The sequence below is a fragment of the Helianthus annuus genome, chromosome 3 (genome assembly GCF_002127325.2).
Source record: "Helianthus annuus cultivar XRQ/B chromosome 3, HanXRQr2.0-SUNRISE, whole genome shotgun sequence".
Taxonomy (NCBI): domain Eukaryota; kingdom Viridiplantae; phylum Streptophyta; class Magnoliopsida; order Asterales; family Asteraceae; genus Helianthus; species Helianthus annuus.
The window spans coordinates 1,579,563-1,651,651 of NC_035435.2; the positions used below are offsets into that span (position 1 = coordinate 1,579,563).

The 72,089-nt window shown below is 37.8% G+C and overlaps 3 protein-coding genes, 3 long non-coding RNA genes and 1 other non-coding gene across 10 annotated transcripts; 4 read left to right on the forward strand and 3 right to left on the reverse strand.

Annotated features, from left to right (window-relative positions):
* Nucleotides 1–1,466: 1,466 nt before the first annotated feature.
* LOC110928453 (diacylglycerol O-acyltransferase 1) lies at nt 1,467–7,735 on the forward strand. 2 transcript variants are annotated; one of them, XM_022171478.2, is made up of 16 exons: nt 1,467–1,869; nt 3,150–3,233; nt 3,309–3,382; nt 3,466–3,541; nt 3,630–3,697; nt 3,831–3,954; nt 4,043–4,141; nt 4,228–4,329; nt 5,570–5,706; nt 5,819–5,900; nt 6,017–6,037; nt 6,107–6,169; nt 6,286–6,333; nt 6,453–6,515; nt 7,093–7,146; nt 7,513–7,735. In XM_022171478.2, exons 1-16 carry the CDS (start codon nt 1,627–1,629, stop codon nt 7,615–7,617), a joined length of 1,443 nt encoding a protein of 480 aa, XP_022027170.1. In that variant the 5' UTR covers nt 1,467–1,626; the 3' UTR covers nt 7,618–7,735. The 2 variants fall into 2 exon arrangements, with proteins under 2 accessions (XP_022027170.1, XP_022027171.1); XM_022171479.2 differs by having other exon boundaries at nt 3,153–3,233.
* A 5,550-nt stretch (nt 7,736–13,285) lies between these two features.
* On the reverse strand, nt 13,286–14,147 carry LOC110927465 (EPIDERMAL PATTERNING FACTOR-like protein 6). Its single transcript, XM_022171083.2, has 3 exons — nt 13,977–14,147; nt 13,849–13,892; nt 13,286–13,532 (listed from the first exon to the last, which is right to left on the reverse strand). The coding sequence occupies exons 1-3, from the start codon at nt 14,080–14,082 to the stop codon at nt 13,347–13,349; spliced, it is 336 nt and encodes a 111-aa protein (XP_022026775.1). The 5' UTR covers nt 14,083–14,147; the 3' UTR covers nt 13,286–13,346.
* A 4,786-nt stretch (nt 14,148–18,933) lies between these two features.
* Nucleotides 18,934–22,342, forward strand: LOC110927466. Its single transcript, XR_002585643.2, has 3 exons — nt 18,934–19,191; nt 20,394–20,476; nt 22,186–22,342. It is a non-coding gene; the product is annotated as an uncharacterized LOC110927466 (long non-coding RNA).
* Nucleotides 22,343–24,163: 1,821 nt separating this feature from the next.
* LOC110927467 lies at nt 24,164–27,598 on the forward strand. Its single transcript, XR_002585644.2, has 3 exons — nt 24,164–24,421; nt 25,624–25,706; nt 27,424–27,598. It is a non-coding gene; the product is annotated as an uncharacterized LOC110927467 (long non-coding RNA).
* Nucleotides 27,599–31,014: 3,416 nt separating this feature from the next.
* On the reverse strand, nt 31,015–38,628 carry LOC110928454 (zinc finger CCCH domain-containing protein 65). 2 transcript variants are annotated; one of them, XR_002586348.2, is made up of 10 exons: nt 38,329–38,628; nt 37,700–37,974; nt 35,680–36,287; nt 34,068–34,238; nt 33,898–33,960; nt 33,418–33,546; nt 33,256–33,306; nt 33,029–33,169; nt 31,318–32,145; nt 31,015–31,236 (listed from the first exon to the last, which is right to left on the reverse strand). XR_002586348.2 is itself a non-coding variant. In XM_022171480.2 (9 exons), the coding sequence occupies exons 2-9, from the start codon at nt 37,824–37,826 to the stop codon at nt 31,450–31,452; spliced, it is 1,986 nt and encodes a 661-aa protein (XP_022027172.1). In that variant the 5' UTR covers nt 37,827–37,974; nt 38,329–38,628; the 3' UTR covers nt 31,262–31,449. The 2 variants fall into 2 exon arrangements, 1 of the variants encoding a protein (XP_022027172.1); XM_022171480.2 differs by lacking the exon at nt 31,015–31,236 and having other exon boundaries at nt 31,262–32,145.
* A 21,292-nt stretch (nt 38,629–59,920) lies between these two features.
* LOC110927468 lies at nt 59,921–62,750 on the reverse strand. 2 transcript variants are annotated; one of them, XR_002585646.2, is made up of 3 exons: nt 62,359–62,750; nt 61,403–61,486; nt 59,921–60,187 (listed from the first exon to the last, which is right to left on the reverse strand). It is a non-coding gene; the product is annotated as an uncharacterized LOC110927468 (long non-coding RNA). The 2 variants fall into 2 exon arrangements; XR_002585645.2 differs by having other exon boundaries at nt 61,403–61,491.
* A 6,006-nt stretch (nt 62,751–68,756) lies between these two features.
* Nucleotides 68,757–68,863, forward strand: LOC118490907. The gene has a single exon (XR_004890132.1). It is a non-coding gene; the product is annotated as a small nucleolar RNA R71 (small nucleolar RNA).
* Nucleotides 68,864–72,089: the final 3,226 nt, after the last annotated feature.

Here is a 72,089-nt window from a genome sequence, read left to right on the forward strand (position 1 = left end):
TCCGTTTTATATATGTTTGTTTGTATTGAAAAGAGTAAATTGCTAAAATAGTCCCTAACGTTTGTTCACATTTGCTAGATCCATCCAAAAAAAGATTTTTTCTCATATGAACCACTGAGGTTTCAAAAAAATTGCTAAATCCATCCAAACTTCAAGGACGATTTTAGCAATTTAATAAAACAAACTTTTTTTTGGATGGATTTAGCAAATGTGAACAAACGTGAGGGACGATTTTAGCAATTTACTCTATTTTTTTTATTTTCATCTTTTTATTATATCTCTTAATTAACATAAAATCTATTTATTTTCATCTTTTTATTAAATTTCTTATTTAACATAAAATCTACTAGTTTTTTTTTTTTTTTTGAACGGTGAATTTCTACAACAGGCGATAGATTCGCATCTGCTTTTGCAGGCCCTCCACCCCACTCTGGCCAAGACTATGTTGTCTTAACCTGGCTCACGCTTGGCATCAGAGTTTGGTTTGACGCTCCCCGACAAAATTTCCAGCCTACTGCCATATGCGAGTAGTTGCACCCTCCACAAGAGCCGAAAACTCTCTGGAGTAAATGCACTGTAATAGAAAACTCGGGTGTACTCCGCGGGTTTCGAACCTGTGACCAGGCCTTCACCCAGTATTTTTTTGTTCATTTATAAAATAAAATACACGTTCTTGCTAAACAGGTAACAAATTAAACCGTTGAAAAGATTTTGTCGTATAATTAACTTTATTAAAGGATTAGTAATGAGTAAAATGTTTACATTTTAAAAGACTTGGTTAGATGGTTAGTTGATTATAAATATAAAACCGTATTCATAATTGTAAAATATAAATGATTAATCTTTATTATGAAGTGGGTGAAGGCCTGGTCACAGGTTCGAAACTCGCAGAGCACACCCGAGTTTTCTATTACAGTGCATTTACTCCAGATATTTTTCGGCTCTTGTGGAGGGTGCAACTACTCGCATATGGCAGTAGGCTGGAAATTTTGTCGGGGAGCGCCAAGCCAAACTTTGATGCCAAGTGTGAGCCCGGTTAAGACAACATAGTCTTGGCCAGAGTGGGGTGGAGGGCCTGCAAAAGCAGGTGCGAATCAATTGCCTGTTGTAGAAATTCGCCGTTCAAAAAAAAAAAAAAACTAGTAGATTTTATGTTAAATAAGAAATATAATAAAAAGATGAAAATAAATAGATTTTATGTTAATTAAGAGATATAATAAAAAGATGAAAATAAAAAAAAAAGAGTAAATTGCTAAAATCGTCCCTGACGTTTGTTCACATTTGCTAAATCCATCCAAAAAAAGTTTGTTTTATTAAATTGCTAAAATCGTCCCTGAAGTTTGGATGGATTTAGCAACTTTTTTGAAACCTCAGTGGTTCATATGAGAAAAAATCTTTTTTTGGATGGATCTAGCAAATGTGAACAAACGTTAGGGACTATTTTAGCAATTTACTCTATTGAAAAATTCGAAGAAATGGGACTTGAATCCACCGTTATAGTTTTGTCAGCTTGAGTAACCGTTTCTGATACGTACCCGATTTCACTTTCCATCCACTTGATTAGCATATCAAACCTTGATTCAGAATCAGTGTTTACAGTAGACGTCAGGATCATAGAAAGAAAGGATGTCATCCGACGTACGTAGGCGTCCGATCACAAACGCCGCTGACGGAACATCGGATTCCTCTTCTTCACCATCACCGGATGTCGATTTCAATAGTAATGACCAGATCGCTGTTGCTCACCGGAAGCCAAACGGTGAAAACGATCGGAGAAGAAGCGTCATGCATTACGCCTATCGCCCCTGCACTCCTGCTCATAACCGAATCAAAGAGTCTCCTCTCAGCTCTGACGCCATTTTTAAACAGGTTTTCTTATAATCTATTTCTTTACCTTCGAAATCCGGTAATACATTAGGCTTATTTGCTGTCATTACAACCTATTTGTTCTTTCGGACTTCTAAGATAGTGAAATGCAATTTATAGTCTGCTTCTTCAATTGCTTGTTTAGCCTCCGGTTTTGTGCATTATGCGTATCGTCTCTGAGGATACGGTCTAAGATAGGAGTTCGTGAAGGCATAGAATTAAGGTTAAGGACTTTTAGAAGGATGATACGGTTTTGTATTAGATCCTTGTTTTACGAGCTTAGGTTTTTAGTGTTTTTCGTGGCTTATGCGTGGTGTTATTAATGCTTGCATGTGTGTCTATATGCGTGTTAGCCTTAGGTTTTGTGCTTGATTCAGATTAAATGAGTTGATTGTAAGGGTGCACGGGCGTAAGCGGGGAGGGGCTTCGGTGACCGTTGTCCCCGATCGGGAACACCGCCGCCATCAACGCGGGGACCCGAATCGGGGAGTGATATCGGTGTGGAGTCACCGCTGTGTTTGCACGAAGATTGAGGAACGGCTAGTTTGAAACGGTCGGATTTAAAAAAAAAAAAAAATCACTTTTTTAAAACATATATAAATAACCATCCCATTCACTCAATTTTTTTATACTCAAACCATATCAACCTCACACATTTTTTATACTCTCCAACCACACCCACTTCACTTTATTTTTTATACTCTCAAACCACACCCACTTCAAACCGAGCAATGGAGAACCAACCCCGCGAGGCCAAGAAAAAAACTAAGGGACGGGGCTCGCAACCGTCTCGTGGTGGTTCGAGCGGTGCAAGTGCTCAACCACAACCCCCTTTCGGATACACTTCACAACCCAATTTCTAGTTTGAATTTAATTTTTTTTTTTATTTTCTACTTTAAAATGTCTTTTGTTAAATTTTATTTAATTTTTATTGATATTTTTTTTATAAACATGTATATTTTCAACAAATAAATAAACAAAAAAAAAAAAAATTAAAAAACCGAGTCACCTATGAGGGGAGTGCCGCCATCAATTTAGGGTGTTAGGGGAGTTTAAGAGGGGAGTTGACGTGGCACAAGACGATTGGTTGGGCGTAAGAGAGGGGACTCACCTCTTAGGTGAGTGCCCCTTACACCCTAAGAATAATAGGAGATAAACTTGTAGATTACATTTATAGCAAAATGTGTTTGGAACTTATGATTCCGCATACTTGCATAATTTTTATTTATTACCGTTATTATGATCTGATCTTATAACTGAATTGTCTGATTAGAAAGTTTTAGCAGAGTCATGCAGGCCTATTTAACCTCTGCATAGTGGTGCTTGTTGCTGTAAACAGCAGGCTCATCATTGAGAATCTTATGAAGGTGCCTGTGTTGATCTTAACTTTATATTTTACGTTTTCCACTTTGCTGTTCGATTAATCTATATTACTTTTACAGTATGGTTTATTGATCAATGCAAATTTTTGGTTTAGTTCAAGATCATTGAGAGACTGGCCACTTCTTATGTGCTGGTAATGGTGTTTGAAAAGTTTACTATCCACTTCTCTTATGTGGGTTGTAAGCTAAATAAAGCGTTTTGTGTTTTTTCTTGTAGTCTGTCACTTCCAGTCTTCCCACTTGCTGCATACATCGTTGAGAAATTTGCATGGACCAAACGTATAGCCGACTCTGTAAGTACATGGTTTTAATTTCCAAGCGATGTTCATTCGTAAAAGAATCACCAGTTCATGATATTCTGTACTTGATGTACACTTGTAGGCTGCTATCACTCTTCATATTATAATAACTACAATAGCCATTCTGTATCCAGTTTTTATGATCATGAGGTTAGTGTACTAGTTGCTTATAATTGCGTATACAAGGTTTTTTATTTATTTGTAGTTACAGTATGGTAAATTATATAGTTAGATATTAGTAAATGCATGAATCATTCTTAAGTATGTGTTTAAAGTTTTGCAGGTTTGATTCAGCCGTTCTATCAGGCGTGACACTGATGTTGTTTGCTTGTGTAAATTGGTTGAAGTTGGTATCTTTTGTGCATGCAAATTATGATATGCGCATGCTAGTGAACTCAGCTGATAAGGTAACTAAATTTGTAACAATTATACGACATGATCACCTTTAATGATAATTCGTGGAATTTTTTTCCGCAAATCACTCTACCGTCTCAGGAGAAAGAGAAATCTGCATCTTCAAATATCGAGTACTTTTATGATGTCAACTTTAATAGTTTGGCGTACTTCATGGTTGCTCCCACATTATGTTACCAGGTACATAACACCTTTCATTAACTATAATTATTAATCATCACCCTAACAATATTGTAAAAAAATCAACTAGTATTTTTTACTTGCAGATAACCTATCCTCGCACCACATGTATCCGAAAGGGTTGGGTGTTAAGGCAGACGATCAAATTCATAATATTTACAGGGGTGATGGGATTTATAATTGAACAAGTAAGTTTTCTAATAAAATGTTAAATATTTCGGGATCTCATCCCCTTTGCTTTTGTATTTATGCATTGCAATTATAGGGGGCAAGATGAGCGCCCCGCTTGCGGTGTGCACATATAATGTATATATGTGTGGGCCCTCAGGGGAGAAAAGTGAAATTGCACTAATTTAACGTTATTTTATTAATTTCGTGAAAATAACGTTAAAAGCGGGGGACGGTTAATCATGCATCATGTAGTGGCGTTGATAGCCGAAAGACAAGGGGGGGGGGGGGGGTACATGCACTAATCGGCCTTTTTGCCGAGAGTTACCTTATGTTCAAGGCTTGATGCAAAACTACTATGGAGCTGGGGGGTCTCATTGGAAGCAGCCTGCAGCCTCTCTATTCCTATAGGGTAGAGGTAAGGCTGTCTACATCTTAGCCTCCTCAGACCCTCCCTTAGCTTTGCTATTGGTGGGATTTACTGAGTATGATGGGCCTGTTGAGTAACGGGTCATAATTTGGGTTTGGGTGGAGACGAACCATTTTTAGTTTTGTTCAAAATGGGCCTGACAATGTTAGGTTGACTCGCTAACAATTTTTGTTCATTTTAAAGCGAGTAAAATGTCATTTTCGTCCCTGAGGTTTGGCCAGTTTTGCGACTTTTGTCCAAAGGTTTTTTTTTTTTTTGCATTTGGATCCAAAAGGTTTGAAATCTTGCCATTTTCATCCAAATCGTTAATTGTATCCATTTTTCTCCGTTAAGTCAGGGGTATTACCGTCTTTTTTGTTAACTTACAGGGTAATTCGGTCTTTTTCACTTTATGTACAACCTTGTACTGACTTAACTGAGAAAAATGGATGGAGTTAACGAGCCGGATGAAAATGGCAAGATTTCAAACCTTTTAGATCAAGATGCAAAAAGAAAAAAACCTTTGGACAAAAGTCGCAAAACTGGCTAAATGTTAGGGACAAAAATGACATTTTACTCTTTTATAGCTTTTTATTATACATACTAATTAGTAAGGGTTACAAGAATAATATCAATACAATAATAGTTTGAACTTCGAATCTTTAGGTAAAACGATTTTGGACGACTTCAGCCCGTTGACTTTTTCACCTTTTAGCTACATTATTTTTATATAAACCATTTCACCGATTTGAGGCAAAACTGAGCCCGTATCGGTCTGTCCATAAGTAAACAAGTCGAAATCACCACCTGTAATTTCAACCTTATTGTAACATTATCAAGTTTGTATGCAGTATATTAACCCCATTGTTAGAAACTCGCGGCATCCACTAAAAGGGGACTTTTTATACGCTATAGAACGTGTGTTGAAGCTTTCAGTTCCAAATTTATACGTTTGGCTGTGTATGTTTTATTGCTTTTTTCACCTTTGGTAAGCCTTCTTTTATTTACTATTTTTTTTCTTCTGTTTTGCATACTATTTCTACTTATTGTTCTTGTTCAGCATTGTGCTAGTTATATTACAAACAATGCTGCTAATATAGGTTAAATATACTTGCTGAAGTTCTTCGTTTTGGTGACCGTGAGTTCTATAAAGATTGGTGGAATGCACAAACAGTAGACGAGGTACACGTTTTTCAGAATTCTTTTTTACAAAAAAAAAAACTATTTTGAGATTCCATTTGCTACAAACTAGTTGCTGACTTGCTTTTGTGCATCTATTGTGTTGGTGCTGCTTTTAGTACTGGAGACTTTGGAATATGGTAAGCTTAATGCTAAACATTTATTTTTATAAAAATACGATCGCGCCCTATATATTTCATTTTTTGCAGCCTGTTCATAAATGGATGGTGCGTCATATATATTTTCCATGCTTACGGATTGGAATACCCAAGGTAACAAAGTTGTTTTATATCATTTGACATATCAAGTTCATGATATAAAGTATAAACTACCATGAACATGATATTTCGTATTATAAAGTTTTGAAATACGAGACACTTGGATTCAGGGAGGTGCCCATTTGATTGCATTCTTTATGTCTGCAGTGTTCCATGAGGTATATATCACTTAATATTATTTATTTTCCTTATTTAAAAAGATTTTCACATTATTACTTCAAACTGATTCTTTAAATCAGTTAATATTAACATTTGATTATGTTTTTATATTCACCAGCTTTGTATTGCGGTTCCCTGCCATATTTTTAAGTTTTGGGCCTTTCTTGGGATCATGCTTCAGGTCACATTCTTTTTTTTTTATTCACTTTGCTCTATATAATATGAATAAGAAACTAACGATAATGACACACAGTGTTGAAAGTTGCTCAAAAGCTATCTTCATACAGCTTGTTAACTCCATCCATTTCTCTCCGTTAAGTCAGGGGCATTTCCGTCTCTTTTGCTAACTTACGCAATTCAGTCTTTTTCACTTTATGTAAAAAAAACTGAATACTCCTGAAAAAAAGACCGAATTGCTCTTAAAGTTAACGAAAAAGACGGAAATGCCCCTGGCTTAGCAAACAAAAATGGATGGAGTTAACGAGCCGGATGAAAATGGCAAGATTTCAAACCTTTTTAGATTCAGATGCGGAAAAACAAAACTTTGGACGAAAGTCGCAAAACTGGCCAAACCTCAGGGACGAAAATGGCATCTTACTCTATAAAAAAAGTTTGAAAATTGGATGAAAAAAAAGTGTTTGTGGGTCAACATAAGTACATAACCTTGCTAGTAATAAAACTGACCCGTATCAAACCAAACTTTTTATTGACTCGTTACCCAACCAGTTTGACCTTCCCATCTGTTCTTATTGCATCAGGTGCCATTGGCGTTGGTCACAGATTTCTTGCAACGCAAGTTCCAGAATTCGATGGTACGTAATTGATTTCTAGTATCTGTTAACAATATTCAGTCTAGAGCTGCTAATTATAACCCATTCCTATATATGGAAGCAAGTAATTTTTGGGTTGCACTTAATTGATTACGGGTCAATTGGTTGACCACGTTAATTGGTTCAGTCTAGATTGTATTTTGTATTCATATTTAATTTAATACATTAATTATTTAACAAATAATAGAAAATGTTGGCCGAACCCGCCTGTTTTAACTAGTACATAAAAACTATTTCTTCTGGTTTTAACCCACCTTGACCCGTTAACCAATCAGGACCACCCATTTTCGTACCTTTATATATAAAGGGGCATTTTTTATTTTTTATTTTTTTATTTTTTGTTTTCAGGTGGGAAACATGATGTTTTGGTGCTTTTTTTGCATTCTTGGTCAACCCATGTCTGTGTTACTCTACTACCATGACTTGATGAATAGAAAAGTCAACACCAAATAAATATCCCTCAAAACTAGAATATGATTTATTGCAGTTACTTTTGCAGGTAAGATTGGTGTATTCTTAATGATATTTTACTATTCCTTTTGTTTAAGAATATATTTTGGGTATTTTATTATGAGTCCAACGTAAGCCAACTTTTCTTGCATACTTATAGTTGTAAGCCCTTAATACCCCTTTGGCGGCTTGGCGCCCCTTCTGCACGGTGTTTAGCGCTCCTATCGGCTGATGTGTCCATGTGCGTCACACCACTAAAGCCAGCTTGATGTTAAAGTTCAAGTTTGGTTCTCCCACATTAATACTAGGGGTGTTCAAGATCGGATTATCCGATTTTCGGATATCCGAAAACCGGATATCCGAAAATTTCGGATAGTGAATTTTAATATCCGAACCCGTATCCGAAATTTCGGATATCCGATTTTCGGATATCCGAAATTTCGGATACGGGTTCGGATATTTAAACGGATATCCGAACTAAAACACAAAAAAAAAAAAAAAAACATTTCAGTACATTCAAAAGCAAGCTTTATGCTTATAGATCCTTTCTTTAATCTATTAATATTCTAATTTTCAAATTGAAAACGAAATCAAATTATTTGAAATAAAATAATCTTGAAGACAAAATGAGTAGTATTTGTGATAATCTGGATCCAATAATTTCAAATTTGGAATAATATACAAAATATTTCAGACCTGAATCTATGAAATTCAAACCCATTAGTGACTTGAAGTCGAACTGTGGTAACTGGTAAGGAACATAATCAAATTTATTTTAGATTCAAATGTATTTGTAATAAAACTTCAGATTTGGTTCGATTATGATGACGACGGAAACCCTGCGACCGGATGAGGAGCGGCGACGCCGTGACAGGAAGGGGAGCAAAACCGTGTGAGGTGATTCTGTGGACGTCTTCGGTGGTGCGTGCAACTGTACGAGGGTGTTCCGACTTCCGCATCTAGAAGATGATGGTTGATAAAGGCTTGTAGAGTTTAGATGATAGTGATTATGGTTGCAACAATTTTAAGAATGAAGTTGCAGAAGATGAAAGTTTAGGAGATGAAGTGGGGGCGTGGCTGGAAAAAGTAAAGGAACGGATAATAACTAGGGTTTTCTAGCTTATAACATTATATATATTTAATATTTTAAAAATAACATAATTTAATATTTCGGATATCGGATAATCCGATTATCCGAAATTTTCAAAAACTAACATCCGAATCCGAATCCGAAACTTCGGATTATCCGAATTTCGGATATCCGAAATTTCGGATATCCGAAATTTCGGATATTTCGGATACGGATTTTCGGATATTTCGGATTCGGTTTCGGATTCGGATTTTTTTGAACACCCCTAATTAATACAATAAATTCTCTGGTTGCTAACATAATACAATTTTTTTTAGAAAAAATTAAAAGAGTGACTGAATATTTAATGAAACACAGAAAAGGTGAGCCTCAATCGACTGAAATTAAAATATTATATAAATAATCTCAAGAAAAAAATTCCCGAATCTCCACACAGACCATAAACAAAAACAGTGGCGTCAAATCCACACAAAATCTCATCAAACTGGATTCAACCCATGAACCCAATCTCCACTACAAACCATATTCTGTATATAGGCATGCATGCTTATTTCTAGAGAGAGAAAAACAAGTTTTTAGAGAGAGAAAGAGGAAATAAGTCAAATGGGAGATTTGAGATCTAAATCCTACAATGCAAATGGGAGACAAATACAGCCTTACAACACAAATGTTCAAGATATCAGATGTTCTCAAGCCCAAATGGATCACAACATTCCAAAATACAAGAGCAAGTCAACAAACGGGTCAACGTCAAAAAGTTGGAGCTTTAGTGACCCTGAATTGCAGAGGAAGAAAAGGGTCGCTAGCTACAAGGCTTATACAATGGAAGGAAAAGTCAAAGGGTCAATTAAAAAGAGCTTAAGATGGGTTACAGATAAGTATTTAAAGATCATGACCTAAGAGCATTCACATCCTAACCATCAAATTATGTGAGGAGGGGTTTTTATATTATAAAGGGTATAAAAAGTGGTTGTGAGTAGAGGAGAGAGAAAATGTTACTGTTCATCTGTATATTTGGGGGGACACTGTTCACCCGTTATAATTTTTTAATATATTTTGAAAGTGGTTGTGAGTGGAAGTGAGAGAAAAAGGTAATGATAATATTATTTAATTGAAATGAGAGAGAAAAAGTATTTGTTTTTAGTGGAAATATATTGATATAGGAGTTGTTTTTTAGTGAAATGTATGTATAATTTGATGGATTGGATGTGAATGCTCTAATGAGTAATGATTAGAGTTCTTTGATAAATAAAAAAAAGCTCATGATGGATCTTGGTTTTTGATTGTTTTTATGTATGGTTTTATTTTATGTTGTTGTTGAGGTTGGTTTTAAGGTTGGAATTGTGAAACAATGAGAAAGTTTGATGTTTATATTTGGTTCTTGTTTGTTGATGATCATGTTCATCCTAGTGTCAATTTTAAGGTTGTGTAATGTTTAAATGGTGTAGCGTAAACAAGGGGATAATAAGAAATGTGAGAGAATAAACATAGTTTATATTAAGGAAATAATATGAAATATTTTTATTTTGAGAAACTAAACATCAAAAACTACGTCCGTGATCCCAACTCAGCTGGTGGGTTGGCTGGTTGTCTTCATTGGAGGCGCCGGTTCGATCCCCGGATGCTGCAGGGTGAGACACTCGTGCACTATGATGGTAAAAACCTATTAAGGAGGATTTGATCCTGAGCGTCACCTCGGTTTTCACCCGGCTGTTACTCCAGCAAGGCAACTCGTGTGGAGGCAGTACAGTTTCCGTGGGAGCGCCAACTCACGCCCGGACAACACTAGCGTGAACCCGGTTCAGACAACATAGTCTGGTGCGGGCCTTATGAGTTGGGACCATCACCATAGCGCATAGGCTCACACACAAATACATACAATGGGATCAAATCCAAAGTGTTTTTAACCTTAAAAATCTACAAACTGCAATGTGATTTGAACTTTTGACATGGTAAAACATTGGTTGAGATGATTGGGGTTAAAAAAAGTAGGTGTACGGTACCCCTGACCGTGAAGGGGATCCCCCTTCCCAGTTCACCACCCGACAAGGATCGCTGGCGACAAATACCCTCCCAATACTTGGGCTTCGAGAGAGGTGGGGTTGCCACGTCTCAAACTCGAGACCCTAACGATCCAAGTGTTGGAATATGGGTGTAGATGGGCCAACTGAGCTACCCCATAATTGGGACTATTTAAATTTTTATATGGCAAATCATTTTTATGTATTTTGTTATTTAAAATAATATCAAACATTTTATTCTTAGGCTTTAGGATGTGGTATAAAGCCTTTATCACGCCACATCAACGTCATGTAGACGCCACCTCATACGGGGGGCTTTAAAGTCTCTTCCTTTAACATTCTTGTAATGGTTTAAAGCCTCTTTTAAACAATATAAAAAAAAGAAATAAAAGAAATAAAAAAGAATGAAATTTGGTGGAAAAGGAATGAGTCTCACATGCATACTTAGACCATGCGTAGTGGGCAACTTGATACCCTTGGGCGTTTTGCGCCATGTGGCAGCTCAGTCAGCAATAGGGCATTATTGGGCGTTTTCTAAAATGGGTGTAGTGAGGATGTGGCATTATTGGGCAATATGTTTTGTAGTAAAATAAAATTAAAAAAAAAACACCTAAAAATCTTATTGGCCAAGCAAATGGAATCTCTAATGTGATTGGCCAACCTTTTCCCCATTCGGCGTTTTTCAAACCACGCCAACAAGCATTTTTTGCAAGATAACGCCCAGGCGTAGTGGGGAAGGGGCGTTATTGGGCGTGATTGGGCAATTTAAAAAAAACGTCACACTACACATGGTCTTAATAACACGCGTTAATGTGTTGGCGGAGACTTAATGACCCCCTCCCCCCTGGCGCACAGGGGGTGGCTAACGGGCGCTATAGGGAGCTAATTTTAATGATTTAGCTAGGGATGGTATACCACACTCTCTGACTTATTGATTTGAGTCTAATAGTATTTTAATGCTTTATACAAATTAATGTTCAAAAAGATCGCCAATGTGTAGTGTGTAATCATATTTATGCGTGATTATAAACATAAATAGAATAATTTTTATATATGTTGCATTATATTCTATGTAATCAAGTATAAATGATTGAGTAATTATTTAACATCGTGTGTAATTGTGGCGTGAACGCCTTTTAAATCACGTGTTGCATCTTGATGAGTTTGTAGTTAAATCTAATTCGCACAAAACTGACCTTTATATAATGTAAATATCTATACTTGAGATGTTTTTTACACTTTAATAGTAAGAAAATGTATATAACTTTATGATTTTAAAAATTCCCTTTTATTTACGTTCATTTCAATTATATATAATATATCTTTTTAGCTTATTAAACAAATTATTGCTTCATCTAGTAAAGTGGTCTTCGATTGTTTTAATGCCAAAAACTAAAGTTGAATGTCAAATGGTAGAACGTTCTTGTTTTACCTATTTGTGTGCAAGAAATGATGTTTCAACTTTAACATCAGTTTTGCTTGTAACCCTTTCTTAATTAAATGACGGACGCTCAATTAGTTATTTCAAAGGTCTCACGACCACAGTCACATCCTCAGTCCACAGGTTTTTTTTTACACACAAATAACTGGTTAAATGGATGACCCGCTATCATAAAAATTACCAAGAGGAAATTTATAATCCTATGATATATATAGTTTAAAGCAAAAAAAAAATGAAAATACTATCTAAAAAACACCTCAAATATATAGTTTTAGAACCGGATTAGTCATAGATATTATAAAAAAAATAATCAATATATATATAGTTTAAAGCAAAAAAATGAAAATACTACTGTATAAGTTTTGGTATGAATTTGCAATTTTAAAGACTTAAAATAAATCACTAAATGAGATATAGAACGCAAAAAGAATATATATAAAAAAAATAAACTCGCAGTAACCCTGAAATTAGTTCAAAGAGGCATAACAGGACCGGCCAGTCGGGCAGACACCCCGTTCCTAGTCTGATTAAATGTTACATATAAATAAAACTTGCTCATTGTAAATCATAAAAATGTGCACAACTTTTTTGGTTTACAAATACGCCCTTTAGTGACAAGAAAAGAACAAGTATAGAATGTTAAAATTACAAGTATTTAAGGTTTTGATGATGTTCAAACCATCTTTATAATGTGAAATTAACTTCATTTGTTATATCGTATCCTTAGGGGGTAGGGTGGTCACTCACAACATCCAATCAAGTTTCGCCATGTCATCAACCATTATCCTATCACTTACAACTTTTTTAATCGAATTGGTCATCACTCACCACCACACCCAACAATCTCCCCCCCCCCCCCCCTACACAACCAACAATTTCCCTCACAACAATCAAAACATCACGCGTTAAAAATATAACGCGTTTTATGTTTGACACGTGATCCACTGAAGTGGCGTTGGTGTTTTGTACAAGAGCACGCATGATATATATTTATCATGGAGCCACCCCGGGTGTGCTTATGTTTTCTGTTTTTCTTTCATATGATGATATGGATATTTTTTAAGAGTGGAACCAATAAACCTTTTAGATCTTTCACCAATTAAGATTCCCACTAAACAATCATCATCGAATAATATAATAATAATAATAATAAAAAGAAAGTTGTGCATGTTACAAAGGGTTAAGGATTATAAAAAACAGAACCACACTTGCATTTCCAGCCTTCAGGTTCATAGTTAGCATATTGTAGACCAAAATGGACAGTTGGGACTTGAGTTGGGCTACATGGTGCGCACCCTCTACACTTGTGCTCACATCTTGGTGGTCTTGACCCAACTCTATTTACCACCTCCTCTTCTTTTGCTCCCTGATAAATATTTCACACAAAAAAATATAAAGTAAAAAAAATGTCACATTTTGTTAAAAGACATTAAGTGTCATGATAGTTAAAGAATGAAAATTCTTATAACTATTATAGGAAGATTACATAACAATCGCAGTTAACGGACAACAAAATCGCAGTTAACAGAGAACAAATTGCGTCGCAGCCCCTTTTGAATAACAAATTCAATTCTAATGAATCAAAACAAGAAACAAAATGTGTTAAATCTTAATTTTTCTTGCACATACCCAACTCATCATTTTTCTTCTAATTATAATTATAATTTTAGTTCACAATATACCTTTTGCATGTCAATAGGAGTCCGAGGAGGATGCAAAATCTGGGCTGTGAATATGTCACAAATTAGTTAGAATAATTATAGTGTTACAAAAAGTTTAGTATAAAAATTAAAAAATGAGACTAACTAACCTTGGTGTTGGAGATCATGTGATGGTGCAAAATGCATGTTTCTTGCACATACCCAACTCATCATTATTTGCCAAACGATGATCAACAACCAAATTCTTCTATCCATTTAGGAATGTGGATGGTGTGGTACCATGTGTATGCATGTATATATACACACACACATTAAACATATGTTTGTGAGTGTTTTTGGTAGAGATGATAGGAAGACAGAGACAAATGGGGTTGTCAAACTGCAAATTTTGCTTTATTTTTCTATTTGACATGACAACTCACATATGATGGATGGTGTACATAATTAAGTACATTTATTTATTTATTTAGAGTTAAGTCTCATTTTAGTCCCGGTGATTTGAACCATTTTATCAGTTTAGTGCAAAGGTTTTATTTTTTGTCTGTGGGTCCAAAAAGGTTTTACCGTTGCCATTTTAGTCCACTGGGTTAACTTTATCCATTTCCTGTTAACGAGAAGGGTTGTTCGGTCATTTTATATGTAATTCTGTTAACTAGAAGGACAATTCGGCGAAATAAAATGACCGAATTGCCCTTCTCGTTAACAGATAAAATGAATGAAGTTAACCCAGTGGACTAAAACAGCAACCGTGAAACCTTTTTGGGCCCATAGGCGAAAAATGAAACATTTGGACTAAACTGTTAAAATGGCTCAAACCACAGGGACTAAAATGAAATTTAACTCATTTATTCATATTTAAATTAAAATCTGGAAAAATGAAGGTTGTACAGTGTGCATGAAAAGTAGTACATATATATATAGGCATAGGTAGACAAGGCATTCTATTTGCATGAAACAGTGCAGCAAAATCCCAGTTTGAAAAAAAGAGATATTCTGGAAGCTGAATTGATGTTTGTACGGTAACTGAAGGCCTACAAAACCATAGATCATGATCCATCTACAGTTTGCAAAGCTCCACATATAAACCAAAAAAACAAAATTTTATACTATATAGTTACTTTACTATACGCCAGTTATGTAATTCACAAATTTTACCTTTATATATACGCCAATTACAACATACATAATATTTTCCTCACACACATTAGAGTTAATTACATAGTTAGTCCCTGTGATTTGCACAAAATAACATACTTAGGTACTAATAGTTTGAAATCACCTTCTAGGGTATTAACTTTTCATTTTGTAACGTTTGGAGGTATTAACTTGTAGGATATTAACATAGTTAGTCCCTGTGGTTTGTACAAAATAACATACTTAGTTACTAATAGAATGTGATTTTAAACCTACAAATAACGTTAATACCTTCAAACATTATAAAATGAAAAGTTAATACATTAGAATGTGATTTTAAACTATTAATACCTAAGTATGTTACTTTGTGCAAACCACAGGGACTAACTATGTAATTAACTCCACACATTATATCTTTTTTTAAGTTCTAGAATCTTACAACTAAATTATATACTTCATTCGAATCATCAGGACAAATTACATGAGCAAGTAGAGTTAAAACCCTTATTGTTCATCATAAACAATCACTCTGTGTTGAGGGTGGGGGTTGGGCAAGTTTGTGTTTGATGTGTCTCACAAAATTTGTGCTAAAATATATATACATTTTTGTATTTTTTTATCGTATATAATCTGGATTCCGAAAGTTTTTTTATTTTTAACATTTTGAGTACTTTAGTCGTTTTTAACACTTGACATAATACCTGACGCACATCTGTAAATGTAATGTTCGTGCATAGTTTTGGTCCAACCGTATACTTTTTCAAACATGAGGACCAAAACCGAAATTTAGACATACCATACAGACTATCTGTGTAATTCATTCAAATACAAATATAATAAAGTAAATATTAATGCCAAATGTTATAAATAAAAAAAAACATGAACGAAAATAACAATAATAGATTTGTCGTTTTTTTTTTCCTTAACATATTCCTAAGGGACATGCTAATTACACACACCAAAAATAATTTTCACACCCCTAAGCGCCGTGCTATGGCCAAAGCGGGGCGCTTAGGTCGACAAAAGGTGATACGAGGTTTGAATGACTGACTGACATGCAGAGACATAAAGGTGTACGAGGTTTCAGTTGCCCCGTGAACCCTAAGCGCCGCGCTATGGCCAAAGCGCGACGCTTCGACCCCAAATGCTGCCTTTAAATCCCTGCACAGACTCGACATTCATCATTCGATTTGTTTTTTGTCGATCTTCTTTGCTCTATTAGTTACATGTTTTGAAAAAACGATGTCGTGGTTAAGCAACTATCTTTTCGGTCAATATTCTGACGAGTCAGTTGTTCCTGATTCTTACGAGGGGACCGCTATTTCTGACTCGTTTGAGAAACCGGTGTCGTCCAACTTGAGGGAGACAGAGGTTGTATCTGGTATTCGTTATCGTGATAACACGGTGAAGCTGGATTTGAATACCCCTGTGGAGGACCCTTACGCACAACAAGGTTATTCGAATTCGGTTACGGTAGCGACTATAGCTTTGTACAGCAGGAGTGTTATCCAAACGACAGTTACCGTTGTCAACAGAGCTTACAAGGTTGTTCGAATTTCGGTTACGGTGGCGAGCAAAGCTTTGTACAGCAGGAGTGTTATCCAGACCAGAGTTACGGTTGTGAACAGAGCTTTGAACATCAAGTCTATTCGAACCTCGGTGACGATGGTGAGCCGGAGGATGTGTCTGTTGACGAGGAAGGTTGTTACCCGGTTACATTTTCGTTTGATACAACGCAGACCTTTTCGTCACGTAAAGAGTTGGTGCGTTGGGTACAAGACACGGCAAAAGACAATGGTTACCTCATTGTGACTAATAGGTCGAATAAAAGAGGAGAGAATTACAAGATTTGGTTTCAATGTACTTTTGGTGGGGAGCACAAGAGTATAGCTACACAGAGGAAAACGGGTAGCAAGAAAACAGGCTGCCCGTTCGAGATGATCGGGTTTTCGGAATCATCCGGAAGTGTTTGGAGGATCGAGGTGACGAAGGCGAAGCATAACCACACTCCTATTGAAAACTTCGAGGGTCACGCGTATGCGAGAAGGCTTTCTTCGGAGGACAAAAAACTGGTTAAGGAGTTTGCAGAGCAAGATAATCCCAACCAAAGTATCTGGCGAACGCTGACAAAAAACAATCCGGCTAGAAAGCTTATTCCGAAAGATATACACAACGTTGTTCAGAAGATCAACGCCGAAAAAAATGTCGGTAAGTCTCCGATGGAAAAACTTGAAAACATTCTTATCGAAAAAAATTACACTTATTACATGCGCACGAATGAGATATCGAACGAAGTTGAAGACGTCTTCTTTGTTCACGAAAAATCATTCACTATGTGGTGTGCCTTCCCGCATGTGCTAATGATTGACGCCACCTACAAAACGAACATGTACAACCTGCCATTTGTTCAGGTCGTAGGCATGACGTCGACAAACAAATCGTTTACGGCTACTTGTGCGGTAATTTCCGCTGAGAAGTCAGAGAACTACCTATGGGTGTTGCAGAGGATCAAGTCTATGCTGGTAGGATGTATGGAACCGCGCGTGATTTTAACAGACAGGGATTTTGCGCTAATGAACGCGTGTGAACAAGTTTTTCCAAAAGCGCATAAGTATCTTTGTCGGTTCCATATTCAACAAAATATTAATAAGAACAGCAAGAAAAAATTCTCTGACAAGGAGTGGAAAGAATTCGTACGTACATTTTGGACATTGTGCGAGTCTACGGCCGAGGAAATATACAGGTATAACTTGGAAAACCTTGAAGCACAGCTGAAAGAAGCTGACCGTGAACGTGAGTGTTTCTTACATAATTATGTTCAAATTTTATATAATAACAAAAACTGACTATTTACGTTTTTTAATTTTAGAGGTTTTTGATTATTTGAAGAAATCCTGGTTGGATCCGTACCGTGAAAAGTTTGTATCTTGCTGGATTAACCAAACTATCAACTTTCACCAAACTACGACCAACAGGGTTGAGGGCATGCATGCAACATTAAAAAATCACTTTCCAAGTCATCGTAACACACTGGATAAACTTGTACTGTATGTTGATCATGTTGTTGATAGACAATACGCCGAGATTAGAAGTAGCTTTGAAACAAGCCTCCGAAAAGTGATGACGCGCCACAAGAATCAGCCCATGCTTGCATATATTCTCAGAAAGGTTTCAATATATGCGATTGAGCTTTTGAGTATTGAACTAAAACGTAAGGAAGACGGGTTGAGAGCCTACGGTGCAAGCTGTGGTTGCCAACTTTTTACCAGCTGTGGTTTGCCATGTGCCTGTCGTTTGGAAAAGTTGGAAAATAAAGGTAATTAATATTTTTGACCTTTCTCGTTATGATTTTGCCACCTAATTTGTTTTCATCCACAGGTCAGCAAATCCGGATCACACACATAGACGTGTTTTGGAAGAAGCTTGACTTCAAGCCTGCAAGGAATAACATAGAGGATATCGATGTAGACGCGGAATTTGAAAAATTGAAAAAACAGATCGATCCAACACCCCCTCAAGTGAAAAGGAGCTTCTTTGAAAAGTTTCAGCAAATCCTCAATCCAGGGAACAATAACAAAAAACCTCCTGCTGTTCTGAAGAAAACTCATGGTCGCCCAACATTGAAAACGCAGGAAGAAAGAAAGGTTGAAAGCGCTAGAAAAAGCTCTTACATTCCGTCAGAAGAAACTTGGGTCGAGGCCTCAGACGATCTTCCCCGTCACAGCTCGTACATATCAGCCGAAGATTCTAGAAGAGAAAAGAATACCAAACCGCTCAACCTACACCCTGATTTCCCGAATATCAAGCTCGGTCCTAAGACAGATATAGCGATCCGCAACTACGCATCTCAGATTCCCAAAGTGATCCTGTAACGCCGAATCCGAATGTTTATAATTGACATACATTTTTATATAACGTACCCCGAAATAAGTAATTTAGACCATTTTACCTAGTTAAAGTTTATGGCCAAAACTATTAAATGAAGAAAATTGTGCCAAATATGTTAAGTGGTAAACATGAGGGGCTAGATGGATTAGAATGAAAGTGAGGGATTAAAAAGGGGTTAAACCAAAAACACACACCCTGGTGCGTGTTTTGGATCGATCAGAGCAGGGGAAAAACAAGGGTTAACCCTTGTTCTTGCAAGTTCATCAAATCATCAAGGAAATGTGATGTTAAATGATTGCATGTCTTCAAATTTTCAAGTAGCTCAACATACCCAGTAGAGTGGTAAGTTCAATTTTGTGTTTTTATGAATAGTAGGAGTTGGGTTTCACCCGAATCATGAGTTTATGAAACACTTTGTGTAATTGGAGGTTAAGAATATGGATTGGAGCAGAATTTATGTTTGGCCTTGGTGATTTGGTAAGATTATGGCAAAAACCCAAATTTTTAAGAAGTTAGTATAAGTATGATAATCAAGTGAAATCATACATATGAATTTTAGGGTGAATAATCTGGTTTGTGATACATGAATGGTGAATAGGTTGATGTAGGATGAAATAATCATGTATAATAAAATGATTGTAAATGTTATGTGAAGATGAACTAGTAGAGATATGCTTTATATACTTGTACATTATGCTTAGATGATAGTACGCACACCAAGTGTTTGATGAAATGTCTATGTGACAATAATATAGGAAATTGTATGCAAGTTGTGGGTCAATATGTATAAAGAGTGATAATGATGTGTTTGTTAGTAAACTACTATGAAGAAGACGTGTTAGATTGACTCCATGTGGAGATTTTGTTGATTTCATTCCCGGGTAGAAGTGTGCACTAATGGCTTGCACTATGCGTTTAAATGATGTGATGCACACCATGTGGTGGTTTGATCCGCTAGTTGTGAACTTGAAAGTATATGTGAAGCATATGAGAGTCCTAAAAAGAATCATTGTTGGAATAATATAAGGTTAGCTTAATACGTGTTATAGTGTTAGTTGTGGAGTTATAGAAATACTAGTATGAATGGAATGAATTACGTGTATGTGTGTGTACATAGACAAGTAATTATATGGTTGTATGTGATCAAGAATATGATTACAAAATGCATAGGATGTCGTTAGCATGGTCCACTAACATCAATATGGACATATGTTCTTGAGTTGGAAATTAGTATGCTTGATGGTTGACTTTCTGAAAAGTCAACGAATATGCGAATGGTATGGTTCGACTTATGAATGCTACTGTAAGGTTTAGGAATAAATATGTGTCATGAGTTAGGCTAATGACGTGTTAGACGTGCGTGTGTTTAATACGATGACACGACAGATTACATGAGTTTGAAATGACATGAACTTGGTTACATGTATTATGCTTGTTAGAAGTGACTATAGACTTCAAGTATGAATTATGTGATCGATACGATCGTTATCATGTACGATTGTGTATGCTAATAAGAATGTGATTTCGATGACATGGAAGTATAGGAATCATGTCGAGACGGAATCAAGCACGGAAGACTACGGGTCAAGAAGTGGCGAGGAAGCAAATATGAACACGGATGCATGAGGTAAGTGATTCCGTAATCACTTCTTAGTTGTTATGTAATGTTATATGCAATCTAATTATATGCGTTAATTGAGGTCAAATAGGAATGAGTTGTATGATGTCAATAAAGTATTAAACGGATCTTGGTTTGATCCAAGCTAGGCAGGTGTGATTAAGAAATTGTAGCTAAGTAGTGAGATTGGTTACTCATGCAAGAAATTCCTTTGTTATTAAGGATATAGCATAATTGACTAAAATGCCCTTGATAGGTATATCGGGCAAACGACCTTAGAAGTCGTTTGGAATCAAGATATTCGATTAGTATAATATTTTGGTCAAGCATGAAAATGTGGAGTATGTTTTTGTATGTCATAAACTACTTAATGCATAAATACCCATAACGGGTCAAGGTAAGCTTCTGACCAAAAATATGTTAAAAATAGGTAAGACATCCAAGAATTTAATCCTCTATGATAAATGACGTTGATATTAAAAGGTTCATGAGGAGTCGAGGTTAAGTAATCAGATTATGTTGATAAATGCACGAACGGGTCAAATAGTTAAAAAGGGTAATATGTCGAATGCACGTAAGTTAAGAATTTCCTTAACCCGGAGGTAGGATTTTAAGTTGATATGATAGAATGTGAATTTACAAGCATGTAGGAAGAAACGGGAGGTTAATCGGGTAAACGGTTCAAAAGTTATGCGCGTTTTAGTGCGTACGGACGACGAAACGGAACTGCAGAAAACTGCAGTTTCTAGAGGGCGTCGCCGACGGGTATGGGGGCGTCGCCGACGGGCTCCAGAAAGTGAATTTTTGTGCTAACGGGTTAATTTCCTGTCTACGGGTTTTTGGGCTACGGGTAAATGCAAGGCCCGTCGCCGACGGCCCTAGGGGCGTCGGCGACGGCCTCCCCAAGTTCCAAAAGCTGAAATCTTGTTATTTAAGTTAATTTATGTATCGTAGGCTTCGGTTTGTCATCCGTGGTCTACGGCGGACCTTCCAAATATGATTTTGATGGTTCCTTAGATGTTTATGAGCTATAAAGCTAAGTATAAGACCCATGTAAATAATGTATGATTATGTAAGAGGTACGCGTGATCTAGCACGTGTACATAAAGGTATGCATGTATGTAATGACATAGGAAAGGTATGAACAAATGTAGATGTGTATGTATGTATGTATAAAGATACATACGAGTGTATGCATGTATGTAATGATGTAGGGAAGGTTGTACGTATATAGATGTGCATGTATGTAAGTATAAAGATATGTACGAGCGTATGCATGTATGTAATGATGTAGGAAAGGTTTGTACGTATATAGATGTGCATGTATTTATGTATAAAGACATGTATGAGTGTATGCACGTATGTAAAGTTGTAGGAAAGATATGTACGTATGTAGATGTGTATGTATGTATGTATAAAGACATGTATGAATGTATGCACGTATGTAAAGTTGTAGGAAAGATATGTACGTATGTAGATGTGTATGTATGTATGTAAGTACCTATGTATGCATGATTTAGACACGTTGGGGGTTAACGTTATTAATGGTGTACCTTGAGAATGAAAAGTAATGCAGGTACATTATTGAAGCCTCACCAGGAAATGGATACGCAGATGAAAAACTTAAAGTTTGAAAGAAGACGAAATGTGAAGTGTACGTGAATGAATCTTGTTATTATAATGTGTGCTAATGTTATGAATGTATGTGGTGAGTGCAGGTTGTACGGATAACGGGCGATTATCACAAGGATTAGAGATCGAAGACCGAGTCACAAGATAGATTGTACGGGAATAATTGAGTATGTACTATTAGTAAACAGGACTTATGCTTTATCTTTGTAAAAGATACATAATAAAACGAACTTTCAAGTATGTCAAGACGTTTGTAATGAAAGAAATTTTATGGCACGAATTTCCGCTGCGACTTTTTGTCAAATACGAATTAGGGTCTAACAAGTTGGTATCAGAGCCCTGGTTTGAGAGAATCAAGTAAAAGGAGGCAAATGCTTGAACTCAAACCGGTGTGCTCTCGTGACCAAGAACCCGTACAATCCAAGACTCGATCGAGGCCTAAAGGCAAAAGCAAATGTAAGTATGTGTTAGGTTATGTATTTGAAGGGAACTAATAGTATGTTATGTGCAAGGTAAGCTTACGAATTGGGAGAGGATGATCCGTGAATGCAGAATAGGATGAACGCTAAGGCGGGCAAAGGTGCAAATAGGCAAATGAACCCCAGGTACACACTACTAATATGTATGAGTACCGATGTCAAAAGAAAGGGAAAGGGTCTCCTTGGGAGAGTAATTATTAAACGAAAGACAATGATGTGGTCTTGGGGGAGTTTTAGAATCATGCACGAAACTGAAACCCATTTCTCGGGCATAAGGCGATGATTACACGAAGGCACGAAACTAGTGTGTGAATTGCGCACCTGGCCAGTACGCAAGAAGCATATGACGTTCGTGAGACCGTGGCAATTATTGCAGGTATGTCCGGTAGAACTGGGTAGCAGGTGGGCGCTATGTTGTAGCGAATGCGAAATAGCAAACCATTGCGGATTTGGTTATGCTAACGAAGGTTATGAAAAGTTATGCGAGTCGACCGGTTCTAGCGAACAAGTTAAATAAGAATAAGCTACCATCTGTTTTGAACGAGTGATTTTGAATGCTCTAATGAATGCTAGAAGCTTAATCCGTTATACGGATTGAAAGAAGAAGTTATGTTAAAAGCGACAAACCCAATTATTTGGGTAGTGGAATGTGTATGCTTAACTCTCGTTGAGAGTGTTTATGCCAAACCCAATTATTTGGGTAATGGAATGTGTATGCTTAACTCTCGTTGAGAGTGTTTATGCCAAACCCAATTATTTGGGTAATGGAATGTGTATGCTTAACTCTCGTTGAGAGTGTTTATGCCAAACCCAATTATTTGGGTAATGGAATGTGTATGCTTAACTCTCGTTGAGAGTGTTTATGCCAAACCCAATTATTTGGGTAATGGAATGTGTATGCTTAACTCTCATTGAGAGTGTTTATGCCAAACCCAATTATTTGGGTAGTGGAATGTGTATGCTTAACTCTCGTTGAGAGTGTTTATGCCGAACCCAATTACCTGGGTAGTCGAGTGTGCAAGAAAGAAGAAAGCTCATATATGGATGGAACTAAAATGAAGTAATTATGATTCGACAACTGAGATGACTAACTTTAAAACCTTGTTGCTGAAGGTAGGTAAAGCTTTAAGTTTTTGTTAAACACATGTAAGAAAGAAAAGGTACGGATGATATGATTGAAACCGCTAGATAGATTCAAACATAGAAGGAATGAAGGGTATGGATGTTACGTTTAAATCCGTGGGACGGATTTAAAACATAAAAGGATGTAATGAACGCCTTATTAGTAAGCATTAATATAGGTTTGAATATATAGGAACGATGAACTATTACTAACCGGTCAAGGAAATGAAAAGGTTACGTGGAAGCATGGCATGGAAAGTATAGATTGGTTAAGAAGAAGTCAAACATAGATATGTGTATGTGTAAATGGAAGTGAGAAAGGTTTCGGGGACGAAACCTTATTTAAGGGGGGTAGACTTGTAACGCCGAATCCGAATGTTTATAATTGACATACATTTTTATATAACGTACCCCGAAATAAGTAATTTAGACCATTTTACCTAGTTAAAGTTTATGGCCAAAACTATTAAATGAAGAAAATTGTGCCAAATATGTTAAGTGGTAAACATGAGGGGCTAGATGGATTAGAATGAAAGTGAGGGATTAAAAAGGGGTTAAACCAAAAACACACACCCTGGTGCGTGTTTTGGATCGATCAGAGCAGGGGAAAAACAAGGGTTAACCCTTGTTCTTGCAAGTTCATCAAATCATCAAGGAAATGCGATGTTAAATGATTGCATGTCTTCAAATTTTCAAGTAGCTCAACATACCCAGTAGAGTGGTAAGTTCAATTTTGTGTTTTTATGAATAGTAGGAGTTGGGTTTCACCCGAATCATGAGTTTATGAAACACTTTGTGTAATTGGAGGTTAAGAATATGGATTGGAGCAGAATTTATGTTTGGCCTTGGTGATTTGGTAAGATTATGGCAAAAACCCAAATTTTTAAGAAGTTAGTATAAGTATGATAATCAAGTGAAATCATACATATGAATTTTAGGGTGAATAATCTGGTTTGTGATACATGAATGGTGAATAGGTTGATGTAGGATGAAATAATCATGTATAATAAAATGATTGTAAATGTTATGTGAAGATGAACTAGTAGAGATATGCTTTATATACTTGTACATTATGCTTAGATGATAGTACGCACACCAAGTGTTTGATGAAATGTCTATGTGACAATAATATAGGAAATTGTATGCAAGTTGTGGGTCAATATGTATAAAGAGTGATAATGATGTGTTTGTTAGTAAACTACTATGAAGAAGACGTGTTAGATTGACTCCATGTGGAGATTTTGTTGATTTCATTCCCGGGTAGAAGTGTGCACTAATGGCTTGCACTATGCGTTTAAATGATGTGATGCACACCATGTGGTGGTTTGATCCGCTAGTTGTGAACTTGAAAGTATATGTGAAGCATATGAGAGTCCTAAAAAGAATCATTGTTGGAATAATATAAGGTTAGCTTAATACGTGTTATAGTGTTAGTTGTGGAGTTATAGAAATACTAGTATGAATGGAATGAATTACGTGTATGTGTGTGTACATAGACAAGTAATTATATGGTTGTATGTGATCAAGAATATGATTACAAAATGCATAGGATGTCGTTAGCATGGTCCACTAACATCAATATGGACATATGTTCTTGAGTTGGAAATTAGTATGCTTGATGGTTGACTTTCTGAAAAGTCAACGAATATGCGAATGGTATGGTTCGACTTATGAATGCTACTGTAAGGTTTAGGAATAAATATGTGTCATGAGTTAGGCTAATGACGTGTTAGACGTGCGTGTGTTTAATACGATGACACGACAGATTACATGAGTTTGAAATGACATGAACTTGGTTACATGTATTATGCTTGTTAGAAGTGACTATAGACTTCAAGTATGAATTATGTGATCGATACGATCGTTATCATGTACGATTGTGTATGCTAATAAGAATGTGATTTCGATGACATGGAAGTATAGGAATCATGTCGAGACGGAATCAAGCACGGAAGACTACGGGTCAAGAAGTGGCGAGGAAGCAAATATGAACACGGATGCATGAGGTAAGTGATTCCGTAATCACTTCTTAGTTGTTATGTAATGTTATATGCAATCTAATTATATGCGTTAATTGAGGTCAAATAGGAATGAGTTGTATGATGTCAATAAAGTATTAAACGGATCTTGGTTTGATCCAAGCTAGGCAGGTGTGATTAAGAAATTGTAGCTAAGTAGTGAGATTGGTTACTCATGCAAGAAATTCCTTTGTTATTAAGGATATAGCATAATTGACTAAAATGCCCTTGATAGGTATATCGGGCAAACGACCTTAGAAGTCGTTCGGAATCAAGATATTCGATTAGTATAATATTTTGGTCAAGCATGAAAATGTGGAGTATGTTTTTGTATGTCATAAACTACTTAATGCATAAATACCCATAACGGGTCAAGGTAAGCTTCTGACCAAAAATATGTTAAAAATAGGTAAGACATCCAAGAATTTAATCCTCTATGATAAATGACGTTGATATTAAAAGGTTCATGAGGAGTCGAGGTTAAGTAATCAGATTATGTTGATAAATGCACGAACGGGTCAAATAGTTAAAAAGGGTAATATGTCGAATGCATGTAAGTTAAGAATTTCCTTAACCCGGAGGTAGGATTTTAAGTTGATATGATAGAATGTGAATTTACAAGCATGTAGGAAGAAACGGGAGGTTAATCGGGTAAACGGTTCAAAAGTTATGCGCGTTTTAGTGCGTACGGACGACGAAACGGAACTGCAGAAAACTGCAGTTTCTAGAGGGCGTCGCCGACGGGTATGGGGGCGTCGCCGACGGGCTCCAGAAAGTGAATTTTTGTGCTGACGGGTTAATTTCCTGTCTACGGGTTTTTGGGCTACGGGTAAATGCAAGGCCCGTCGCCGACGGCCCTAGGGGCGTCGGCGACGGCCTCCCCAAGTTCCAAAAGCTGAAATCTTGTTATTTAAGTTAATTTATGTATCGTAGGCTTCGGTTTGTCATCCGTGGTCTACGGCGGACCTTCCAAATATGATTTTGATGGTTCCTTAGATGTTTATGAGCTATAAAGCTAAGTATAAGACCCATGTAAATAATGTATGATTATGTAAGAGGTACGCGTGATCTAGCACGTGTACATAAAGGTATGCATGTATGTAATGACATAGGAAAGGTATGAACAAATGTAGATGTGTATGTATGTATGTATGTATAAAGATACATACGAGTGTATGCATGTATGTAATGATGTAGGGAAGGTTGTACGTATATAGATGTGCATGTATGTAAGTATAAAGATATGTACGAGCGTATGCATGTATGTAATGATGTAGGAAAGGTTTGTACGTATATAGATGTGCATGTATTTATGTATAAAGACATGTATGAGTGTATGCACGTATGTAAAGTTGTAGGAAAGATATGTACGTATGTAGATGTGTATGTATGTATGTATGTATAAAGACATGTATGAATGTATGCACGTATGTAAAGTTGTAGGAAAGATATGTACGTATGTAGATGTGTATGTATGTATGTAAGTACCTATGTATGCATGATTTAGACACGTTGGGGGTTAACGTTATTAATGGTGTACCTTGAGAATGAAAAGTAATGCAGGTACATTATTGAAGCCTCACCAGGAAATGGATACGCAGATGAAAAACTTAAAGTTTGAAAGAAGACGAAATGTGAAGTGTACGTGAATGAATCTTGTTATTATAATGTGTGCTAATGTTATGAATGTATGTGGTGAGTGCAGGTTGTACGGATAACGGGCGATTATCACAAGGATTAGAGATCGAAGACCGAGTCACAAGATAGATTGTACGGGAATAATTGAGTATGTACTATTAGTAAACAGGACTTATGCTTTATCTTTGTAAAAGATACATAATAAAACGAACTTTCAAGTATGTCAAGACGTTTGTAATGAAAGAAATTTTATGGCACGAATTTCCGCTGCGACTTTTTGTCAAATACGAATTAGGGTCTAACAGATCCATCCATACATCGTTAGAATAAAGGACGTGAAACCAGATGGTCATTTTTGGTTTCGATCGGTGGCTGTTGGGTTAGGAGTGAAACAAAATTCATATTTGATGATCCGGGAACAACTTCTAAAGGAGTTACGTATGAACGAATCGCTTTGGAGGCAGGTTTTCGTTCCGGAAAACATAGGACATTATGATGCGCTGGTTACACGGATCGATTTCAAGGGGGTGGGACGAGCAGGTATCGAAAATTACATGCCGATGCCTGAGACGGGGTTTCTTATTGCCCAACGATACGGTGTGATTGTTCACACCTTCGACATTCGTGGGAGCGATACAATTTTCCCTCTGCTGGGCGGGCCAAACGAAGCTGAGGAACCTCACCTGGTGGTTGCGGTTGTGTTCGTCGACGATGGGCATTTCATACATGTAGAGCTTAGAGGTTGTTATCCAATGCCTCCCCCAAACCTACTCTGGACAGCGAACAGAACAGAGCGCGCAGCAGCCTGGCATACATTATACAGGGATCAGATCAACGCGTACGAAATGCTTACGTATCGTGCCCCTGACCTTAATGTAACCCCATATGTTCACGATGTATCTTAAATGTGTTTAATAATAATCACGTTTGTGTTTGTTCAATATACGCGTTACATCACGTTAAAAACCGAATGTCACCGACACGACCCAATCAGATTCAATACGCACTTGTACGACCCAAAATGACAATATACATCATAATACTACAATTAATGAAAACATACGTCATGTTCATGTACGGTAGGCGGCTGCTACACATAACACTTCTCACAGGAGTACTTGTGCTTTCAAACCAAAATGATACGAGATAACGGAATAAGACATCACACGTAACCGATTTGATCCGGAACTTGCAGTATAGTCCATATATATTAAAAAATGATGTATAATGGAAAAAACGGAAAATTTAGACTATTTATCGACGCGTTTATTAATTAAAAACAATTTTAAAAAAATTAAAAAAGGCCCAAAACGCCCCGCTATGGTCATAACGCTGCGTTTTGGACACCAAAGCGCCGCGCTATGGCCATAGCGAGGCGCTTCGGTCCCTCGTTATACACTGAAGCGGGGCATCTTCTCCCCCACTTCACCCAAACACAAAAACACACACTAAAGGTGCGATCTCACACACTAGAGCCGGATTTGGAGATTTTCGAGGCTCAACCTCAGCCTCAGGCTCAGCCTATATTCGAGGATCCGGCGCAGGAGGAGCAGGTCGAGGAGATCCCGGTACCACCAGTTCAGCCAGCTCCTGAGCCGCCACAGTACCCGCAGCACGTTTACGCTGACCTGCCTCCGGCAGCGCGTGAGGTGGCTCGGGACTTCGACCGGCGCCTTAGACGTCAGGGCGCACGCATTGACTGGATCGTCGAGACACTCGTTGCTCTACGAGAGGTCGCTGGGTTGCCTCCACTTCCCCTCCCACTGTCCCCACCGCACGAGGATTAGTACCTTAGTTTGTTTGTTTAGTGTTTTGTTATGTATTATATACTCAGTTGTACCTTTTTGTTTTGTATTGTATGTACAAACTGATATACATATATATATTGCAGTTAATCTTGTATTTACATCACGTTGGTTTTGGATTGTTTACGTTTAATTGTTATGGCTTTCTGTACATTTTATTTAACGTGTTCGTTTTAATTTAACAAAATAAACAACGTTAAGAACTTATATTATACACATTCTATAAAAATAATGACGTAATGACGTAATTATAAAACAATTATGAATTATGGCCACCCATAAAAATTAATGTTTTTTTTTCTACCTTTTCTTCTCATAAAAATTAATGTTTTTTATCTCATTGGGAAAGGCAACATTCAATCATTCAAAAACAAATTCCCATTCACAACGGCAACACAAAACAAGTTACACATCCTTCTCCGGCGACCCTAACTTTTCCGATGAACGGTGAACTAGAAGTTCCGCTACCGTTTATGGTGGACCGGATGATCAACAAGTTACACATCCTTCTCCGGCAACTCCAAAAATCTCTATCAAACTAATTCAAACAAAAATCCATACCAAACTAACCCACATCAACCCAAATCTAATCTGCCTAAAAAAAACGTCCAAAGCGCCGCGCTATGGCCAAAGCGGGGCGCTTTGGTCTTGGTCAACAGACAAGGACTGACTGTCAGTCCTTGTCTGTTGACCAAGACCAAAGCGCCCCGCTTTGGCCATAGCGCGGCGCTTTGGATGTGCAAAAAGACAAAAGGCGTGTGCGAATAGACCAGGCCATTCCTAATTCATTTGGAATAGACAACTAATGAAGTATTAGGTGTTCTCACAAGTCACAACTTAATCCTACTGTATGCAAACCTCAGTCCTAAACCGTCAGGATATCCAATCTGAACCAGAATTGTACTGAGACAAGTAAGGTACCGGTTCATAACTGGATACAAAGTCTGGTTCTTGGTTCCAATATTTTCAAATTTTTGGTTCTGGTTCGGTTTTTGGACAACTTTAAACCCCTTAGTGGCCATGCTTGCAATTGACTTTATGGGCTATTTGAATTTTGAGCATATAATGCACACCAAATTCAAAGAACAAAAAAAAAAGTACACAAGGAAAGTACGCCAAGTGCCAACGAGCTGGTGGTGGAGTAGTAAAAGAGAGACCTGGTGTTCCAAGTGATCCAGATTCAATTCCTGTTTTCCCCGTTAGTTTTGGTGGCACTAGGTGGCGAATAGGTGATGATCGCTAGTTCGATCCTTGAACTGAACACGTTTTACCTCACTGCACGGTCGTGCCTTCGGGCGAGTGTTCATGGGCTTTCGGCCTTAGGTGATGGTTTTCCCCGGTTCGACGGCGGATGTATCCCAATGTGGTTATTTTCACCAGTAGCTCATTTGGAGGATTCGTTGACCTTCAAAAAAAAAGTGCGCCAAGTGGCCTTTGACCCAATGGTGTTGGTGTATTACACTCGATAAAGTGGTAAGGGTTCAAACCCCATTACGGGTATTTAGGTGGTGTATAATTAGGGAGTGTCTCGCCAGTAAAAACTTAATCAGCTGTACCCATACAAAAGGTGAAGGCTTAAAAGTTGAAAATTGTAAACTGAAAGGATCTAGCAAAAGTCTGCATTGATTAGCTGTACAAAATGTGGTTCTAAAAGGCTCTGATGTTGTACTTATGATTGTGAGATTGATTAGAACAATGAGAACCAAATCTTGAAATCAAATTAACAAATTTACTGCAACTAACACCATCATGATTGTCCTGAAAAAGCCCATATAGTTACTTTTTTAAAGTAAATTGGTTATTTACTTTAAAAGCCCAATTATAAGTGTTCAGATGAAAGATAAGTGTATGTATAGCTATCAACTTGTTTGATGGTGAAACAAGTTGTTTCCATAAGCAATTTAAAATTGTTTATCTCAAACTGATTATATTTCTTTTTATAACTGTGACAACCCATTACCAGAAAACTCACAAAGCCCGATAATACCGAGCTAACTAATGGGACCAGATAAAACGCAACTTGTTCCAAACCGATCATTCTTGGAGGATTTAACATCAGTTTCTGACTGCATGACCTAAAATTTCAGACATAGGCGGTAGTAAGGTAGACGATAATACTATTGATAATTGGAACTAAAATATGACATGTTACTTACAGTTCAGTTGTAAAAATAACTAAAATCAGTCGCAGTCGGTCTATTTACACAAAATTGTAGCCCAAAAATAAAACTTTTATCAATCTTTGAGCAAGTTGTATTCCATTTCGCAATCTTCATGGCAGATAATGGTCAAACTTTTGACTTTACACCCGAGTCTAACTCACATGCAAAAGCCAAAGTTGACCGGAGTGCTTTTTGTGATGTACTTGACATGAATGATATCATCGGCATTGGTTTTTTTGAAGAACTCGGTCCATCTGTTGAACGGTCAACTTTGACTTCGTTCACCACATTTGTCGTTGAACCAGGCGTTAAACCCTCACCTGCTACATTACTTAACCGAGACTTTTCAACTCTGTTGCTAATTCTTAAAGAATATCCACCATTTGAGTAATCCAAACCAGGTTTTTTACCAAACGACAGAAAGTTAATACCACGCGGAACTACAGTGGGCGTTTTGGTAATTTCTTCAGAATCATGTAGCAGTACCACTGGGGGAACTTTCGTTTTTTCTTCGGAATCTTGGAGCAGCGGGGGTGTTTTGGTAATTTCCTTGACCTCAGAATCTACCTTAGGAGCCAGGCGGGATTCTGGTGTTAACTTTTCTTGTGAAAGGAAGCTTATACCTTTCGGTGGTCGGGATACTAGTGGCAACTTTTCTTGTGAAAGAAAGTTTATACCTTTTGGTGGGTGGGTAGATTTTGGTGTAATATCAACAAATTTGGGTACGGAACAAGATTTTGTTTCTACTTTTTTAGAACCGGAGTTTGAAGGAGGTTTTTGTTCGGGCTTTGACTCATTTAAGGAGTCTTCACTCGGTTGTATCTGAAAATAATGATAAAAAGATAATTAACTTCGTATACATCCTTCTGAAAGGTCAGAATTTTATATACATATCCTTCTAAATTTCATTACATCGTATTTACACTTCTAAAACACAAGTACCATATATACTAATTTCACAGTGAATAAAATATACTTATAACTTTAATTTTTATAGAGTAAAAGGCCATTTTCGTCCCTCTGAGGTTTGGCCAGTTTTGCGACTTTCGTGTAAAGGTTCGTTTTTCCGCATCTGGATCCAAAAGGTTTAAAATCTTGCCATTTCATATGGCTCGTTAACTCCATCCATTTTTCTCCGTTAAGTCAGGGGTATTTCCGTCTTTTTTGTTAACTTAAAGAGCAATTCGGTCTTTTTCACTTCATGTAAAAAGACCGAATACCCCTGAAAAGACCCAATTGCCCTTTAAGTTAACAAAAAAGACAGAAATACTCCTGGCTTAACGGAGAAAAATGGATGGAGTTAATGAGCCATATGAAAATGGCAAGATTTCAAACCTTTTGGATCCAGATGTGGAAAAACGAACCTTTACACGAAAGTCGCAAAACTGGCCAAACCTCAGGGACGAAAAATGGCATTTTACTCTTTTTTATAATTGCATAAAGAGATAAGAAAACAACGTTATTACCATGGATCGTTTCAGATTCTCAGCATATGATGTTCTCCTTGTTATTCAATGATACAAATTGTTACACATAACTACCTTCTATTTTGATTTCTATAGAATGGATAAATATGATAATCTTAGTGTTTTGAAAAAGCTAAATATGATATTTCATAATTCAGAAGGATATATCTGTAATATTTAAAGAAAAATAAGGAGTTTGACTTCTAGTAGATGATAAGTACAAATGATGTAAATAATACCTCGTGAGAAAACATACAATCTGAACCTCGATTGCAAGAACCCGTTGTTTGATAATTATTGCAGGGATATTTGGATAGTTCGTGATCGAATGGACAATCATCACCTTTCATACAAGCGTGACGTGCAAAATGACAACATGGCTGCAAATTCAGTAAACATTAATCACAAAAACAATAACCCAAATTGACCAATTAAAAATAAATGGATCAAAAACCGAATCACATACCTTGGATTTTGTTAAAGGGGTGGTATCATGAGAGAATTTACACTTCTCACCCTGTCATTAATGAATAGATTTGTAGAGTTAAATTAGTACCAAGAAATAAACTTCAATAATGAAAATAAGAAAGAAAAAGATAATGAAATTATTATAAGATAAGTAGATAACCTCATGGCATCTTCCATTCATATAGTGACGACAATATGTTATTTTTTTCTCTTTAACCACCGGTTGAAGTTTCAACCTCTTGACACCAAGTTTTAACCTCTTTTCAGCTCGTTTAATTCTATCCTTGATCTGTAAAACGTTATAATGATGACGGGATTAGTTGGAGTCTTTCATATAATGGATTAACTGATAAAACTAACCAGCAACACCAGTGGCGGAGCTTGACGTTTTCGACGGGGGGTCGAAAACGTATATACCAAAAAATTTCTATAGAACCGGGGGGTCGAAACGTAAATACCAAAAAAATTCTATACGAAAACTACATATATAACACTACTGAGCGAAAAGTTCGGGGGGTCGGGCGCCCCTCCCGGCCCCTTCAATGCTGCGCCAATGAGCAACACTACAGCATATGTGAATCTATTAAGTTAATTTTAAAATACAATTCAATATGTTCAAATAGGTAAATAAAATGTGAACCTTTTTCTTTGCTTTTCTTTCCTTGGTCACAACCCGCTTCTTTTTCTTCTCGTTACAGGCATCCTGTTTAAGAAAAAAAACAGCTACTAAATCGATGACAACCTAAATAACATCAAAATGCAAATGGAGATGATTCAAGTAGTAATTTAAAAAAAAAAAAAAAATCGTACCTTGTTTACGGAAGCAACAACTTCTTGAGAGGCATTTTGGAGGTGTTCACCAAACAATGTTATATTTTCAGGACAGATTGTCGGGTCAACAGACTTCTTTGACTTTTTGTTTCTTCTTTCTTCTTGCATGCACAATCCCTGCCTCTTTTTATTATTCTGGGCACCACTGTCCTGTTATACATGGATAGAGGAACCAAAAGTAACCATGTCAAACAGGGCATCGACTAGCAAGTAATCATGTAATTTTGTTTTAATAAAAACATTGTTGTTCAGCATAGTTGTCAATAGCGATTGCTATAGCGCGCTACGTAGCGTATAAGTCTAGTGTCGCCATTAGGGTTGTAGCGATGGATAGCGAGAATAGCGGCACTTAAATTTTTGTTTTTTTTTTGTTTTTTTAATATAAGTAGCAAAGAAATATAGCTATAAAATAGCTAGATTTTAGGTTTTGTTAAATATACATGTAAAATAGCATATATACCAGGGTTTTTTGATATAATATACATAAAAATATTCTTTTTCTAGTGTATCGCTATTTATAAAATAGCCGCCCGCTATTTATCGCTATTCACTATGTAGCATATAGTAGATTCTTGCAATTTGCAAACTAGTGATTTTTAGCTTTTTGTTCAAGAGACGTTGCCAAATTTACACAGAAAGCAAAGGAAAATGATTTAGCAAGTTGAATGCAGTTACTATTGTTTTTCTGCACTAATATTATTTACTACGGTTATAGACGTATTAGAATCTTGACAAAGGGTATCTATTTGCAGTTTACGGTATCTTTATTCTTCATTTCTGATCTTTAGAATAAAAGTGATCGTTATAACTTGAAGAATTAAAAGTAGTTTTGCATAGCCAAGTATAGAGTTACCTTACAATACTCATTTATTCAATTAAACATTTTACAATGTTTGGATGTATGGTTTGAAACAGTGTAAGTCGAAGGGTTGAAAGCAGTGTTGAAAAAATCGGGATAAATCGGAGATTAGGCGTTAGTCAGTCGGCCACTGTTTATTTTTAGGTAATCGTTGAATTAATCGCTAGTCAGCCGAAAATCGGCCCTAGTCGGCCAGAGTTAGACAATTCCGGTCAGATTCCAACCAGATTCTGGCCAAAACCTGTGAATTCTGGCGATTAATCTTGTATACTTAAGAAAATGGGTAGATGAGGGGTTAAAACCTGTCTACTTAAAAAAATACATATAAAAATGTGTATATATATATGTATAAAAACTAAAAATTACATGTAAAAATCCCAATCCGATAAATCACGACTAATCCCGACTAATCGCTAATCGGTACCCCACCGGCCGACTAGCGCCTAGCGATTCTTACAACCATGGCTGAAAGTCACCCAAAGTAATTCTCTAACTCATAATAAAAAAACCCAAATTTTCATTAAAACAATATGAATTTTTGTAATCAAACTTTGCACGCTAATTATTTATATAATATAGATAAAGATTTTGGAGAAAAGTGTTCCCACTCAATGCAACCGAACCCAAACCATACCACATATTACCCCTTCTGACCCAGTGCACAACCATCCATATTCTCATCGCTATGTAATCAGTTGAGAACTCGAGTAAATTTGTTAAAAGAACGCTAACCTTCACCAGGTGTACTTGATCCTGATTCTTGGTTGCATTGACTTTTAAAGTTGCTTGCTTTACAGACTCGTGGGATTTCGCATGAACAGCTATTTCAGAATAATCCACCAAATTTCTTGTGGTTTTATTTACTACTCCCGCCGCATCTATACCACCATCTTTAACTGCTTCTGTAAATAACGGGGTTATATTACTGTCATCTTTAAGTCCTGTTTTGGTGCATATAGAATCTCGAGGCTCGGGATTAGTCCCAGTCTCGCCCACAGATTTTGTATCGATTTCGGGCATGACATCCATAAAATCTCTAGCAATTTCTCCTTCTTCAGCATCTTCATTTGTGGGTAAATGAGGAGAAGAACAAATCATATCGTAATTATCATGACTTTTTATATCAACATTGACTGAAGGATTGGTGTTGACTTTTTGAGAAAGGTCCTTCTTTTCTCCTGATATGTTAGGATCATGTTTTGGTGATTCCACGTGTTTATTATATGAACCGTCTTTTTGGGTATCCATAACCACTTGGGTTTCATCCATAGACGTTTGTTCTTGAAATAGGGACTCATTAGGTATGCTACCAGTGCAATCATCGGTTCTTATGGACTTATCTACATGAAAAAAAAAAGTATATGTAACGTCAAACGAGAAAGTTATTAGCTTCTTGAACGACTGCACTTGACAATATTAGAGGTAGGCCTGTAAACAAACCGAACGTTCATGAACTGTTCGTAAACGTGTTCGGCGGGAAGTTCGTTTATTAAATAAACGGACGAACATGAACACACGTTTTGTTCGTTCATTTATGTTCGTGAACGTCCGTTTATGTTCGTTCATTTATTTACAATTGGTTATGTTTGTTCGTTTATGTTCATTTCAATTTAAATACATAAGTAGTAATATTTATATAAATACCAAACATAAAAGGAACTTTCTAACTACTTATATAAATATGACTAATTGGTAATTAAGCTTTATAGTAATAAAAATGGGTTTTCCAATGGAATTTTTCGTAATTAATCACTAATTTATATAAAATGTTTCTTCAATTATGTTCATTTGTGTTGTTTATTGTTTGTTAAATTATGTTCGTTTAAGTCTATTTGTTTGTTTATGTTCGTGAATTGCTCGTTTAGGCTTTAAACGAACGAACATAAACGAAGACGAACATGGCCATTTTCTTAATAAACAAACATGAACAAAAAAATTGTTTGTGTTCGTGTTTGGTTAAAGTTAAATGAACAAACACGAACATGCCTCTGTCCGTGTTCGCTCGGTTCATTTAGAGGCCTAGTTAGAGGACTTAGGTCCAAGATTTTGAAACCGATGACGCACTAGAATAACAAAATTCTACGTTCCTCTATTTTAATTTACAATGCATAAAAAATCCATGGTCAAAACGTGTGAAGCATAGAGTTCTTTTTTGCATTCATCTTTCCACAGTATACCACTCAACTTCAGAAAACACTGTGTTCTTTTAAGATGGAAACATGTTTGGCATGGTCATGGGCGGACCTAGCCTTTAGCCAGGGTGGGCGGCCGCACCCCTTGAAAAAAAAATATTTAGTGTATATTTTAGGCAAAAAACCCGACCGTGCCCCTTGAAAATATGGCTGAACACCTCATCCGCACCCCCAACAAATAATTTCTGGGTCCGCCGTTGTTGTGAGGGATGAAAAAGGCATAAACATAGAGCACATATTATATCTAGCATAATCTTCCAAATGTTGTAACATATTGGTATCCCTAAACTAATTACGTAAGGTTCTAAACTTAGAGAATTGATCAGAAACTCACAGTAGATCTTACAAGTGAGAAACAGCAAACATACATTAGAAACCTAAACACTTAATTATGAAGGTAGAAAAATTAAGGTAATTTATCACACATTGAAAAAATAATTACCCACCCTAAAACAATTTAATTGAGATAAGAGACTTAAACCCTAGCTAAAGAAGTGATGTAAAGTAAAGAAAAGAATAGAAAGAAAAGCTATTTAATTATAGATAAAAGAAGTAGATACCTGAGTATGAATTCTGGATGAGAGGATCAGAGCAGAGTGAGAGGATACGAAGAAGGGTATCCACAGTCCTGCTCCTAAGAGGCCGTTTCCTGCAAATCGGAGTCTCTCGGGTTTCTGATTTTTCCATCTCAGAGGACGGCCGGCGAGTTTTCTTAATCGTAACTATCTTTCTTTTAACCAGTCTCCCCTCGTCTTTTAGAACAAATTACACCCCAAGGCTAGGCTAGGCTAGGCTAGTTTAAAAGGGTGTTTGGGTTGGGGCTGTTTGGCAACCTCTGTTTAAGAAAAATCAGTGTAATGGACTAAAAATCAATATCATAACTTGTATATCACAGTTGATATAAAGTTGCACATAATACCACTGTTCAGTTCAAAAAAGCACAAATTCCATACCATCAGTTCATACAAACTTGCACATAAATATCAATATCATAGTTCCTAATCAAAACGTTCGCACATTTTAGGTCATAAATCCATCAAACTTGCACAGAAAAACCAATATCATAATACTTGCTAATAAAAAAAAAATTGACTGTTGATTGCACACAGAAAAATCAATATCACACTTCCTCACAGTGTTTAAAAAATCACGGATTGTATAAAGAAAGGTAAAAACAACTGATTGTTACCTGTGGAGGTGGCTAATGGTCGTCGATTGGAGGAGGCTCGTGGCTAGGATGGCTGAAGGTCATCGATTGGAGGTGGAGGAGGACGGTGACTGTGGTGGTAGCGCAAAAGGAGGGAGAAATAGGAAGTGAGTGAGCGAGGAGGACGGTGGTTGTGGTGGCAGCGCAAACACTCTGTTCCAGAGTTTTATTTTTAAGAGAAGAGAAAGGATTTAGGAAGAAAGAAAAGGGTTAAGATGTTCCAGAGTTTTTTTATGGGGAGAAAGAAAGGGAGGAGGAGAGAAAATGAGGGTTTTTTGGATTGCAATTGTTTCTCTCCAAATCGGAACAGATTAATATAAGTTCACGTTTTCTAATTTTACCCTTGTCAAAAAATGGCGGGTATATCTCCCACAACCCGCCATATCTTCAACCCACCTTCCATCATCTCTCCCAGAATCTCGTATCTTCAGTTTTCATCACCATATATCCCACATCTTGATTCAACTGTTCATCATCGTTGCTACTACTATCCAACAACGATTAGCAATTCATCTTCCAGGTAACACACCTACATTCAATTTATCATATACATGTGTTTTAAGTGTGTTTCTTAGATGAGTTTTGTATTAGGCTGAAGCAGCCTAGGGCTAATTTGCAGAATAAGATGAGTGTGTCGCAATTTTAGGGTATTTTGATGTTATTTTGTGGTTGAATGAATGGTAATTTAGGTAGTTCAGCTTCTTTTAGTTTTAATTGTGTTGGATAATTAGGTTTGCACTTATTTTAAAACTTGTTTATTCACAATCTACAACTTATTTGAGAAATGTTTATGCGAACACAATTTGAATACTTATGTAATTGAATATGTTAGATAATTTCCATAGTTTATTATATGGATTGAATTGAATATGCCAGTTAATAATCTTTGCAGTTTAATTATTTTGAGGTTTTAGTGCATAAACTCTTCTGTTTATAAGCTCTTGCATCATGTGTATATAAAAATATTACATTTTGTTTATATATCCATCCGTGTCTGCAAAAATAGACTATCAAACTTATAAACTGGTGCGATTTTTTTCGGCAAGCTCAAATTTCCGCTCGTTAACAGTTTTATCTAGCGGAAATGAGTTCACACCACTAAGTTATGTAAGATATGAAGTATGATTGCATATATAATATTTCGGTTACTGTGAATAATACTGTAATTGTATAAAGTGAAGTATGAATATATGCCTGCAATGTGTTAGGCTTAGCTTTATTATATAACTAACTGAACATTCCAATTAAAATACCCAGTTTCATTTCATATAAAACTAATTCACGAAAAGCCCGGTTTCAATCTCTTAATTTCTTGTTCTCTCATCACCAAAGCCCACTTTCAATCTCTTAATTTCTTTTTCTCTCGTGTTATCAAATCATAACCTCATAATTGATTTATAATTTTATATGGACATGGTTTATAAATATCTACTTTTATAGGATCTATATTCTTTCAAGAATATATGGAATTTGGGTCTGTTGGATTTTATACGTTCTCGGGTCTATATCTATATTAAATAAGAAACGCGACACTATAAACAGCGTTATTCGACTTTTTTCCACCCATCGAGAAAGTTTTAAAATACGGGTCAACATCAATAGCTGATACAAGAGGCCACTGGCCAAAACTGTATGGGTCGAAACGGTCAAGCGGTGGACCCCCTGTTTTTATTGCTAACGAAACCAGAGTTTGGACCTGACAGTCAGCATAGTGCCTTGCAGTTTCTGGTTAATGTCTTGTAAAGAAGTATAATGAGCTCGGTTCCAACCCGGTTTAGGTTATACAAAAAAAAACCGATTTGTGCATCTCTACCTAGAGGTGGTAACTGGTAAGATGATTTGATTAGGTAACGGGTCAAAACATGAACATGGCCTTGTTCGTTGGTTTGATTACAGCCGTACTTAGAGGCTCATCAGCCTTTATTGACTTTCTGCAACTGCCATGTCAGCAAGTACAGGTATTCTGTTTGTTTTTTTTTACAAATGTAAATAGTGAAAATTGATTGTAGCTGCGTTGTTTTTTGAGATAATTTTGTTCAGTTCGAAACGATACTGGTTGAAACGGTACGGGTCGACGGTTCGCATCGAAACGGTACGCGTTGAAACGGTACGGGTCGATACGGTTAGCGTCGAAACGGTACGCGTCGAAACGGTACGCGTCGAAATGGTTCGCGTCGAAATGGTAAATTGCTTATTCTATCGTCTTCTGTAACATATGATCTTGTGACGCCTTTAAAGAGCTGAACTGTGCTAAATTTTTATCAACCCATTAGTGAAAAGTAGCTAATGAAACAATGAAAACTCAAAACTCGGTACAAGCATAACCCATGCGTAATCAGCACCGTAATGCGAGTAACATGCATTAAGCATGCAAAACTAACGCTTAAATGCGCGTAACCCACACCGCTTACGCGTCGAGTGCTAGGTTAAGTGTGTATCAAAGCTGAGTTACACGCATTACGCGGTGCATGATGGGTGTTTGTCGGCCCTGGTATGCGTGACCGGCCTTTAAACACCCATAACCAACGTCGCGCGCATAAGAGGTGCCTACACAACCAATGCCTAAACGCGTGTAACGACACCAGCCCAGGTTCAAAAAGGATTGTTTATGATGCTATACTAATATTTCACTGTTGTTCCTCTTGACCGAATTGACTCAACCCAGGTTCAAAAAGGCCTAACCGAGTTCACTCAGAAACTGTGTTCAGCCTCAACTGACTCGGAGAAAGCTGAAGCCCAAATTGGAGTGGATGTTCATAGTGCTCTTAATTTCGCTCTTACGGGTTGAGAGTAAGCTGGAAAGTACAGAGTACCCATCTCTCTTTTGTGATCGCTTCGAGATCAATAATAGTTCTCTGATTACAGCCATTTGTAATGGCTATTTTCGAAACCGATACCGTGATGTGGTCTTTAAGGGGTTAAAAAGTTAGAAAACCAGTAGAAGTTGAGTGCGAAAATGCTAGAGGGACTAGAACGCTTACCACTTCGCCTACGCTCTTGAAGGTTACTTGGACATGCTTTAGAGGATGAATGGGAAAAGAACATGGGTATGTTGGATTTGGAGTTAATTTTACGTAGTGTTTACCAATTCTGTGTTCAAAATTGGTTAAGTAGTATAATATAATAGTATGGTCTATGATATGATTATTTTTATATGTGCAGAAGGTAATGGGTTAGCAATTACAAATCGATTATGCATTCATTTTGCTGGAAAATATATGAATGGCATTTTGTAATAAGGGGACTGAGTGATACTGAGTTTGAAGGAGGAATTTATCATGGTCGAATTCAGTTACCTTCAGAGTATCCGTTTAAACCACCATCATTTATGTTGTTAACGGTAGTAATCATTAGAAGGGCATAATAGTAAAATTGTTACTTTTCTTTCTTTTCTTATCCACCCGGGAACATACAAAATGTTTATTTTCCTCTCATTTTCTTTCCTTTATTTTAAACTTGGGAACACAAGTAATTTTTTAACTTTTCCTTTATATTGTTTTCTTTTCTCTCCTAAACTTTCTTTCTTTCCTTATCTTTCCTTTATTAAACTCGGGAACACAGTGAAAAGGAGGGAGGGAGGGAGTGACGGCGTGATATGAGAGGTTGAGGGAGACCAGCGTGTTGCTTTAGAGGAAGGGTATTATTATTTTTCATTCTCAAGGGCTGTAACGAACCGAACGAACACCTTGTTCGTGTTCGTTCGTTAAGGAAATAAATGTGTTCATGAACGGTTCATGAACACTTACCGAACGAGATTTTATATTCGTGTTCATTCATTAAGAAAATGAGTGTGTTCGCGAACGGTTCACGAACACAAACGAACACAAATAAATTTGGCGAACACGATGAAGGATAAAGATAGATGGCCCAGAGAGTAGCACTCGAACTTGAATCCCTTATTGTGGAACGGAGTTCGATCGTATTCGCCGATGTAAATAATGAGAAATGAAAGGGAAATGATGCATAAACAAGCTAAAAGTGGGTTTCCTAGTTTAATTGTTAGGGTAATAAAATAAATAAAATTTTAATAATATATAAAGTACAAATAAAATATAAGAAAGTACAAAGATCTTCAATTAAAACAAAAACATACGAACATAAACGAACGCAAATCAACGAATGTTCACGACACGTTCACGAACACCTTACCGAACGTTCACGAACACAATCGAACGAACTAGACCTATGTTCATGTTCGTTCATTTAACTAATCGAACGAAATTTCTTGTTCATGTTCATTCGTTTATTAAACGAACGAACATAAACAAACTTCCCACCGAACGGTTCACGAACTGTTCGCTGAACGTTCGGTTCGTTTACAGCCCTATTCTCAGGGGTATACAAGTCACAATTGTCATTCAGAGTTTAGTCAGACTCCACCCCATGTATGACTCGGTCACACATAAATAAGAGGCTGGGTAAGTTTTAAGAACACCCGTAATGGGGCGGTATTTAAAAAAAATAAAAAAAAAAAGGCCCCAAAACGCCCCCACCCCCATTACACTAGGCGTTATTGGGCGTTGTTTTTGAAAAAATTGCAGGTTGGCGTTTTATTTAAAACGCTGAAGTGGGTCAAATGGAATTTGAATGTGGCCAATGGGAGTGGTCCAAGGTTTGACTAGCCAATGAGCAACTGTTTCCTTTTTTTTGTTTAATGATTGGAAGGGGCATTATTAGGCATTATTCCCACTACGCCACTTTTGCAATAACGCCCCATGCTGACTGGACTGCCACGTGTCGAATAATGCCCCATGGTGGGGGCATTATTTTGTTTAACCACTACACATGGTCTAAGAGGGGTGAAACAAACAATCTGAAATCTGACTCAATCAGACATGAGGTATTAAGAGGCTATTAAGATGCAAACAAACAGGGCCTTAGCTTATTTGGTAGCAACTTATTAATTATTGATCTATAAAACTTAATAACTTGTTTTTATAGTGTCTGAGTTAGCTTATTTAAGATGTTTTCGTATGTTAAGAAGTTGTTTTTGAGAAGTTGGTATTTGTAACTTATACCTTATGACTTATATAAGTTAATAAGTCCTTTTTGAGAAGGAGTCCCAAACACCCTCTAAGTACCCGTGTGTTACACGGATTACTCAAAGTAAATTATAAACAAAACTGATTTATCAACATATGCTCTGATACCATATGTTGATCAGTTTTGTATAAACTTAATGGAAAACATATATGAAATACCTGTAACCGTAGACAGGCCAACAGAGAATCTAGTCAGAGACGTATCCATTGAGTTCGACATAGTTGTCAGCTTGATCTGGTTCCTCCTTAGGGTGTAAGATGATGATGGTGAAACCGAATTCAAGGGAAGGAATTCTGATGGAGAGAGAGGAGTAGAGGGGCAATTTCTGTGATGTTATTATTAGTGTCTAACATTTAACATCTCTAGTTATCTCCTTATATATATACCCAAGAGGAAACCTAATTAGTATAAGGGTAATATGGTCCATCAACAATTATAAACTAATTATGTAATAGATATAATATATTTTGATCTATATAATATAAATGATTATAATAGCTACACAATTAAATATAACACAATAATTATATTTAATCTTACAATATAAACCCAATACCATTGTCAATAAATATATTTTATTTTGTAGGGGCAGGATTTAGGGAAAACGCCTAAAAGTGTGAAAACGTTGAGAACGCCCCTCATCTGTTGGATTAAAAGAATCTATGGATTAGATTGGCGCGGTGGTGTTTTCGTAAATAACATCAACTTTATTACATGCGCGCGTTTCATTAAGAGTAAAAGGGTCTTTTACTGCTCTAATAAAAAACGCCAAACTCATGAGTAAAACTCCATTAAAATTCCCGCCTTAAACTACAAGTCATACACATCAATCCCTCCATATGAAACGTCATCTTTATCTAAAACGACATTCATACAAAACGCCAAACTTTGTGTTTCAAACGCCATAACATTATTTTGCCTTGCACGAGTAAATTAGTTTTATTCTGTCTTCTTTAACTACAACGACATTCATACAAAACGTCAACTTAATGATGGGACACCTACAACTTTAACAGATAAAGCTGAACAAACAGTAACTGAAACGACGGAAGCTTCATTACTAACATCTATTATAATAAAGTTCCCGCCTAAACTATGCGCCAAAAACATCTTATATAAACAACGTCTCAGGACCTTCCATTGATCACACCAAAAACAAGCGTCATATTTTACTAAATACCATTCAGTTTATAAACGCCAAAAAGTTCAAAAACCACAGATTGCAAACGTCGTTTCTTAGAGATTCAGTTTTATTCTCAATAAAGTTTCACTGAATGGGTTGGACAACATTCTTAAGTGAGAATTAACAATGTTGTCCATCTCATTCAGCAAAACATTAATGAGTTAATCCTCACCCAACTAGAGGAATAATATATTTTTATTTACTGAAAGGTATTTTTTTGGCGTTTTTATGTGTGTGCGATCTTCTATGGTTTGTTATGTAACTTCCAAATCACATGTTACGCACAAAAAGTGGAAAATGCGAAAAAAGCAATAAAAAATAATATATAAAAAATATAAAACGCCAAATGCCAATATTGTGTGTTCTGAAAAAAATAAAAAATACAAAAAACGCCAAACTACTCTTCACTTTCTCTCGAAGACCGTGTCGGTTTTCTTTTAATTACGGGCTTCTGACACGTTGATGCGTGGTGTCCGAAAGCTTTACAATTCTTACATTTGTCTTCCTTTCGCCCCGGGCTTCCCTTTTGTTTTTGTTTTTTCGATTGCTTCCTCCTATTTGGATTTCAAACGCTTGCGAGATCAGAACCTTTCGACTTATACCCAACAGCGACTCTTATCGGATTCTTGTCGTTTTGATATTGACCTGTTATCTCCGCAAATCTATCCCTAGTACTAGGAGGAGGAGCAACAATCTGCATATCTTGAACCTTCCTCATATAAGATTGAACATGATCTAAGGATAGTTCATCCTTATTACCGGATAAATGATTCAAAGTATACTCTCTTGCAAAAATAATTTCTCGCATCATACTTTGCATATCGGGGTCAAGCTCGGTCATAAATTCATGACTCATTGAGTAATCGGAAGAGCAATTTGGCGAAGCCTCTTTACGCCATCTATTCAAAATGTACTGTTTTGGGAATTCCCTAATATCCAAACTTCTCAAAACATAAAATATATGATACATAGAAAACCAATCTGCTCAAAACACCTACATGAGCAACTGCTGGTGCAATTCGACTTACGGTACATTACCTGAAAAACACCAAAAACAATGTATGTATAAAACGCCATGCAGATAATGTTTGTATAAAACACGATCAAACAACGAACACAAAAACTCCATGTAAAAAAAATTCTTCATATAATAAACGCCATATTCAGAAAACGCCAAATAAAATACCCAAAAAACGCCATTGTTTACCTCGAATAAGGATGTACAAGGCTGCTGGAAATCATTTATGAAAAACTTAACAAACCCATCGGGCTGCTCTTCATAACGTTGATTTAAGCAATCCCCAATCCCGATTAGCTCAGTTTGAATGTCACAAAAAAAAATTTGTGTATATCTCAGCAGTTTGGTTCTCCAACACTTTATAATTACTTTTCAACTGGGGGCATTTGTATCGAGATTCATGATCATTTTTCCGGTGCGTGTGACGTTGTTGAAGTTTCGTAATGAGTCATGAACTCAACAAGAGTAGATTTTGAATTGCACACTTGACCAAAAAAATGGTTCTCACTCTCCGACCTCGATGTCGTACGCATAAGGCCTGACAGTTCCTCCATTCTATAGTATGCAGGTATCCAATATTCCCTAAGTGCAAAAATATCAGAAAACCAATCATTATCATCTAAATTGAACTCTTCAATAACCTCTTCCCATCCCGATTCAAACTCTTCAGGTGTAAGAATATCCGTCCACACAACACCACAAATACGTTTTTTGAAATTGGTGAAATTGCATAGCCTAACACCAACCTATATAAAACACGAAAACGTCATGCAATAGATACATTAGAAACAACAAACTAACATGAAAAACAGTTATAAATGCCAAGATGCCATATATCTTAAAACGCCAAACACATGAAAATAAGAAAATCAACCTTTAGAGAAAGTTTATGCGTCACGTGCCACATGCATAACCAATGCCTCGTTTCAACAAATGCTACAGAAATAGCCTTCTTCATTGCTGGATCTTGGTCAGTGACAACAACTGTTGGTTGAGAACCGACAACTTTTAGAAAAGCTCTCAACAACCATATTTATGTATCAATAGTTCCTGATGCCAATAATGCAGCACCAAATGTAACATTGTAATGTCTATACGAGTGAACGGTACAAACACCATAGAGTATCTGCATATAAAAACGCCATTGAAAAAATGAAACTAGAACAAAACGCCAATGCATCTAAACAGTGAAAACGCCAAAAAATAGAATTATAAATATTACTTGTTGGAAGGATGCGTGGCGTCAAATGATATCACATCACCAGACACGTGTTAATTACGTTTGCGTTGATCATCACACCAAAAAAGTCCCTTCAAACGATTCTCTTCGTATGTGAAGTAATCGTACGAGAAATTAGGTTGGGACTGTTTTTTTTTTTTTCATGCAAATGTCTCACAACCATCTTAGCGTCGTATTCCCAGATAAAACAAGTTAATTTGCCTCTTGTAGTTCTTAAAATCTACTTTACTTGCACCCACGTCTTCAAAACCGCCAAAACAAGTATTCATAACATTAAACGCCTTAACAGCTCCCAAATTCAACTTAGACATGCTATGTATAACATGCTTCTGGAGCTGAGTAAGGTGTCGTTCAGACAAAAGAAAATGCTTATTAGCTTGTTCAACAAAATCATAGTTGTGCTCCTTGTAAGACCCGTTTTAATTTATCAAGATTATATTAATAAACTACGAATTTTTCATGAAAATGCGACCTTTCAGAAACTTTTATAAGTTATCATCCACACACGATTAAAACATTCAAAAGATAGTAACAATTGTTTACATAAGTTGTTTGAAATATAAACAAAACGACATCATTGCGAAAGCTTCAAAGATGAGTGTTCGGTTCAAGATACTTGACTTGATCATCATCCGGACGCAAACTAAGATCACCTAAATTCAAAACCAACATAAAAGTTAGTTTTGATGGTCAAATAATAAGTTTAAACAAGTCCGGAACGTAAGATTAACAAAATAAAAGAAAATGCCAGCTCTACAGTCTGTCGCGGCCCGCGACAGATTTAGCCTCAGCCTTCGCGGGCCGCCACGGGCTGTGGCGGGGCGCGACAGACTTTAAGTTCTCCGTCGCGGGGCGCGACGACCTCTTTTTCACAGAAGGTTTTGATTATTTGAGCTGCAAACCCCCAGCTTCGAATTTTAACCAATTTCTAACTTCAAATCCCATAACTTTCGTTCTACTAGTCCGTTTTTCGTGATTCTTTATCCTATGCGTCCGTAAATTAATTACGGACTCGTTGATGTGTGTAAAATGCAACATATAAATCACATCAATTAAGGCATAAAACTAACCCTTTTTAAGTACTAATGTTGGAAAAAGAGTGTTTTTGTCTTCCTTTTGTATTTTCAGGATGAAATGAGCTCAAAATCACAAAAGAAGCAAAAAGACAACTAATTCTACCATAAATACAAGAAAAGGGACAAAAGTAGACTGCCCGGACCCTCAACGGCACCTCCCAAAGCAAAGGAGAAGAAACAGAGTCTGAACACGCCCCGTGTCCAGCGAACACGGGGGCGTGCCCAGGAAGCAGCAGAAAAGACAAACCAGTAGAAGCTTCCATTGCCCACCACGGGGCCGTGTCCAGCGGGCACGGGGGCGTGATGAAAGTACAGCAGGCGCATTAATTGTAATTGCGAATTACAATTAATGAAGAGAGAGAATGTCAGACGGGCACGGGGCCGTGTCCAGCGGACACGGGGCCGTGTCCAGCCTTCTGTTCAGCCTATAAATAGAGGAGCTTGGCTTCATTTTCTCTCATCCCTTGGCACACCACCTCTCTCACACTTCATCCACCACCCACCACCACCATAACACCATCATCCACCACCATCATCCATTGTCCATCGTAGAGTGTGTGAGTCGTCTCGGGATCCAAGATTGATCGTAAGAGTTCTTGACAATCAAGGCCATGTTTGCCTAAGTCTCTTACATCACTTGGTGAAGACAAGTGTTTAGTATAATACTTTTTATTTTTAATCTTTTGCACTTTTTATTTGGTTTTGTATTAATGACTTTAATAACTAGTTACTTATGTTGAAGGTGATCTTTCCTTATCGTTTATCCGTGGTGTCTTGGCGTTATTTTACTGTCTATATAAAATAAAAGATTTTCACCATTCATATCTCCACGGTCTATATGGAGGTATGTTGGCTACCTGGTCGGGGGTTAAGGGAACGGTTTGGTAAGGGTCTTGCCCTTGTTCAGCGTTTAGAGGTCCTGCTTGGGACCTGGGTCAAATTTAGTAGGATCTCCTCCAATGCCCATAGGTATTGGATGGCGGGGATCCAAACTCTTTGACCCCCTCATAAGTTAACTACTATTAATACTATAACCCGGCTATTTAGGACTGTATCCTTGCTGACTCAGACTACTTAGCCGAGGGTAACGTCACCGCCAAAAGCGGGGCCTACCACAATTTGCATTAATAACTTAATTTATTATCTTTCAATAATCCGACTCTTTAGGATTGTATCCTTGCTGACTCAAACTACTGGGTTGAGGGTAACGTCGCCTTCAAAAGAGGGGCCTACTACAATAACTAAGATAATCTCTTAAACAAGTGCAAAAGTGCAAAAATAATCAAAGGTTATACTAATACACGTGTCGGATCCAAGTGATTCATCTTGTCTATCTGTTTTTATTTTATTTTTATTTTTAGCATTTAGTTAGTTTTTATTTTTCTTAGTTTAAAACATTTTTCTATCTTTTTGATTTGATTAGACGTTGAGGATAAACCGGTATTAAAAGCTCTTGTGTCCTTGGACGACCTCGGTATCTTACCAACACTATACTACGTCCACGATGGGTGCACTTGCCCATATGTGTGTTTAGTGTTAGTGAATATCGTGTTTTATAAATTTAAAACTTGGCTAAAAGTGTAAAGGGGCTTAAATATACATCAAAAATATATACACACCGACACACATCAAGTTTTTGGCGCCGTTTCCGGGGACACAAGGATTTTAAGAAAGTTAGGAATCAGCGGCCTAATCATATTTTTATTTTTCTTTAATTTTTTAGGATTTTTTTTTTAGTTTTTCAGCTTCTGCAGAGCTCAACACGGGGCCGTGCCTGCTGAACACGCCCCGTGCTCAATCATTGGAACTGGCAATCCTGTTTTAAGTCAGACAGTAGACTGAACACAGGGCCGTGTCCACTCAACACGCCCCCGTGCCCAAGATTCAGTTGCTGAAAACAGAACCGTTAGATCCCGGCGGTTGGTAATTTCTGACACAAACATGAGTGATAGTAATTCTTTTTACTTTCGGCACTCTTATGGTTTGTGGTGTCGAATATGTGGAGGCGAACATGAGGAATTAAAATGTTATTTTCTCACTTATAGGCCCCACTATATAGACCCACCGATTCCTTGTAACCTTAAGAGGGGCGAAAGTAAAAATAAGCACTATTTCTCCCTCGAATGCGCCCAGCCAGATATTCTAGGAGAAATGCTCCTTGACGAGTTATTTCAACTAGAAGAACTACTTCTCAATTGGTCAAAAGAACTTAGGAAGGATTTTTTAGATCCATCCCAAGATGATGACCATGAGGAAATGTTGGAACCGCATTCCAACAACCTCGTTGCTCCCGAAAATACCTTCTTACCTAGAAAAGACGTGGACGATAGTCGTCCCTGTGCCGATTGTGCCGTGAAGGACTCCCCATCGACCTCGTTCGGTGCATACATAGACCTGAGCGATTCGGCATACACCTTCTTTAACGAGAGCCCGGGAAAGGGTTGGACTTGTCCACCTAGAATGAAAATAGGAATTACCCTCACCGACAACCTCTTGCGTTCTCGCCTTAGTATAGGACAATTAAGGTATCTTAGGCACTTTGGGGTTGTTCCAACAAGTCAAGAGCCACCCGATATAGATTAGCTCCTTAGTAGAGACAAAACTTCATAAAACAGCTTTCCGACACGGGGCCGTGCCCGGCCAACACGCCCCCGTGTCCACCACAAGATTCCCTTCTGATCAGAACGTTAGAATACGGACAAACTGTGTCAGAATTTTATCTGCACACGGGGCCGTGTCCAGCAGGCTGTCGTTTTCTATAAATGCAGCCAAAAATCCTGCACATTTGGACCAACTTGGGACAGAGATTTGAAGGAATCTTCTCTCAAACAATCCTAGGTAAGTCTAAAAGAAGTTTCCAACAACCCATCTTGTCCTTTCCTCTTCTAGACATTTCCTTCTTCTTCATCTTTCTTCAAGAACTACCATAAAAAGTTTGAATTTTCAATCTTTGTGGTAGGGAACAATGAGTTTTGATCATGGAATCTTGGTAAAAACATGTTATGTAACATTGTTTAGAGTTATTTACTGTCAAAAAGCTTGCATAAACTCAGGAAATAACTTAAAAACCCAAGATTCCTTGCTCCAAAATTCTGCAGAAAGATGAACACGGGGCCGTGCTCAATGAGCACGGGGCCGTGCTCAATGAGCACGGGGCCGTGCTCAATGAGCACGGGGCCGTGTCCAGAAACTGTTTCGTCATATAAACTGCTTTTGGTTTATTTTTCGTAGAATGGTGAGTGAAAACAGCGAAACATCATCCGTTTATTCCTCAAACAGCCGAAGGGGAAGGAGGCCCTCCGTTGAAGCTACACTTGTGCACTACGTGATAGCACTAAGGGAAGCTCTCGACGAAATGACGTCAGTAGAGGAGGTCCTCATTGACCGTATTAACGATCTTACAATGGGACTTGAAAGCAGCTTCCAAGAGATTAACCTTTTGCACCAAAGGTTAAACATTTTGGTAGCACCTCCTATGGAACCAGTCCTTCCACAACAAGACTGGAACTTGGCACTCGGTGTTAACAACCCTACCGGGTGGGGAGACTTTCCCGCAGAACCTCCCATGGAAAACCCACAAGAAGTTCCAGCGGAAGTTGAAACTCCTCAAACTAATGCGAACGAACCCTCTTTTCTCCTTCCAAGGGAGGTAGAGGAGTGGCTTGCCGACATATGAGGAGAACCACACCCGGAAGTAGGAGTTCTACAAAGCCTTATCTAACCAAGATTAGTAGCTTCTTGGAAATTTTGCTAAATTAAAATAAAACATAGGGCTAGAACTCCATAAGTTTAATATTTATGTAATTTTTATCTTTATCTTTATGTAATGTCTCTCTATGATTAGTAATGTTATGATGGTTTTTATGATTGATGGTTGTCGTGAGTATAAAACACACTCATGGTGGTAATGGATGAAAAAGGGAACGAGAAAAATGGAACCATGCAAGAAGAACAGAGCAACCCGACAAAAATCTCCATCACAGAAGGCTCAACACGGGCCGTGCCCAACCAACACGGCCCCGTGCTGAGCCCCCTGCAGAAAATCACCCAGTTCAGGTAACTGGACACGGGCCGTGTTCAGCGGACACGCCCCCGTGTCCAGGCTTCTGTTTCAATTCTCTAATTTTTGTTACTGGCACTTGACCACGGGGCCGTGCCCGGTCAACACGGGGCCGTGTCCAGGATGCCAGTAACACAAAACTTTGCTTTTAAACCCACTTTTACACATTCTAATCAACCAAAAACTTTATTTTTGGACACATTGAGGACAATGTGTAATTTAAGTGTGGGGGGATGCTAAAACCTTGAAATTTTGCAAAATCCTAAACACAAGCCTTACACAAAACTCTATTGGAACCGCTAAACACCCCAAATTTTTTTCAAACTTTTTCATTTTTTTTTATTTACTTGTCTTAGTTTAAGTTGGGAATAACAAGTTCTAAAAAGGTTATATTTTTACAAGTTTACAACCGATAGCGTCGTGATAAAAAAAGGACCAAAATAAGAAAATTATGAAAGGGCATAACAAGTCTAGTTAAAAATTCGATTATATATACTTGATCACATTAAAAACCCATTCCCACAAAAGTGAGTTTTGAGCCTTTATTGAGCACAAAAATATACATATTAAGATTAAATGCTCATTTTTCGTTTCTTGTGTGAATAGCCGCTCGGTTCTTACAAATCTAGAACTTGCCATGACGATACATTCCCGGTCCTTACCAACTTAAACCCAAGTAAGTAAATGATGGAGGCATTAGGACTAACCATTTTTCTTTCAAAACCATTATTTTTCATTTTTTTTATTACCTACCCAAAATCCCCCTAGATAGCCCCTTTGAGCCTAAACCTTTCATTTCATTACCCCAAAACCCTTTTTACCCACCAAAAACCTTTTTATTTTTCACCCTTTATTTTAGTAACAAGCTCGGTTTTTCGTAAACTCGCCTTTTCATGTGAAAAAAAAAGAAAAGAAAAAAAAATGATGATGAAGTCAAAAACAAACAAAAGCTATAAAAAAAGCTTGTTTGGAGAAATACTTCAAAATAAAAAGTCACTAAAAACAAGGTATTTTACGAAAACCGACGCTTTTTACGATTTTCGCCCTTTTACTAACCACTAACCCAACCACCCACCTTTAACCCAAGCCTAACCCTTCACCCAAAAGTCCTCTTGATATTTACAAAGGTAAAAAGTTAAAAAGGAGGAGGATTGATTGCTTGGCAAGCCTATGGAAGGCGTAAGTTCCATGCCGCTCTCGAGTGATTCACTAAAATATACACCTTCGGCCGAGTGTTGAGTGATCTCCCGTGAGGTATGTGAACTTGTATATAAATGGAATTTTAATAAGGCATGCTATGGCCAAATAAGTAATTTATCTTATGAAACGTTCAAAATAAATCATAACGAATAGGATTGTAAATAAATAAAAATAAAACTTACAAAGACCTTGGATTCCCGACACTCTAGGACAAGCTAAAAACTTCTCTTCTACCTATTCCATTTGGGAGTGTAAGCCACATTTAAAGAGGTTTTGCTTGAGGACAAGCAAAAGTTCAAGTGTGGGGTATTTGATGTGTGTAAAATGCAACATATAAATCACATCAATTAAGGCATAAAACTAACCCTTTTTAAGTACTAATGTTGGAAAAAGAGTGTTTTTGTCTTCCTTTTGTATTTTCAGGATGAAATGAGCTCAAAATCACAAAAGAAGCAAAAAGACAACTAATTCTACCATAAATACAAGAAAAGGGACAAAAGTAGACTGCCCGGACCCTCAACGGCACCTCCCAAAGCAAAGGAGAAGAAACAGAGTCTGAACACGCCTCGTGTCCAGCGAACACGGGGGCGTGCCCAGGAAGCAGCAGAAAAGACAAACCAGTAGAAGCTTCCATTGCCCACCACGGGGCCGTGTCCAGCGGGCACGGGGGCGTGGTGAAAGTACAGCAGGCGCATTAATTGTAATTGCGAATTACAATTAATGAAGAGAGAGAATGTCAGACGGGCACGGGGCCGTGTCCAGCGGACACGGGGCCGTGTCCAGCCTTCTGTTCAGCCTATAAATAGAGGAGCTTGGCTTCATTTTCTCTCATCCCTTGGCACACCACCTCTCTCACACTTCATCCACCACCCACCACCACCATAACACCATCATCCATTGTCCATCGTAGAGTGTGTGAGTCGTCTCGGGATCCAAGATTGATCGTAAGAGTTCTTGACAATCAAGGCCATGTTTGCCTAAGTCTCTTACATCACTTGGTGAAGACAAGTGTTTAGTATAATACTTTTTATTTTTAATCTTTTGCACTTTTTATTTGGTTTTGTATTAATGACTTTAATAACTAGTTACTTATGTTGAAGGTGATATTTCCTTATCGTTTGTCCGTGGTGTCTTGGCGTTATTTTACTGTCTATATAAAATAAAAGATTTTCATCATTCATATCTCCACGGTCTATATGGAGGTATGTTGGCTACCTGGTCGGGGGTTAAGGGAACGGTTTGGTAAGGGTCTTGCCCTTGTTCAGCGTTTAGAGGTCCTGCTTGGGACCTGGGTCAAATTTAGTAGGATCTCCTTCAATGCCCATAGGTATTGGATGGCGGGGATCCAAACTCTTTGACCCCCTCATAAGTTAATTACTATTAATACTATAACCCGGCTATTTAGGACTGTATCCTTGCTGACTCAGACTACTTAGCCGAGGGTAACGTCACCGCCAAAAGCGGGGCCTACCACAATTTGCATTAATAACTTAATTCATTATCTTTCAATAATCCGACCCTTTAGGATTGTATCCTTGCTGACTCAAACTACTGGGTTGAGGGTAACGTCGCCTTCAAAAGAGGGGCCTACTACAATAACTAAGATAATCTCTTAAACAAGTGCAAAAGTGCAAAAATAATCAAAGGTTATACTAATACACGTGTCGGATCCAAGTGATTCATCTTGTCTATCTGTTTTTATTTTATTTTTACTTTTAGCATTTAGTTAGTTTTTATTTTTCTTAGTTTAAAACATTTTTCTATCTTTTTGATTTGATTAGACGTTGAGGATAAACCGGTATTAAAAGCTCTTGTGTCCTTGGATGACCTCGGTATCTTACCAACACTATACTACGTCCACGATGGGTGCACTTGCCCATATGTGTGTTTAGTGTTAGTGAATATCGTGTTTTATAAATTTAAAACTTGGCTAAAAGTGTAAAGGGGCTTAAATATACATCAAAAAATATACACACCGACACACATCACTCGTTCATCATCATCGTTCGCATTTAAGTCCGGTTTATAAGTAGATAGCTTATAAATCCCTTTTTCTGTTATTCAACCCGTTTAATCTCTAAGTTTTTTTTACATTAACTCGTCAATATCATTCCACACGAAAAGGGCAATTACAAAGCAACGGCAGGTAGTCGGGCAACAAGTTGCGCCGCCACCCCCTTTTGAATAGAAATACCAATTCTACTAAATACAAAGTTTGAAACCTTTAGCGACGAAGAATTACTATTAACGACTTTTTGAACCCGATTCAAAAGCCGCACAGCGTCAGGAGCGAGACCACCAAAGGTATCAAACGCAAACGGGACAAACACATGTTGATTCTCCAGGCAGGCTTTCTCATGTTTTGCCACTTTGCTTGCCTCTGCCTTGAGCACCGCTTGCCCTACGACAAAGCCCTTGTCCTTGAGCCCGACAAGGGGGGAGACTCCAGTTAGATCTACACAAGCATGTTTCCCCCCTTCCCATCCAAACACAAGGATGTCCGCCGGGCGTAAAGTGGACCTCCCCTCTAAGGGGTCAGTCAGGAAATTTACTGGAGCCTCTCTTTTGGCAGAGATCCCGGCCCGGTTAAGAACATCACATAACACATCTCTCACCCAATTATGCCGATATTTAATCCCCGATAGCTCTTTACAGTGGATCGCGTGCTCGTCGAAAGAATCCAAACACGCTTTGCGGCATACCGGACACGGCTCGTCAACTGGGAACAAAGGAATCATCAATCGGTATCTAAGGATAGCACGGTATTCCAAAGCCGACATGTGTTGCCCCAAGCCTTCAATAGGTGCGACAGACAGAAAATCTTGAGCATGTGGGGCACGTAGACATTCAAGCACATCTCTTTGCCGAGGGGATAAAACAAACTTCTCTTCAAATCTCTTGACAATTTCGCCATATAAGGCATTCGCCATAATTTTCTGGGATTTAGGAGGGGCGGTGTCTTTACACTATGTTCCCGAGTCATTTAACAAGGGGAGGGGAGGGGAGGGGAAGGAAAATTTTCTCTCCTAATCTCTCCAATTTGGGAGGATGAATATATGGTCATATTTTCTTCCCTTTTCCCTCCCCTCCCCCTGTTAAATGAAACTCGGGAACATGGTTTTTCATATTTCATCTCTTTTCCCTCCCCTCCCCCTGTTAAATGAGTCTAGGGAACATAGTGTTAATGTAGAAACTGCCAATATCAAGGTCGGGAAGAGAACTATGCAAAAGGTCCAATGCACTCCTGTAATCGGAGTCTAAAACATCCCCACCATATTCTCGGAGTATGTGGTCTTGTAAACCCCAAGATTGGGCTCTTGAAGCCACGAAAGCATATGAAGAGGCATCCTCGGCCGTACAAATCCCTAAGCCTCCGAACCGGGTCGGGAGAGAAGCCAACCTCCACTGGAGATCTCCAAAAAAGGCACCCCCACAAACAACAATATCCTCTAATGCTCCCCGGAGGCCTTCATCAAAAACAGGGACAGCTCCCCCGACCAAAGAAGGTTGACACGTTCGAAGACCAAACAATAATTTAGCAACACCCATACAAGAACGAAGCAAAAGGAGCTCGCTCTGAGGGTCCCGTAGGCGTTTAAGGCACCTCATCAGCTCGACTGCACAGTTCGCTCTATTAAGAGCCATACTACTAATAAACTCTGCATCATTACTAACGGCACCCCCCAGGAGTTTCACACCCCGCACCGGCCTCCCAATCCCCCGAGGGAATAAGCCCTCCTGAACCTTTACACCATTGCAGGTTGGCTAGAAAACTACAGTTTTCTTTATATTAACTTGAAGCCCTAAGGAAGGACCCTCAGCTCTGATGATATCTAAAGCATTAGCCACTTGGGTGGCATCTCCAATAAGCGTTCCGTCATCTAGGTACCAGGCGTGAAATAGAAGTTTGCAGTGATCCCTTATTCGGTGAACAAGGGGGTGTAGAACAAGGGCAAAAAGGAGGGGCCCCAAGGGGTCTCCCTGCTGAACACCAGTAGTAGACCAAATGTACTCATCCCCCACATATAATCTAGCTGGTTGACCATATTAAAAATCGACCCACGTAGAAATAGAAGGACACCTTTTCCTTACCTCGTATTGTAGGGCTCTCCAATCAACCAAATTAAAAGCGTTCAAAAAATCAACAGTAAGCATAACAAGAGACCCATCTTGGCGGTACTCATTAAGGAACCTGTTCGCACTATGAAGAACGGCATCTGCCCCACACGGAATCCCTACCCCAAACTGGAAATCGCCAAGGTATTTGGCCATCTCCTTCCCAACACCTTTCATGGCCACCTTGGAGATCACCATACTCCAAATCGACCCAACAGCGATAGGCCTAATCCCATTATCCGGTTTGAGAAGAGGTGTAAGAGGAGCAGAAGCAACAAACTCCGCCAGACTCCTCGGGCACTTCCCCCCCCCCCAAGCATAAATTAACCATAACTGAAGTAGCCCTAAGCAGGCTATCAGCAATCACAGACCCCTATCTAAAAGATGTTGGGCCCTTAAGCCGTCTCTCCCGCACGACATTCCTTTGGGGAAAGATTTAATACACCCGAGCACACAATCGGACTCCACCACAAGAGGAGACTCAGAAGGCAAGGAGGCAGGCATAGAAGGAGGGGGCATACATGGGTGCTTAGCCACTAAAGCCTCCAGAGTATTCTTATTGAGAGGGGCGACCCCCGAGGAACATAAAACCTTAACCGCTGCAGTGAAATGACCATCAGCAACCTTACGTAAACATTGTTTCACATTGGTCCCCCCACACTCATTATCATTCTCAATGCCCTTTTTGATTCCATCCATAACCCCCCTCGCGGGTTGATCAAACAACGACTGGACAAGAGTGGCAAAACCCTCACGATCACCCCACTGAGCCAAAGACCGCTGGATGCTATGGCATTGGCCCGTCTTCCTATTGCCCGACCTCTTGTCCTGACCACCAACAGTCTTGAACACCCGCAAGGTGCAACGTGGTAATATCAACAGTCGAACCGATGCCTCAACAGAATCAGGCATAGCAACCACCTTGTCCAAAGCTGCAGTTAAGACTTGGGCAAATGCCATACGACAAATAAGGGGGATACTCTTAACAGTCTTGATGGGGAGAGAGAGAACATGGTCAAGCAAAGCAATATCTACACCCAACTCTTCCGACGAGGTATCAACATTTTCAACACCGGGTCTAGTGATGCCAGCAATAAAAACCTGTTCATCTCTCTCACCTGGCACAAACCGAATAACCTTATCCTCATGGTGGCACGACCGACTGAAAGCATGAGGGCACATACACTCACCACATAACCATTGTCCGGATACCCTCAAAGCTTCACAAACAGAGGTAAAAAGATTAAGATCGTCAGCAATTGCACATCTCAAAGAATCTTTCCTCTCGTCTGAGCCCAAATGGTGACTCTTGATATGTGCCATTAACCTTGGGAATCCCTTAGCCCCCGCCAAGCCATCGGGGCAACAATGAAACCGTTGGAAAGGACAAGGCCAGGAACCGCTACCATTAGAACTAACCATAACAAAACTAAGTAAGCGGAGTCGACACTTAGATAATCTCGCGTACGCCACCACCAATAAAGAAAACCCAACCCAAAAGGAATCGCAGCTGAAGGGTCAAAAGGTAATTGAACCGCTACGCTAAAAAACCCCGAAAAAATTACCAGGCATTTCGTCAAAGACCTTGCGTGCGAAGAAGAAAACCATAAAACAGAGAATAATATGAAGGCTTAGGGACAAGAATTAAACAAAAAGCTCCTAAATTTCAGAAATGGGTAGCTAAGATATTAAAGTAAAATAGATGTAATGTAATCTTACGAAGGTTTGAAGAGTGATGAGTGTGGGATTTGAATCGGGGACCCACTTGAATTGGGGGAGCAAACAGGACATGTTTTATTACAAGAAATTACAAGAAAAATAAGCAAAATCGAAACCCTAGAACACCGTAATATGATAAATTTAACCTATTACAAAATGTTGATGAAATTTGAGGGTTAGGGTTTCAAATTTTGCAGGCGATTGGAGGATATGAAGCGTGAAAGTAGTGAAGTCAGCCAAAGTGCTCCCCCATATCAAACTCATTGTTGAAATCGGCCAAAGTGCTCCCTTACTTAGTGTTATATTTCTTTTGTATACTGATAATTGATAATATACATACAAAGGACACATATATACTTATAGAATAGACTCACTCGAGGACTAAGTTATGTTACACATTTGTTAACAATGCTTGTTTCTAAACATTTTACCCATTCCCGGGCTTCTAAATCATTAGCGTTTCGCTCCCATACCATGATTTGCGCAAGCAATAATATACTTGATTTCAATGAATCAAGCATGTACTTTTAATCAAATTCAACAAAAAATCATTTTTCTAAACTTTTGTCCCATATTCAAGGGCTCTTTTACATCAGATATTGCGTGTCCGTTTCTCGGCTTACGCATTCATAGTACTCATTCATTACATGACATTCAAGTCACTTCCAACATTACCGTTTTAAAACATAGTTTGACCCATTTGGTTATCGAGTGGTTTCCATCACTTCAATGGCATACCAAACATGTATATTTTTGCTATAAACTACATCAATCACATTCTAACTATTTGTTTTGACCTGTTTGGTTATCGAGTGAATTCCATCACTTCATTGACATACCAAACACAACTATTTTCGCTATGTCAACATTAAACATATCTATGACTAGGCTTGTCTACATAAATGTGTTACGCACAAAATTTCATCTTCCTAAATGTGATATTATCATACTATAATTTAACAAAAATCGGGCATGACCCGTCCATAAAACGAGCATACCCCTGTTTTAAACATAAACAAAACTAGATACAATTCTAGAATTCGTTCAACAAGATACTACTAAAAAAAACCAATACAACAAATTTTGGATCAAAAACATTTGAACAAGCTAGCGGAAGCATTTGGTATGGCATAACATGAACTCACGCTCGCTCCGATTCTCCAAGTCACCAAAATTGAGGATTTACCTACATTCAACAACAAAGCTTTAAAAAGTTAGTCGTTATACTTGTTTGCTTATAAAACCGTCATTTTAATTCCATTCATGTACGTACTCTCATTTCTCTTACGCATTCGATTACCCAATTAAATGGGTATGACATAAATTCTCATACAACTAACCCGTTAGTAGGTGGTGACTACCAAACATAAAATATTGTATAAACTAAAACGTCCATAGCATATTGTAACCGCTTAAGTTACTTCAACCCGATTATCCTTCCAACACTCAATCGTTTCATTACTATATCAACACTTCGAAAGTCCGACATTCATAAACCTGCACTTTCAAACATACTCAATAATAACTTGGTTAGCAAACCCGTAATCTCCACATATTCAAGTACTACATCTTCATAAAAAGGTCGCCAACCATTTATATGCATCTAATTAACTACAACACTATGTACGCCTTTCGCATAATTATGTACATACATATATATATATATATATATATATATATATATATATATATATATATATATATATATATATATATATATATATATATCTTCTATACACATCACGCATACTTGTTTATACGACTTAAACTCACCATGACTCCAATTATTCATACCTACATACCATCCTATTCACTTAACTTAAATTAACACACCTCCCTAGTCATGCATATGACCATCCGATAATAGACTTACTCATAAACAAGTTCCATCCATTCGCATGTATAACCCATTCGGTCAAAATCTTATAAAAGGAAACCGTCCAAACCCCCAGGGGACGTAAATTACGGCCTACCCAGTAAAATACGGCCCAAAATACGGCCTAAAATATGGCTTGCATGCTGTTTACGGCCTCAAACATGATGCTGATGCAGGGGAGGCCGTAAATTCCGGCCTGGGGCGTAATTTACGGCACCTGTGTCTTTGTTTCGTCCGTTTACGCTAAAACTTGCGTAACTTTCAAACCGTTTACCCGTTTAACCTCCCGTTTCTTCCTACATGATTGTAAATTAACCTTCTATCATGTGAACTTGAAATCCAACATCCGAGCTAAAGAATTTCTGAACTTATACGTGTTCGGCTTATTATTCATCTACGAATTATTCGACCCGTTCATGCATTTATCAAAATAATCTATTGATTTGACCTCAACTTCATATGAACTTAACAATTAAACATTATATTACTTAAACAAACCAAGAAGTGATTATGGAAATCACTTACCTTATGCATCCATATTCGCTCTCGTTTCCTCATGTCCTCATGACCCGTTAGCCCTTTATGCTTCCATCCATCTCGACATGAGCCCTATACTTTTATTTCGTTGCATCCAAATTCTTGTTAGCATACAAAATTATACATATGAACGATCATATCAATTTACATTTCACATTCGGCTTCATTAACATTTCAACTAGCATATGGTACTACCTTCTAATGCGTGTTTCTTACTAAATCATTTCATCAAACTAACAACATCATTCAAGTTGAATTAATTTAGTACTATTCTTGAACCCAACATTATCCTTACTAGAAAATCCACATATCATACAATGACACCACTTTCACCCCTCGATCACAACTACATAATCAACTAAATGCATTAGGAGTGCCATATCTTTATGCATAGAGTACAAGTTCATTATACTAACAATCAACTTTTTCCACATGATTTCTATTTTAAATACACATTTCGTGTTAGTTTGATAACAAATATATTATTATTTCCCTCTATACTTATTTACCCACAATTTGCATACAATTTTTACATATTGTTGTCATTTAGACATTTCATCAAACACTTGGTGTGCATACACCATTTAATGCACAATGTACAACTATTTCATGCTTAATCTTCAAAGTTCTTACTTCCAATCATCAACACAACCAAAACATTAAACTAGCTTCATACCATATTCCGCCTAACTTGCAAGAGTTCATCTTATACAACATAATCAATCAAATTTACACATGATTTGAACATGGGTGATTCACCCATGTTACTACCTTAACTATCAATGGTGGTTTCAACTTTAATCATCAAAATTACTTAAAATCCTTCATAATTCAAGTCCTGTTTGATGCTTCTAACACATATTCATGAGTAATTTCACACAATTTCATGGATTAAACATAAACCTACTTTATACAAGATCATAAAATCCGAAATTACAACTTACCACATGTTTCATATTGCTTTTTGATGTAGAATCTCTACACATGCAAGAGAATTAAGGCTGGATTTTGCTTCAATTCTTCAACATTTCATCATCATGAGAAACCCTTCTTGGCCCTTGGCTTGCATCGACACCAACATCAGACTTATGTCTGATGTTTGTGATCTTCCACTACTTAACCAAACTTTAATTAAAATGTACAAGTTCAACCCTTGTAGTTTTGATAATTTATTTATTTCCTTCTTGTAACTAACATAGAAAAACAAACTAGGTTAACTAATCCTAGTTAAGTTATTTCACACATAATTCTAGTAAATGCCTTATTTATCAACTATTAGATTTTGGGGCATTACAGTTATTTATCCTCACTTGTTTTATTGAGTTTTCATTTTTGGGGCGTTACAAAATGTAAAGAGACGACATGTCGCGTACCTTTCAAAGCTTATCCTTCAAGCGTGCGTCTGCTCCGGCTTGTCCGTTTGATGTTTCAATTACCTTACCTATAAAGTTCAACCAACGTATTTAGAACTCACTTCACTTCATTTTACGCGTAATTTGCCATATTATTCAATTACACATTTCTTTCAAAATTTCAACATATTAGTGTTCGTTTAGACATTCTAACAAACACCTTTTAGGCATGATTTTCATACTTTCATCAATTTAGCTCATAATTAACAATTAACCAAGTTTTATTCACAACAATCAAGCTCTTATGCCTAGTATTCATGCACAATATCAAGGCTTTCATCATAACATTAGTTTTATACCATTTGAACATTGAATTTCATGTGTTCATCATCTAGTTATAATACCCACTTGAGACATGCATGGGTAATTATTTATTTCACAATTTTTCATCATTAATTCATCAAATTTTTTTACTAGGGTTTGTTCCTAGATATGAATTTATCCTAATTTCACAAACATTCAAGCAATAATTTCGTTTATGATAATCCACCATGAATTCAAAACATCACCAAAAGATGGAATTCGATATACCTTGTGATCCTCTAACCCGAGTGATCACTAATCTTAGCTTGGTTTCGATTTGCTCACGATTTCTTGCCTGAATTTGGTTGATTTTGAGTGATTTAGGGTTAAAGGGAAGAACCCTTTTTGGTCCGTGTATTCAATCGACCAGAACACACACATAAGTGTGTGTTTTGGTCTTTTAGTTTCATTAAGTTAAAACCTTTTTCACTTTTGTCAACTTTAGCCCCTTCAACTATTCAAGTTTATAAAATACCAACATTTCAAGTTTTCTTTATTATTGGCTAGATATCTTTAACTAGGTTAATTAATCCTAGTCACGTTATTCTTTGGTTATGACCAACATATATACCATATGTAAATAAATATTAATTTCTAATATTTTCGGGGTGTTACACTCCTCAACAAACTTATAGACCTTCCATGATCCAACCTCAAATATTACACATAATTGTGCTTCACAACCAGTCCTCTTTGAAAAGTTGAATCGTACAATCCTTTCCTTTTGATTCGGGTCCAATGTATCAACCTTCTTGTCCTTATATACCCCAGATCTCGTACACATGTAATACTTAATATGTTTTCTCCTTTGGCGTTTATCTTTTGAGTCCCTTTCCTGAAGAAAAACCAGAAGCCGTCGCATACCTAACATACATTGAATAACAATCATCGAGGCTTGGATATCATGTCCATTTTGGGCTTTATCTCTTCATTAACGTCGGGAATGATAAATGAAAAACCAGTTTTGGGGAAAAACCTTTCATTCGAAGAAACACCCTCGTCTGAGAAAACACAGTGAGAGTAAATTAAGAAAATCGCCATTAAAATAGTAAATGTCTCCTTAAAACATTATCGATGAAAACACCATTAATTAAATAACAAACAAGACCTAATAAACATATAATTGAAAACGCCGAAAACGCCATTAGTTGAATAATTAACAATATGAAGAACTGTTGTTACTGTCTTCCTAAAACGTGTTAATGAAAACGCCATAATTAACAAAACTGATGTATACAAATTAACAAATTAATGCCATTAGTTGAATAATTAACAAAAAGTAAGAACTGATGTTTACAAATTAACGCCAAACATTCAAAACTAATCAGATATACGTAACCAGGTGTAAAACGCCATTGATCATAAACAATAAGCATATATTAGATCCCAAACGACAATTAACATTAATAATGAAAATGCCAAATATTGGATATATGAAGAATGCCATTGAAACATAAACGCATTGTCAAATATTACTTTGAAAAAAAACAACATTGAAACAAGCATAAAGAACAAAACGTCATATCTGTTGAATATGTGTTGCATGATTTGTTGGAACACATATGAAAACGTCAACAAATATTACTTTGTAGAACAGAATCCACATTAGACGCCAAAGATCTCGGAAGCTTGGAAATGATGTAACTGCTAATACGAAATTTTTGGAGTTTTATTTGAAAGGGAATTATAACGCGATTTATGGACGGGAACGTGGACAATGAAAATCGTACCCCTGCATATCATTTAGCGCCCCTGCCATCCGTTCTCACCGTTTTCACACTTCCAATTGTTTTCTCCTGATCCCGTTTCTTATTTTGTAACACATATATATATATCTTCTTTTGCTGCTTCATGCAGGTGGATGTTCACTAGTATACATGATGAAAGTATGAAAAAAAATATTACAGTATACTCTATCTAATACTCCCATATAGTCAAAGCATGAGCAAATCAAATGCTCAAACTAGAACAGAAAACAATGAATGTGTTGTTATAAGAATAAAATACAATCTCAAAAAATAAGATGGAGCAAGGGGACTAACAATCAACCAAAATCTAGCGTCAATGTGAACGCATTGTAGGACCGTGTTTGACTCCTGAACGATTGCGAAACGACACGTACGACGTTCGGAATCCGTGCACGTGTGTGGACCGAACACAAGAACGTATAAACTGTGATTCTATAAATGATATGACAGAATACAAGCATAGTGAATCACCTTGAACACTTTCTCTCTCTAACTTCAAGGCTCCAAAAGTTGCAAAAGTTCTTAATGACTAACCTATGCCTCCTATTTATAGGCAAAGGCATTAAATGAGATCTAGTTAAGAGTTAATTACCATTTTCGTCCCTGAGGTTTGGGCACATTTGCCATTTTCGTCCAAAATGACACTTTGGTACCATTTTGCCCCTCACGTTTGGCCATTTTTGCCATTTTCATCCAAATCTCTAACCTAGTTAAAAAGTTCTGTTAAATGAGAATTTTTTTAATTTAATTTTTTATATTTACTCTATAAAATATAATAAACAATTATGTTCTTTTTAAATAAATAAATAAAATATATGTATATATATAAAAATACACGCAGATCACCATCTCCATCTCTCTCTCTTCTCTCTCTCTTCTCTGTCTTCTCTCTCGTCTCCTATCACCGCCACCACCGTTCCCCACCACCTCCACCACCATTCCCCACCGTTACCCACTTCATCTTCAACATTACCCCCACCACCACCACCATCAAATCGCATACGGAGACCACCACCAGCACCACCATCAAATCGCTGGTCAAACAATACGGAGACCACCACCACCACTATCACCCCACCACCACCATCAAATTGCATACGGAGACCACCACCACCACCATCAGATCTGAATCTCAGGTAATGTGATTCTTCAACAAACAACAATCTTTAAACAAAAAAAACCAAATATCAATGACGGTCTCTAGATCTGTATCTCTTTCTCTCTAATCTGGGTAGCGGTGTTGGTTGGGGTGATAGTAGAGGTGGGGTGATGGTGGTGCCAATGGTTGTTGTGCAGCAGTTGTTGTTTGGGTAATGGCGGAGGCGATGGTGGAGGTGGGGTGATGGTGGTGCCGATAGTTGTTGTGGCAGCGGTGGTGGCTGTTGGGGTGAAGTTAGAGATGGTGGTTGTTGGGGTGATGGTTCTTGGGGTGATGGTGGAGGTGGCGGAGCTGGTGGCTGGCGGAGCTGATGTAAAGGGATTTGGGTTTTATTGGATTTTGATTGAATTTGATTAGTTGGAGATGATGTTGAAAAGTTATCGACGGAATCATCGCCGGAGAGAGGTGATTTAGGTGGGAATCGAGGGTTTTGGGAGCTTCGAGGGATGCAGTGGCTGACGGATTTGGGGGTGTTGCCCTGTTCTTCGTCTGCTGATGATGTTGCCCTGTTCTTTTAGTTTCTGATTCGTCTACTGATAATGTGTTTGTATAATGAGAGATGAGAGATTAGAGAGTGCAGTATGTATGTATGTGTTGTGATATATTACAAGTTACCCCCTTATTATTAACAAATTTCAAAAATACCCCAATTTGACGTTATAAAGTAACTAGGTTAGAGATTTGGATGAAAATGGCAAAAATGGCCAAACGTGGAGGGCAAAATGGTACCAAAGTGTCATTTTGGATGAAAATGGCAAATGTGTCCAAACCTCAGGGACGAAAATGGCAATTAACTCTCTAGTTAATTACAATAATGCCACCTTGACTTTTCCCTATATTTTACATTATAAAACCATGTCTTCTTCTGATTTCTGCTATGATCTTAACGGAGGCGATAGACATTAGTGCACTCACAGACTCCCCCTTGGATATTGCCGTAGTCAATCTCGTAGCATCTTGTCTTTTCTCTCTCTCTGAGTCTTTATGAAGCTTTGACATTTTCAGCAACCACAGACTCCCTCTTCAAGCTTGTCTTGATTCTGCATCAGCTCCCCCTTTCGATTAGACTCTTTCTTCAGGCTCCCCCTTTTGTTAAGCTTCCGTGCTTTAGGATCGACACCTGGTTTTCCGATTACAAGCTCCCCATAGCGATGAGCTCGTCTTCAGACTCCCCTTTAGACTCGGCTATCGGGATCGTAATCTGGCATAACATCTGCAAATCTCAAACATTTGTAAGATATATGACAATATAAGATTCAAAACCTAACTCTCAGCATAAGCTGGAGCTTTTCAAATATGTGACAGTGAAAGCTTTTTTGGTTTTTCCAGGAATGATGACCTGGTTCTTAAAAACCTTTGGATTAAAAACCTGGCTCTATTGTTCAAATATAACAATATGAATATATCCAGGATTAACTTGGCTCTTTCTCCCTATCACATGACTTAATGATTTTGACAATTTAAGAATCCAAAAATTTCATCAAGTAATAATCCAAGTCCAACTTAATGACCTTCGAGATATCACCAACTGTATTTGATTTTTCATTTTAAACTTCAAGTTTCAACTTAATGAACTTGTTTTATTCTCAGAAACACGTTTAGCATGCTTAGACTTTGAAACTCAGCTTTGAGACATCGGTTGTCGAAAATAAAGTAGAATCAAAATCTTTTTGTATTTTTCTGAAACATAAAGTAGTAAAGAAATATTTACAAACAATATTTTTGTTTGAGTTCGTGTCAGAAGATCATATCAGTTTATGATAAATCACTAGCACCGTTGAGCTTTAAACACTTTAAGTTCTAAACGATTCACTTATATTGTCAGTATACTGATCCACTTAAATTTTCACACAAAGTTCAACTGATTCGAGATACGAAATTAGTGTTTTAAGCACTTAAACTTATTCGCGTGTCCCACCTCAGAATATACCCTCGTATCAAAATTCCCCAGATTCAGTCTTACAGGTGAATATACCATAATGATATCTGTACTCTGGGTTAGTGTGAGACCTTGAGAGCTCAGGTATGAACTACCGTTCAGTCAAAGAGATGAAGGCTCGACTTTAGGTGTGTTCCCCTTGGGAATCTTCTTTACAACTGCACTTGATTCGTATCTTTTGATATTTTATCAATTTTTATGCAGAGGGTAAGCTTATAAAGCGCATAAAATATTATACGAAGTCTAGACCGTTGCTTTCGCAATATCAGAAGACCAGATATAATACCCCAGATATCAAACAGTATAAAGACCTAGTATCTCAGAATCAGGCAATCTCTCAAACAAGATTTTGGGGGTTACCCATATATTCGGTTCGGATTGACGGAGGCGATAGACATTCGTGCACTCACAGTTAAAACAACAAAGGTGAATAGGAAGTAGAGGTGTACAAAAAAAACCGGTTTCATGTGGCCCACCACACCCCTCACAAGCCATAACCAAGACCGTTTTTGCCATTTCTAACTTTTTGATTTTTGAAGAAAGGGCCTCCATTTGAGCTTGTAAAGAAGTGCTTTCATCAACCTTATGGGCGCCCGGGGCACTAGATTTATTACCTCGGGGAGTGTGCCACTGAAAATTGGTTTGAGCAATTTCCTCAATTTGATTATATATTTCATTTGGGCGACGATTACCTAAAAGTCACCCGGAGCTAGAGTCGAGTGTTTGTCTTGTGTGTGGCAACAACCCATTACAGAAAGTGGATACTTGTTGCCATACTGCAAGACCGTGATAAGGACACTTTCTTAGTAGCTCCTTGAACCTTTCCCAAGTTTCATACAAGGATTCCCCATCCTCTTGTGAATATGTATTAATTTCAGTCATTAATTTAGCCGTTTTAGCAGGAGGGAAGTACTTGTATAGAAACTTTTGGGTCAGTTCATCCCAGGTGTTTACCGAGCCAACTGGGAGGGTATTAAGCCAAGCCTTAACTCGGTCTTTTAGTGAAAATGGAAACATACGAAGGCGGATGGCGTCGTTTGATGCTCCATTGATCCGAAAGGTATCACATATTTCTAAGAAATTAGTAATATGTAGATGAGGATCCTCGTCCGCAAGCCCATGGAAGGGTGCAGAGTTTTGAAGCATTTGTATCAAATGTGGTCGAAGTTCGAAGTTGTTGGCTTCGACATTCGGTGCATTGATAGCGGCGCCGAGATTACCTACGGTGGGTCGTAGGTAATCCATAAGGGTACGTTGGTCCCCCATTGGAAATGGGTCCCCCGAAACTTTCTCTTGGTTTCTAGCTTTAAGTCTTTTTCTGAGAAAGCGTTCGGGTTCTTCTAGAGGTTCTTTTATGTCTCTACTAGAACTGGAGCTCATACACTACGTGGAAAGTCCAGATGTGGCGCCTGGGTTCCAAGTCCTGCAATAAAAACAGAAAAGAACGTTGGTCAGAAGGTTCACCACGGCCCCGTGCTCAGATGAACACGGCCCGTGGTCGGAGATACAGTGATTGTTTTCCGGATCCCTGTTACTGGGGAGTTGGACACGGCCTCGTGTTGCACCGACACGGCCCCGTGCTCAGCTCTCTGTAACTCGGAAAATAAAAACTGCCAGTAACAACGCTGGGCACGGCCCGTGTCCGACCAGGCACGGCCCGTGTCCGACCAGGCACGGCCCGTGTCCGACCAGGCACGGCCCGTGCTGAGCTCTGCAGGAACTGAAAAATTAAGAAAATCCTAAAAAAAAAATTAGAAAAAACGATTAGGCCGCTAATTCCTAACTTTCTTAAAATCCTTGTGTCCCCGGCAGCGGCGCCAAAAACTTGATGCGTGTGTAGTGTAATATATTTTAGGTGTATATTTTAAGCCCTTTTTACACTTTTTAGCCAAGTTTTAAATTTATAAAACACGATATTTACTAACACTAAACACACATATGGGCAAGTGCACCCATCGTGAACGTAGTATAGTATTGGTAAGATACCGAGGTCGTCCAAGGACACAAGAGCTTTTAGTACCGGTTTATCCTCAACGTCTAATCAAATCAAAAGTTAGAAAAAAGGTTTTTAAACAAGAAAAATAAAACTAACTAAAATGCTGAAAAATAAAATAAAAATAAAAAGCAGATAGACAAGATGAATCACTTGGATCCGACTCGTGTATAGTGTAACCTTTGATTATTTCCGCACTTTTGCATTTTTTAAGAGATTATCTTAGTTATTGTAGTAGGCCCCTCTTTTGAAGGTGACGTTACCCCTCAACCCAGTAGTTTGAGTCAGCAAGGATACAATCCTAAATGGTCAGATTATTGAAAGATAATTAATTAAGTTATTAATGCATAATGTGGTAGGCCCCCCTTTTGAAGGTGACGTTACCCTCGGCTAAGTAGTCTGAGTCAGCAGGGATACAGTCCTAAGTAGCCGGGTTAAAGTTTTAATAGTAGCTTACTTATGAGGGGATCAAAAAGTTTGGATCCCCGCCATCCAATACTGGTGGGTGTTGAAGGAGGTCCTACTAAATTTGACCCAGGTCCTTCGCAGGATCTATACACTGAACAATGGCAAGACTCTTACCAAACCGTTCCCTTAACCCTCGACCAGGTAGCCAACATACCTCCATATAGACCGTGGAGATATGAATGGTGAAAATCTTTTATTTTATATAGACAGTAAAATAATGCCAAGACACCACGGACAAACGATAAGGAAGAATCACCTTCAGTATAAGAAACTAGTTATTAAAGTCATTAATACATAACCAAATAAAAAGTGCGAAAAGATTAAAAATAAAAAGTATTACACTAGACACTTGTCTTCACCAAGTGATGTAAGAGACTTAGGCAAACATGACCTTTGATTGTCAAGAACTTTTACGATCAATCTTGGATCCCGAGACGACTTACACACTCTATGATGGACAATGGATGATGGTGGTGGATGATGGCGTTGTGATGGTGGTGGGTGGTGGGTGAAGTGTGAGAGAGGTGGTGTGCCAAGGGATGGTTTGCAAATGAGCCAAGCACCCCTATTTATAGCCTGAACAGCAGCTCGGGCACGGCCCCGTGTCCATCCTCCTTCTCTTTCTTCATTAATTGTTGTTTGTCTGCATTAGTTGACCACGCCCCCATGTCCGCTGAGCACGACCCCGTATGCAGAAGCGTATCTGTACTATCAAGATTTCCTGAGATTCTGCGAATCTTAAAGTTGACCACGGCCCCGTGTCCGCTGAGCACGGCCCCGTGGTGGGCGATAGAAGCTTCTACAACTTTGTCTTTTCTGCTGACACTTGGGCACGCCCCCGTGCTCACTGAGCACGGGGCGTGTTCAGCCTTCTGTTCTCTTGTTTTGCTTGGGAAGATGCTGTCGGGAGGTCGGGCATGCCACGTTTGTTCCTTTTCTTGTATTTATGTTAGATTTAGCTGCCTTTTTGCTTCTTTTGTTCATTTGAGCTCATTTAATTCTGAAAATACAAAAGGAAGACAAAAACACACTTTTTCCAACATTAGTACTAAAAAGGGTTAGTTTTATGCCACATTTGATGTAATTTATATGTTGCATGTTGCACACATCATAAACCTCTAATAGGAAAGGATAGATACCGTCCTCAAAGGTGGAACCAAAATCTAGGTTCACCCTTAAACTGATCCATATTTTCTACTTGTCATCATTAAGTTTTGTAAAGGGAGGATTTGTATTTAATCCTACCTCAAGGGTCAAGTTATTCTACAAAGGCTCCTAATTGTAAGAAGTGTAAGAAGGATTTATAGAGTGACAAGTGTCCAATAACCTAAAATTAAACTCACTACATCACCACCCAAAACCTAAACACTCACCCCACCCCACCCCACCACCACCCAAAAACCTAAACCCCCCATCCCCAACCCACCACCACCCAAAAACCTAACCCCCCACCCCCCCCCCCCCAAAAAAAAAAAAAAAGAAAGAAACCTAAAAAATCTAAAAAAAACTAAACACCCACCCACCCCCACCCCACCACCACCCCCTCGGCAATTTTTTTTTTGGGTGGGTGATGGGGGAGGGGGTGGGTGGGGTGGGGGTTTAGGTTTTTGGGTGGTGGTGGATGTTTAAGTTTTTTTTGTTTTTTTTTTTTGA

What these genes read in the sequence shown, in the direction of transcription:
- LOC110928453 (XM_022171478.2), top strand. Translation starts at nt 1,627, where the DNA reads ATGTCATCCGACGTACGTAGGCGTCCGATCACAAACGCCGCTGACGGA. An exon ending in TGGGATTTATAATTGAACAA is followed by an intron (nt 4,330 to 5,569) that starts GTAAGTTTTCTA and finishes GTTTGTATGCAG; the next exon opens with TATATTAACCCCATTGTTAG. An exon ending in GCAAGTTCCAGAATTCGATG is followed by an intron (nt 7,147 to 7,512) that starts GTACGTAATTGA and finishes TTTTGTTTTCAG; the next exon opens with GTGGGAAACATGATGTTTTG.
- LOC110927465 (XM_022171083.2), bottom strand. Translation starts at nt 14,082, where the DNA reads ATGGATAGAAGAATTTGGTTGTTGATCATCGTTTGGCAAATAATGATG. An exon ending in ACATGATCTCCAACACCAAG is followed by an intron (nt 13,893 to 13,976) that starts GTTAGTTAGTCT and finishes ACATATTCACAG; the next exon opens with CCCAGATTTTGCATCCTCCT. An exon ending in CTCCTATTGACATGCAAAAG is followed by an intron (nt 13,533 to 13,848) that starts GTATATTGTGAA and finishes AATATTTATCAG; the next exon opens with GGAGCAAAAGAAGAGGAGGT.
- LOC110928454 (XM_022171480.2), bottom strand. Translation starts at nt 37,826, where the DNA reads ATGGAAAAATCAGAAACCCGAGAGACTCCGATTTGCAGGAAACGGCCT. An exon ending in AAAGAAAAGCAAAGAAAAAG is followed by an intron (nt 33,547 to 33,897) that starts GTTCACATTTTA and finishes AACGTTTTACAG; the next exon opens with ATCAAGGATAGAATTAAACG. An exon ending in TGAATGGAAGATGCCATGAG is followed by an intron (nt 33,307 to 33,417) that starts GTTATCTACTTA and finishes CATTAATGACAG; the next exon opens with GGTGAGAAGTGTAAATTCTC.